At 41.6% G+C, this 71,160-nt stretch overlaps 5 protein-coding genes and 1 pseudogene across 10 annotated transcripts; 3 read left to right on the top strand and 3 right to left on the bottom strand.

The window, feature by feature from the left end:
• Positions 1-9,896: 9,896 nt before the first annotated feature.
• Positions 9,897-13,338, bottom strand: en1b (engrailed homeobox 1b). The gene is made up of 2 exons (XM_086044265.1): positions 12,478-13,338; positions 9,897-11,207 (listed from the first exon to the last, which is right to left on the bottom strand). The coding sequence occupies exons 1-2, from the start codon at positions 13,004-13,006 to the stop codon at positions 10,888-10,890; spliced, it is 849 nt and encodes a 282-aa protein (XP_085900391.1). The 5' UTR covers positions 13,007-13,338; the 3' UTR covers positions 9,897-10,887.
• A 17,255-nt stretch (positions 13,339-30,593) lies between these two features.
• On the bottom strand, positions 30,594-33,015 carry c1ql2 (complement component 1, q subcomponent-like 2). Of its 2 annotated transcripts, XM_086029368.1 has the most exons (3): positions 32,828-33,015; positions 31,733-32,686; positions 30,594-31,325 (listed from the first exon to the last, which is right to left on the bottom strand). In XM_086029368.1, exons 2-3 carry the CDS (start codon positions 32,327-32,329, stop codon positions 31,146-31,148), a joined length of 777 nt encoding a protein of 258 aa, XP_085885494.1. In that variant the 5' UTR covers positions 32,330-32,686; positions 32,828-33,015; the 3' UTR covers positions 30,594-31,145. The 2 variants fall into 2 exon arrangements, with proteins under 2 accessions (XP_085885494.1, XP_085885486.1); XM_086029360.1 differs by having other exon boundaries at positions 31,733-33,015.
• Positions 33,016-40,506: 7,491 nt separating this feature from the next.
• Positions 40,507-45,988, top strand: LOC147153406 (metalloreductase STEAP3-like). 4 transcript variants are annotated; one of them, XM_086029330.1, is made up of 6 exons: positions 40,507-40,615; positions 41,605-41,838; positions 42,313-42,579; positions 42,668-43,195; positions 43,273-43,437; positions 45,341-45,988. In XM_086029330.1, the coding sequence occupies exons 1-6, from the start codon at positions 40,562-40,564 to the stop codon at positions 45,626-45,628; spliced, it is 1,536 nt and encodes a 511-aa protein (XP_085885456.1). In that variant the 5' UTR covers positions 40,507-40,561; the 3' UTR covers positions 45,629-45,988. The 4 variants fall into 4 exon arrangements, with proteins under 4 accessions (XP_085885456.1, XP_085885466.1, XP_085885475.1 ...); XM_086029340.1 differs by lacking the exon at positions 40,507-40,615 and adding an exon at positions 40,616-40,750; XM_086029349.1 differs by lacking the exon at positions 40,507-40,615 and adding an exon at positions 40,930-40,948.
• A 3,512-nt stretch (positions 45,989-49,500) lies between these two features.
• LOC147153405 (acyl-CoA-binding protein-like) lies at positions 49,501-50,583 on the top strand. Its single transcript, XM_086029307.1, has 4 exons — positions 49,501-49,644; positions 49,767-49,884; positions 50,201-50,263; positions 50,344-50,583. The coding sequence occupies exons 1-4, from the start codon at positions 49,639-49,641 to the stop codon at positions 50,415-50,417; spliced, it is 261 nt and encodes an 86-aa protein (XP_085885433.1). The 5' UTR covers positions 49,501-49,638; the 3' UTR covers positions 50,418-50,583.
• A 2,030-nt stretch (positions 50,584-52,613) lies between these two features.
• On the bottom strand, positions 52,614-56,410 carry LOC147153404 (secretin receptor-like; annotated as a pseudogene).
• Positions 56,411-56,923: 513 nt separating this feature from the next.
• On the top strand, positions 56,924-70,856 carry cfap221 (cilia and flagella associated protein 221). Of its 2 annotated transcripts, XM_086044264.1 has the most exons (26): positions 56,924-57,083; positions 57,460-57,573; positions 57,735-57,885; positions 58,034-58,134; positions 58,389-58,475; positions 58,545-58,640; positions 58,729-58,829; positions 58,928-59,031; positions 59,379-59,538; positions 59,910-60,018; positions 60,222-60,351; positions 60,438-60,525; positions 60,899-60,986; positions 61,102-61,191; positions 62,292-62,387; positions 63,463-63,550; positions 63,697-63,788; positions 64,541-64,618; positions 64,736-64,843; positions 64,932-65,051; positions 65,134-65,219; positions 65,320-65,392; positions 65,483-65,580; positions 67,688-67,780; positions 68,098-68,183; positions 69,781-70,856. In XM_086044264.1, exons 3-25 carry the CDS (start codon positions 57,795-57,797, stop codon positions 68,156-68,158), a joined length of 2,238 nt encoding a protein of 745 aa, XP_085900390.1. In that variant the 5' UTR covers positions 56,924-57,083; positions 57,460-57,573; positions 57,735-57,794; the 3' UTR covers positions 68,159-68,183; positions 69,781-70,856. The 2 variants fall into 2 exon arrangements, 1 of the variants encoding a protein (XP_085900390.1); XR_015088541.1 differs by lacking the exons at positions 65,134-65,219; positions 67,688-67,780; positions 68,098-68,183; positions 69,781-70,856.
• Positions 70,857-71,160: the final 304 nt, after the last annotated feature.

Genomic DNA, 71,160 nt, shown 5'->3' with positions numbered 1-71,160 from the left:
CAATGATGTTTGGCGCAAAAGCATAATTTGACCTACACATTCAAAACGTGCGATGCATCTGGAATGAAAAAACATTTCAAGACATCATTTTCTAGATGAATTTAATCAACTCCATTTTTGCTTAATCGAATTGATTAATCGGGGTGAATCAATTTTAAATAGATTTTCGATTAATCGTTACACCCCTAAAAATTACTCTCAAAGCACAAGTTGTTTTTTTAACTGTCTGACTGAGTTGTGACAAGTGTTGTGCCATCAGCACTATGTGCTTTGACAATAATGAGGTAAGTGTATGGAAATGAATAGCCTTCATTTATTTACTTCATCCGTTTATTTTGTATGCCGCTTATCTTGTTCAGTGTCTCTCCTGAGTGGAGCCTATCCCAGCTGACTATGTGCGGGAGGGATAATACACCATGGACAGGGCACACATAGTGAAAGCCATTCTTACTTCCTTGCACTAAAGTCACTGAGTGGGACTCAATCTCATACTGACTGCATGAAAGTTAACCATTTGTCCCACTATCAGTGACTTGAATGGCCTTTATTGTAAAACACTGTGTTAACAGCAATTTACTGTAACTCCAAAGAGGATGTCATCAGGTAAAGGCCTAGATAGACCAATCCGACGTTGGCCAACTGTGACCGACGCTTACCTCCTGTGGCGTCGGGCAGGCTATCGGCACATTAAGATGGAAAAATACACCGCAACGACAGACAGCGACGCTGACCATTAAAGTACCTTCTGTGCATGCATGCGATGTAATACCCTTCCATACCATCGGCGGCGGTACTCACTATTTCTCATTGTTAGAAAAATCCGACCGGAAGGCTATTGGCCAGAGGCGGATTATAAAAATGTAAACAATGCATTCAGCTTTATTTTTCGCTCACGATGAACTCCCATGTGAAGTAAACCCTCACGTTCTTGACACAGTATTGTGAAATACTTACATTGTCAACCCTCGCTCTTGTACTTGTAAGAAGATTAAGGCAGCGAAGGCGTGCTCACTGTTTATCCGCATTTGTCACTTCCCGTTCCATCTCCTTGCGCTGATTTGCTAGCTAACAGCCAATCATAGTGACCAAATGTCACGACTCATGACGTCGATTCAACAGGCTGAAACGCTCACCCGATGCTTACTGATGGGCTCCGACGCTACGACGGTGGTCACTACACCAATCAGACGGCGCAATACGCTGCCTCGACGCTTCCTGACCTCGGGCGTCGGATTGGTGTATCTAGGCCTTTAGACGTCCAACTGGCCCCCATCTTGTCAATTACAATAAGCAGAGCTGGGCATTCCGCCTATATATGACAAACCCGTCCGCCTATCCGTCTATGACGGACGCCCATTTTGTAGGCGATAAACCCTAGACAGGACACTTAAAAAAAGTATTCAGACTAAGCAAGGGTCATTAGAGGGAAAAAAAGACCTTGGAATATTGTAAGTCCTTGTTGGGACGAACGAGTGTCATTTTTATGAGTCCCAAACAGTATGATTCTCGAATGGATAAATGCCAGAATATCTATTTCTGAAACTCACGTTCATTATTTTACCTCTCACCAGTGTGTTCTTATCATGAACATTTTCCAGCATTGTAGCAGGTCATTCACGCAGCAACACAAATGGGCTCCCTAAACAGCTGTTTACACGACCCATCAGATGTCTGCAAACATCTGCAGTTAGTCTCCACGGTTTGACAGGAAGTACAGGACATCAACTCACTCCCGCTCTCTGCTTTGCTCTCTGATGTTTGTGTTTTTGTCTCGCGACCATCTGCTCCCGATGATTTCGGGCTCTACTGCAGAGGCAGGCGGAAGTACTCTAAAGCACACTCAGTTGTTGCTTGCAGTCTGCTTACAGGGAAATTTGTTTTTTAAATCACTGACATTGCGAAGCCGGTGTCTTTTGTGTTTTACAGCTGGCGCTGACCGGCACATCTTTCACATGACATGTTTGAACTTTGAACTCTGGGATTGGTCACGGGCAGCTTGCAGGTGTTTGAGCCCTCACTCCTGTTTGCAAACAGCAAGCACCTGCACCTTATTATCTTCATTCAGTACATCTTTGTCATTATTTCATGAATCATAACATATTAGTTTACACACACAAAAACAGTTGGGTCAAAAATAACCCAAATTGATATTTTATTTTTTAACACAGCTGCTGGGTTCGTACAGCACCGTCCATTCGACACAGCAGAATGTCTTGTCTGATGTTTCCTCAGACGGTGAGGCGGTTGATTTAACCCAGGTGAGTTAAATATCAACCCAAATTCTTTGGTCAAATCAACTACTACAACAGTTCTGTTTTTTTTTCTACTTTCTACTACTCTACTACTACTGTTTTTGTTATTCATATTAATGTGTTCTATGCAGCCCCACTAGTCAAAACTCTGTATTCAGATTAATTTTGCGTTTGTGGAATACGAACTAAGCGGCAAAATCCACCTGTCTTTTTTCTATCTCAGCGGCTATTTTGCAACTTTCTTTCAACTGAAAATGACATCACAGTTTCTCAATGCTCATGGCTCACGTGTTTTCTGAAGCTGAGCCAGGATGGAGTCCGAACAGGACCTGCTGATAGCGAGCCGTGCGCACACTTCCCAATGAACATTTTTTATCATTGGCCTGATAATGCCACATGCTAGAGTTCCCTGTTTTGGCCAGACAGCAAGCACCCCAGGTGGACCGACCGGTGGGATGCAACAGTCACCCGGTCGCCTCAGCCCCCACCACCACCACACTAACCAACCGCCGCGACACGCCATCAAAGGGCCCCCAGCCTCGCGCCGGTGTTCAGGTGGGCGGCTTCTCCGCCCCGCGGGTCATTCTTCAGTGCTGGGGAAACTGCTATCGAGCAGCCAAGGGCATCGCCCGGTTCAACCAAGTCGCCCCACCGCCAAAAAGTCCTCCTCTCACTCTGTTTGAAAATACTTTGATTACTTGGTCCCCTAAAAATGTTTAGACTTTATTATTAAGTTTACTGTAGACGGAACAAATTGAAAACTGTGAGTTAGCTGCTTTTGCCAGATAGCAACCTTGTGGGTGAGGCATGCGACAGGTGTATGACTGGCTGCCCTGTACATTAGTCCGGCCCCAGTGGGGCTTCCATGCCCCGGTGAGTCTTTTGTTTTAAATATCGCTAACCAGGGGGGTGGGGGGGGGTGCAAAAGTTGGTCAAAGTTTGTAGACGGAAACCCAAGCGGAAACCCATTTAAAATGATAGGCCTATAGGCGATTACTATTTGCTCCGGCCGGACAAAAAGGCGGATAAATGGACAACGCAAGGGTACACCAAATTGAAAGACTAACCCTGATGTTGTTGAATAACGACATTTGAATAATATATTATCATGCACAGGGACCCAAACACTAGGCTGGCCCGTCACTTATTCTCTTCCGTCGACAAATATTAGCTTGCTGATGATCTGAGTTCTTCAGCGTGTCAAGAGTCGACTGCCTGTTCTGCCGTCTGCTGCCCTCACAAAGCCTCAAAGCTTATTGAAGATTCTCTGACAGACGGTTCCAAGAGATGAAGTACACGCTATTTGTGTAGAGCCAGCACACAAAGTACTCTATTATAATATTCCGTATTTAGTGAGTCCCATCGATGATGGCCCAGTCTATTTACAGCTGTTGTAATCCTTCACATGTTATTTTAAAACAAGCATTGACACGGAGTAGCATTTATTTACTGGACTTAGAGAATTCAGTAATTAAAATCACTGTTTTAAATATGTTGCTGCTGCACTGTCAGCATCTGAAAAGATGAACATCTACGTTGTTTCTGTATTAAAGTCAAACTTCATACGTTATTAGCAAACCCACAGACAAGTTAGCTGAACATCCAGGTTAGCTAGCGGTACAAACACTGGTTTGAGACCAGTAAAAAAAATATGTGATTGTGAACATTTAAGTACAGCTAAGTAACATAACTAGGGGTGGGATGGTTAGTGAAAACGGAACCATTGGTTTTGAGTGTTGTGTACATTGTTAGGCAATACTCATGCAAAACTCACCCCCACCCTCTTGATGACTATACGGTACATATTTACTCCCACATTTAGCAATATTCCAGTATTTATCACCACAAAAACAGTGTGCCACTCATATAAACGTTAGTATGAAAAAAATAACATGCATTCTTTTAAATAATTTAAGTGTACACATTCATTTTATAAGTTAAGTTGGTTCTCATTTATTTTTAGAGATGTAAATTCTCTTACATATTTTAGAGGTAATGCGCTTCTTGCACCATGATCAGTGATTCTTTTTTTTTTTAATCATCACTTCAACATAAATTTTACTGAACAAAATTACTTGACTTACGACTTGCTTGAACCAAGTAATGACTTGACTTGCTTGAAATTTGGTGCTAACTCCACTTGATTTTTTTCCACAGTGCCTTGGAACTTCCTTGAGACTCGAAAGTTACGACTTGAGCCTTACTTGTGACTTGCACATGTGACTAACTCCCAGTTCTGCTTCAAAGTCACTTACACTTGCCAACAATAACTGTTTTATCACACAGCTGGCATGATGTGTGTGGTCTCTTATAAACCAACCCAAGGATATGGCTGTCTGCATGTATGTGTATATATATATATATATATATATATATATATATATATATATATATATATATATATATATATATATATATATACATATATACGATTATATGTATATATATATATATATATATATATATATATATATATATATAATATATATATATATATATATATATATATATATATATATATATATATATATATTTATATATATATATATATATATATATATATATATATACATACATCCAGACAGCCTTATCCTATGCATATGTGCATGTGTGGATGTTTGTGCACACACATTCGTGGGAGATCAAACTCATGTGTGCAGCCGTTTATTCTTCATTTCAGTTAGCTGTTATTCATTATGTGACTACAGTCACAAAGTCAAGTGTGAGGTTGTGTTTTTATTGGTCGATAACGTTGCCTGCGCTAACGGATGAGTAAAAAAAAAAAAAACCCCGGAATGTTATTGTTGGCTCTTGTTACAGATGCAGAAATATTAGTTTGTAAAATGACCGTAAAGGCATTTCACACCAAGAGTTACTCTGTGAATTCATTCAAATCTCCGAATGTTGACCTTGCGTACAAATGTCACAAGTCATGCATGCACACTTAAAGACTGGAGTGCCACATTCATCATCGCATCACCACAACAGCGATACATCCCCCAACCATCACCCCACTGCATGAGGGGAAGGTTTTCTTCCCATATGGCGGGTGGCCTCAGAGGGCCCCACGCACACATGACATCAGCACTCAGCCTGGAGGAGCCCATGACAGCCGTATGTAAATTGAATATGACTAATCGCTTTCCCGCATCGCCTCCCGCCAACACAGGCCCGCCGTGATGAGAGACGATTCAGAAGGAAGAAGGGAAGGACAAGATTCGTGAGCTCCACAAGTGTGTCTTCTTTTTACGCATGGGAAGAGGGCAAGACCGTGGCCAGTCAGGCCCAGTAAATCTGCCTTTTTGTATGTATTTATAAAAATGCCACCCATGAGCTCCCAAAAGAAACCACACTCACACACACGCACTCGCACTCACACGTAAACAAAAAAGGATAGTCAGTCAACCTGTTCTTCACGCTGAATGACATGATATTAGCGTACTGCTTTTCTCCAAGTTGTTCCTATCATTGTGCATCATCTTCTCACGCCCAGACCTCCACTTGAAGTGGTTCAAGCGCACGCTCACACAAAAGAGGAAAGGGATGATGAAGTGCTTCCACATGTGGAAGGCATGAAGAAGAGGCTGAGGTGCATATGACCACCCATAGAAGAGGGAATCCCAGGTGTCCTTTGCCTTTGTTCTCACTGTGTGTCTCGCTGCCGACGTGGGTGCTAATAAACCTGTCCCAAATTTGCATTTGAGCATTAATCCACGTGAGTTCTCTCTCTGTCCCTGTCCGTCTGTATCTTGCTGTCACTTTGCAGTCAAACTCCTCGCGCTGATTAACGTGCCAATGCAAAGTCTGCGCGTCTGCCAACAAAGCTGCGGCTGGAGATGCACTCTCATTTCCTGGCACTTCCTTTTTAATCAGACCAGAATAACTCGCCTTAAGTGCACCGCCTCCTCTGTGACACGCTATGCTTTATGTTGGAGGAAATCTGTAGCTTCGAACCAAAACAAGAGTTTGGTGCACAGGAACAAAGAGCTGCATTTGATTTATGTCAATCCAATCCATCACAGTCTTATTTAAAAAAGAAACATCACCAGCCTTCACTTTGATGTAGTTTCTTAGAAAAGGACTTGAAAAAGCACCCTCACACTTAAAGGTAAACGGGTTTGTTCTTTGCTCAGAAACCAATGTTAGAATTTCAAACACAAGTGACGACCCCCCCCCCCCCCTGCCTTCATCCCAATCACCCCTGAAGGGCAAAGTAAACAAGTGGCGCTGCCTGAATCCTCCATGTAATCTGGATTTAGCTCGCTAAAATGATGGCTGCCACCCAGCTGCATTGTGGGAGGTTCCCCCTCCATGCCACCCTTTGTCTGTGTGTGTGCATGAGTGTGTACGCGCGGGCGTGCGTGTGTGTCTGATATGATGACAGGCCGCCCAGAGCAAAGTTGACCATGGTGAGAACTGATTGTGGAAAAGGTGTTGAAGAAAAGGCACCCCCAGACTCACACTCGCACACACTGTTAGTTTTCACTAAAACGTTAAGGGGATAATAATACAAATAAACAAACATCTAATGGAACATCTATCTGAAATCGAATGAACAGGTGACGACAAGTGTATATAAATGCAGATTAAAATAAAACAGAATATCTTTTAAAAATGCATTGGGTAAGAGAATTGGTGACAGCTGGTAATTTGTTATTCAAAATGGCCAACTCCTTAAAAAAATACATTTTGCACCTTATTTTTGAATTGTTGTTTTATTGAAACCAAAATATTTTGTGTTGATGTTTTGTTTTATCCACCCCGTCCCCCCCAAAACCCAAAACCAACCCCCCATCCCCCCGCCCTTTCTGCATTACACGGCTGTGCACAGTATGTAATTGTTTTTATTATTTGGGAAACATTTGGAAAACGTTTTAAAAACACACTTCTATCCTGACAAAGAGCCTACGTAGCTGTAATAAAAACCAATGAAATATATAGTTATATTTTATATTTGTTACATGTGCATTCTCTGGATGTTAATGCAAGAGAAGAAAAGATCAAATTAACTCAGTGTGCGGTGCAACCTTAAAAGAAAAGAAACCCTTCGGATGTTACCCCCCATATGAGCAGCTCGCATGTTGTAACGTGTCATGATAGAGCCAATGTGAGTCACCTCTCATAGTGTCTGTGAAAGTGAATGCGATTAGTTCATAAATGTGTGCAGGTAGTCACACTGCAGGATTGCGGTGTAATAATATGGAAATACTGATTTAGGCATAGAAGTGGATGGAAAATGTGCTGTGGCAACATTAAGACTTCAGATGTGTGTGTGCGAGTACATTTTGCGTGTCTGCTTCCCGAGTACGAGCACGCATGTTCAGACTCATAAGTGTAATTTTTCCCAACAAGCGGTTGGGATAATGGATGGATGGCTAGTTTTCTGCATGACGTCATAATGAGAAATTCTGCTTTTGAGATGCACCTCTGCAATCTTCTGTGCTCTTTAAGCACGTTATATAACATCAGCATTAACCTCATTGGCTTAGCTCACTCGTGTCATTGATGCTACCTGCTCTGAATCCAAACTCTTTTCCCCTTTAAACGTGAGATTTCCAGTGTGTATTCTCCTTTTTATTGCTTTCATTTGCATATAAATTAAATCCATATTGTGCCTGCGAGGCAGACTATGCTAACTATGCAAACGATCCCTGGCTTTTCTTTGTTTTACAGATAAACCCTTGGCTTCCCTAAATGACAAGGTGGGAGAGAGGGGGTCCTGTCGCTGTTTCATAATTGTATGAATTTTAAATACACTGTCATAAGATCCTCTTCCGCATTCACAGCAGGGAATTTCGCTATCATTATAGTGTTCGAGCTGTGGGCTTGGCTGACCGTGAAGAGCCTTTTCACCTCCGTTCACACATGCAGGCCAGATGGCCAAACTGAATTTAGAGGCACATTAAGGCCTGCGTGCGCGCGCGTGCGTTTGTTCGCGTACGTGTGTGTAAAATGTGTGCGTGTTTGCGTGAGCGTGGGTGTTGTGTCTGTGCGAACGCACGTGTCTTTTCCAATCAGAAACCTCCGAATTCACTCCTAATAATTGACATGAACACTCGACGACAGCTCCAATGCAATACACACACAGACATTTGTGAGGGATTGTACTGAATCGGCTGCAAAAGAAAGAAAGAAAGAAAGAAAGAAAGAAAGAAAGAAAGAAAGAAAGAAAGAAAGAAAGAAAGAAAGAAAGAAAGAAAGAAAGGAAAAAAGAAAGAAAGAACGAGATAAAGAAAGAAAGAAAGAAAGAAAGAAAGAAAGAAAGAAAGAAAGAAAAACCCATGAATATTAATTATACATTTTAGTGAATTGACATTAAAATATTCACTTATGCACCCCGAATGGCTTTCGGTGAGCCACAAAAAAATGACTTTAATTTTACCGTCACCCTACCCCCGCCCCAACCCACACCCGTACACACACGCACACACACGCACGCGTGCACACCCACTCTCGCGCGCACGCACACACACGCACGCGGTAAGAGATACACTGCACTGACATTATCTGCAAAATAACGAGGTCTGATACAACCCCTATATTTTGAGTGACCCACTAAAAAATGTATTAAGCCAACAATATGTTTAGTCTTGGGCTTGAACTGCGCAGATGTATTTTTAATATGTTAGTTAAACCATGAATTGGTCAGTACGATCTAAATTTACAGCCTCATAATAAACATACCTTCTCTTAAATTCTCTGACAGTCGTTCAAAATGAGTCATTATTTTTGTAACTGTATATTTGTTAAAACTGCTTTTGTATTGGACCGTGTGCAGGTGTAGTAAATGTTAAGTGCAGTGGGGGTATTCTTTTCTATTTAGGGGGGAGAAAAAAGATTCACTTTTGTTTCCTATATAATAGCCCTACTGATTTACAGGCGCAAAGCCCACTGGAGCAAATAAGCGACTGAAACACTGAGAAGTCTGAGATGAAATATCAATTATATTTCAAAAGCAGTGGAGTAACCCGCATAGAAACTATCATGCAGCAGGTCCCTGTTTGTCATTACTGAAATCAATTAGAAACACGGAGCGGGCTTATTAAATTGCTGCTTATAGGCAGAGCCCAACACGAGCTGCTTGAAATAATTAAAGGCGCCGAAAAAGCGGAGGGCCGTGAAGTGTATGGCGCTCCTCTGCCGCAGACTTCTGCAGGCTTGTTAGATCTTAATTACATCATTTCATATCCACAATCATTTGTGTACGGACCACATTCCAATAGCGAGGATAATACAAATAATTCAGATCACAGTCAATGAACTGAAGCCTGCAGGCACATATTTCTATTCTTCTCAATAACAGTAATAATAATAATAATAATAATAATAATAATAATAATGATAACTCATTTAGTACCAGAAGTTTGTACCTATTGTGAAATGACGTAAATATGTCATTGGGATAGAATGAGTTAATGATAATAATAATAATAATAATAATAATAATAATAATAATAATAATAATAATAATAATAATAATAATAATAATAATAATTTCTCCTAAGAATTACGTTTTGCTTAGTGAGTTTGTGTGTGTGTGTGTATATATATATATATATATATATATATATATATATATATATATATATATATATATATATATATATACGCCGCACACACAAGTCATTGCATCTCTCCATATATTTTGCACTTTAACAACAATGCTGATGTAATGTGATTGCTTATATTAAATTATATTAAATAGATATGAATTATTAACGGTGGACGAAAAGGATATTTTAAAAACATTTTATGTTTTGGCAATTAACGTCTAACTCTATCAAACTTGAACCTGAGATCTCATGATACAATTTAAAATTTCTTTCACACACATACTTTAGCGTTTATTTCACCAACAAGGAAGGATAGCGTGTTTACGTACATCCGTTATTAAAATTATATACTGCATTTCTTGTATATACCGCGTGTGATCTATTTGGAGGAATCAAATGAAAAGCGACGTCAAGATATCTTGTAAACTGTAATAATTTATAAATCCAATCTAGATCCTAAGACATTCTTAAGACATTCACGGATTTATAAGACGAGTGTGTGTGCGTCTGTGCGTCCGTGTGCGTGCGTGTGGGAGTGTGCGTGTGTGTGCGCGTGTGTGTTTTGCGTATACTTAAATGGGCTCCATCTTGACGAGGATGCTGGCAACCTCGCGCTTCCTCTAATTGGTTCCGTCACATTGCTCTCCCTTGTAATTTTGCAGCGCTATTGAAAATGAGTGCGGCGTGCACAATGAAAAACAATCTTCAGCATTATTTTGCAAATATGGAGCCACACCACATCGACGCCCTTAGCCGCGTGAACGAAAAAGAAATCAGGAAAGAAGTCCAGCGAGTTCGCGTCTCTCACACACTCTCTCTCTCTTTTCTTTTTAATTTTACATTTTGAATCCATACATGAGAACATATGAAAATCTTTGGCTTTTCTGAGTCTGCGATGTGTGAAGGAAACATGAAGTGGAACGTGATGCATCTTCAAAACAACCACGGGATGAGCGATGGGAGACCGCGGGGGTCGTGGGGGGGTTAATTAAATATACTGTACTCGTATACCACATGATAACTGCAGCGGCTATATAAACTTTTAATAGCAACGATGTCCATATAGTAATGCGCGAGCGCGTCTACTCGCTGTCCTCCTTCTCGTCCTGCACGGTGGTGGTCGAGTGGTTGTACAGTCCTTGGGCCATGAGCTGCAGTGCCAGGCCGTTCTTGTAGCCCGTTGCTTTTTTTATCTTGGCCCGTTTGTTCTGGAACCAGATTTTGATCTGGGACTCGTTCAGGTTGAGTTCCTGGGCCAGCGACTGTCTTCGCTGCTCCGTGATGTAGCGGTTGGCCTGGAATTCGGCTTTCAGTCTCTGCAGCTGCTCGGCCGTGAACGCCGTCCTGGGCCGCTTGTCCTCCTTGCTGCTCTTCTTCTTCTTCAGTTTGCGTGTCCTCGGCCCTGGTGTGGAAACAACAATGGCACGCACACGTAAATATCCACGTGTCATCCGAGAGAGTGTGTGAGCGACTGCTGCCAAAGCAGACGAGGAGCTGATGGAGCGGGCGCGAGCATCCCCGAAATACCCTCGCGAGCCACGTAACTCCTCTTCACGTCCGCTCAGAAAGGCACCTCAACTGGCGTGAAAACGCTCCCGTGGTTGCTCTTCAAGTCGAGTGCAAAAACAAAAGCACCGATTGGAAGCCTCCTATGACAGCTGAAAAACGGAGTGTGAAGGAGCTTTAGGCGCTTCCACGCTGCAATTGAGAATCCGACTGTACTTAATTACCTGCTCTGATGACAGTCACATTTCAGCTTTGTTTTGAAATACATTTGAACTAATTGGAGCCTCGAGAAAAAAAAAAATTCTAATCATCCACAAACATGACCTGTCATAGATTCATATCACATCACAAATGGGCAAAAGGGAGAAAGCCACATCGCGAAAATGAAAAGTGCGTTTTAACACAACACGTGTATTGCTTTCGAAATGAATGTAAACACTGTGTCCGAAATGGAAATTACAGTAAAAGATATTCACGGTATACGGTCTATACTTTTTTTGTCATTAGGAAAACACTGCAGACGTCTTTAAATGCATGCTGTTTTGTTGTTTTCTTTGGTAATTTTCGTTAAATAATAGTCAGTACGGCTTCAATAAAACTAAATAAATCGCTTCAAATCATCTTTTTAAAAATGTGGATTTTTACATTTATTTTGCAGCACTCAGTGTGCTGCTTGAATACAATAACAATTGTCTTTAGAATGGATTTTATATTCTTTTGAAAAGATTTTAAAAGTATAATTATTTTACTAAATGAGTGCTCAATTGTGCACACTAGTTAATTATACAAAAGAGACTCTACACTGCATACAAGTTCCAATTGTTTAACTTTCGAGCGAATCAAAAGAAAATGTCATGAAAACGTGTTTTCGCGCTAGTTGCACTGCATTGCCTTGCTGACAAAATACTAATATTATTTAAAGAAAATAATCAACATTGTGCGTGTACAATTCCTATAAAATCAAATTTCTACTCTCATAAAACAGACTTGTTGTGTTATTGTCACAGATTAGCAGCAAGTTTGGGTCAATAATATAAAATTGCGGGCACGGCATATGTTTTGGTGTGGTGTCAGTATAGAGCTGTGCGGTCTAATAAGTCTGGTGATGAACAATAAGTGTATGAATAAAGTAAAGTGTTGCCGCTGGGGGGCTTTCAGCGCCTTACCAGATGAGGGCCGGTCCGAGTAGCGCGTACAGTACACCCAGGCTGGCCACAGCATGGGCTGCTGGTCCTTGGCCGCCGGCAGAGACGCTCCATTGCCGCCGTTCATAACCACGATGGCCGAGGGGCTGTCAGCGAGTCTGCCGCTGCCGTTGCTCGCAGCTTCGACCTGCTTTGCCGAGCTCTGCTTGGAGGAAGGCGACGACGACGACGACGAAGAGGACGGCGACGACGAGGCGCTGTCGCTACTGCAGTTCGAGTCCAAGCAGAGGCTGCCGGCGTGCGGCCTCGCCGCCAGCGGGTTGATGTTTTCTCTGCCCGCGGTCTGGTTCCGCTCGCGGTAGCCCGGATCCTTTTTGCAACCGAAGTCTGGCCGCAGGATGTTGTCGATAAAAAAGTTGGTGGTTCTGTGAGCCTGCTGGGCGGCCTGGTGCGGGAGGATAATGGGAGGAGATGGCAGGTTCGGGGACAGCGACACGCTCTCGTCCTCGGTCGAGTCCCGGCCGCTGGTGGGCTCCTTTTGCTCTTCCATGGCTAGTGACGGGGACAAATGTCGGCCTCTGCGCGACACACACTCCACTTGTTGCTCTCCCGCCCCTTTGTTATCCAATTTAGTCGCGCCGCATGTACAAAATAAACCTTAGGGGCCCGAGTGAAGCCAATCGAATAAGTTCAAAGCATGAGCCGCAACGACAACATGCCTTCACTTAATAATTTTCCAAGAGATGGCATAGCGAGCGACTAGCTCAGCGTTGCAAACACTGGCCGCTTCGGCCCACTGCTGGCTAATATGTGTGGACGCTCCCCAAAGCGCCGTCGTCCTTCTCCGGTTCCGGTCTGCCTCTTACAAGCCAGCCGCAGCGCAAGGGCAAGTACGCGCTTGAGGCCCACCAATCCCGTCACGAGACCGTCCCTGTCACAACGCGCCTCGTCCAATCGGAGCGCAGCATTCAAGCGAGCGCGGACACGCGGCCGCGAGCCTCGCGCGCACAACGACCAGCTCAAGGAGCACTTGCAGCACATATGCAGCAAAAACCAAAACAAAGTAACTCTACTTAACACCTGGACTGCATGCCACCTGACAACATGTCCATTCCATTGCACTCACGTAGGCCAATTATTGCATAAATCGTTCACTTTTGACAACTTCCCCCCCCCCCCCCCCCTTCAGGCGAATAGGGCATATAACAAGGGAAAAGCGGGAAAAAAAGAAGCAACATTTTAAATGACAAAAACTAAAATGCAGAAAATAATATATAGGCCTACATAAATATACAAAGTGACATTAGAATATCTTATGATAAAATGTGGATCAAATATTACACATTTCATCATATATGGAGCACAATTGTTCCACATCGGGGTTCATAACATGTATTTCATGTATAAAGCTAAAGCTCAGTTTGACTATTTCATCACAGCAGGTGTATTTAAAAATAACAGTGATAAATTTGACCTTATTAAGCAACTTCTATCATCCTATGAAAATTACACCTGGAAGGAGTTCAACGTAATGTTTACAGACAGTGAAGCCCTAAAACAGCAATCTTATAGTTTCCTTAATGGTTTTAACATGTCCGAGAAAAAGTTGCTTTCACGCACTAATTGGCGATTTGGAATAATAACATTATTAATAATCATAATAGCATGAAAGCGCGGACGTGTTGATGTTTAACGCAATGAAATCTTTATCCCACATGCAGGCCGGAGTCGGAAGCCGTGGCTACTTAATTAAATTCCAATTAGGACAGTATCAGTATGCTGTTTAGCCGCAGCACCTTTTGTGCGCAAATGAGCACTCAGTCTGCTCTTATCTTGTGCTGCAAAGAGGGTCTGCTTGAGAGGGCCTGCAAAAGATAATTTATTGCTTTTAATTAGTCTTCATTCCGCCCGATCGGGCCGGTGTTCATCACCGGCAAAGGGCTGAATAAAAGCCCAGTGAAGAGCGCTGTCACCGCTCCCTGGCAGGGCCCTTAATCAAAGTGAAGCAGGGGCCCGCGTTACAAGCCGCGTCATTTCCAAGGTGCTGATAAAGCTGGTTGAATAATAGCCGGGCCCCTCAGAGACACCATTTACAGAAATGACTTTATTGACGGCTTCACGTTGGTAATTCATTTTAGCTCTCATGTATTGGGAGTCAGATTTGTCGCCGTAATAGGATGATAAATGCACGGACGGACTTCAGCCTCGCTTTTATTGAGTAGCCTATATACTACACACACACACACACACACACACGCACACACCCACACACCCCCACACACACCCACACCCACACACACACACACACACACACACACGGGGAGGGGGAAGAAACGTAATGGTCTTTGTGAAATGGCGGTGTCTCAAATTAACAATTTTGCTGTGCTTTTACTTATGACGCCTACATCCAGCACAACAAGTTGTCAACCACATAACCATATAATTTTAATATTCAACATTATGCTAATTGCTATGGTAGCATAACGTCACTGACATCGCTTAAAAAATAATAAGAATAAAAAAAAAACGATTTTGCTTTGTGTCCCACATTTCAAACAGACATAAATTGACTTGTGTAAAAATAATCAATCTTTCAGTGTCAGTGCAGTAGCTTACAAGATCTGGTTGGCGGGAAATCAAATCAGATATATTTAGTCTTCGATTAAAATCAGAATAACAATTGTCCACATTGTAATTGATACATGCTGAAAGAATACATAATCGAAACAGACTTTCAAAATATGCGTTATAGACCTGATAAACTTGAGATGCCGTCGTCCATATGCAACTGCAACTTTTACAGTCTCAAAACCTCCTTTTCGTTTCACTTCCACTTGGAAATTTCTTGTGTATATATATCACAGTTAATCTCGCCTGTCTGTGAAAATAAGTACATGAAAACCACATCACCAGATGCACTTAATGTCTCAAGCCCTCAGACGACCAAATAACGGAGACGATCGCAATAGGGTGGATGGTCTCTCTGAGGGCTTGTGCTGACACCGAGTGGCGGAAAGGGGAAGTCCTGGGAAGCATTTTGACGTTAGCCTCTTCTTTAATTTAGTTTTAATATTTAAGGTCGAAAGTGGAAGGAAATGTGCTCACATGGTAAAGATAGATAGATAGATAGATAGATAGATAGATAGATAGATAGATAGATAGATAGATAGATAGATAGATAGATAGATAGATAGATAGATAGATAGATAGATAGATAGATAGATGGATGGACGGATTCATGGATAGATGGTTAGTAAATTTGTAAATACGTTTACGGTGGAATATGGTGGGGAATCTTAATGACAGGTTTCTGCATGGAAATACTGCAGGGAAAGAACGTTTGTAAGCCCTCTTCTGACATCTAGTGTCAGACGTGTAGAATGCATTTTGATTTTTATCTAGCGGTGCTTGTATTCTCACAGGCAGACTTGTAAACTTGGTTTATGCTTGACACAACATAACGTCATTTCAGCAACCGCGCCCCTCCACACACGAAGAAGCTTTCCACTTGCGGAGGCAGTACTAAGTAAGGAACAGTGCCTCTTGAAAGTTAAACATCACTGTGCACGTTTTGACTTAATCAACTCTTTACGTGCTTGGCTGCGTGGTGACGGCCGCGTGAGCGAGCGGCTGCCGACCCAGCTAGTGGCTTAGTTTGTCTGAAAGCGCAGCTCACAACATGCAGTTACTCAAATGGTGGCAATGGTGAGTAACATTTTGAATCATTTGTTTTAATTTGACATATGTAAGTGAAATCTATAAAAGTGCCGTACCAGAGTGAACGGCAGGAATTAGGCAACGCTTAAACAACAGCCGGCTCACTCGCTTCTCAATATATATGAAATAGCTCCAAATATGTATTCAGTCATGAGCATGGTCAACTGAAGCGCTGACGGAAGCGCTTTTAAAATGATAGACGGACCAACCGATAGGCAATTACTATAGGTCCGGCTGGACAAAATGACGGATAAACAGACGGCGGAAGGGGATCCCTGCTATAGGCGGAAGGCGATAAACAGATGCAAATTTTTAGTAAAATGCCCAGCTCTGGAAATACAGAATGCAAATACACATGCCCCTTGAAAATAGACCATTAGATGAGCTGCGCACATCACTGGGACAATCAGTATATCAATGCTGTCCTTTGAAAAAACACTTATGTACAATTTTTTTTCAATGTTCTTATTTTTACGTGAATGGTGTTTCCGCGTTACAGATATCGCATTAACGTGAAAATATTTTTTTCCCCCCAAATTTGACATAAGTGTTTTTCACAGGATAGCGACGATATATAACTTTTGGATGCATAGGCAAGTCAATTTCACAAGTGTGAAATTTTTCCAAATAGATCGCTCTGGAATTCACATCTCAGGAAAACGCCACAATCCGGGACTTGCAGGCATCCTCAGAATTCAATGGTTCACACCTCTTCGGTGGCTGCGCGAGTTTTCACTGGTTACACGTGTGTGCGTCAGAAGCCTAGAGTGGAGAATCATTGCACTTTGAAAGTGCATTAGAAAGTAACGTAAAGAATTGACTTGAACATGAACGGGACAATATGACCCTGTTCCAGTACTTGAACCCACACTGCTGTGAGAGCATCTAGCCAGAAATTTTACAGTGCGGTGGCCAGGCTCAGTTTTGCTGAGCTTAATTTATTAGAGTCTTTTGAAGTTTGCGTTCAAATTAATTGCACATTTTTCTTTCTTTAAATATGCAGTTACTGTAAATAAGCTGTGGTAAAGTATCAAGGGGTTTAAGATTACCGCATCCACCTGACAATGGCAGAAAAGGTTACTGGTGTCAAAATCTCCCCTTCATATGATGTGGCTGAAGAGTGACAAGGGGTGGCCACGGCCATCAAGGCCACCACGTAGCTCAGCCCCTGTGTGACAGCGGTCAAAAACGGGTTTCTCTTCTGGTAGGAACACTCCCGAGGCAAAAGAAGTTCCTCCTTAAATTTAATTGACGTAAATATCATTACAACTTGCACACATATTCTGCTCCTACACTATATATGATTCCGTGAATCTAATTGTTCATTTATATAAGTTGATTTCTTAGTCCCGTATATATGAAATATGTAATTCCGATTTTTAAATTTGTATTTATATGGGCAATACATTTAAATACCATGAACATTCAGCATACATTTAACTTGCGTAATTATTATCTATATATATTTTGTGTGTGTGTGTGTGTGTGTGATTATTATTTTGAGGTATATGTCAAATCGGTACAGCAATGATGTTGCTACTGCAACTGAATGCGGAGTGAGGGGGGTGATAGGGGCATGGGGAGGAGGCAATCCTTTCTCATACAATACTGCATTTGTCCAGCAGATGTCAGCGTCGAGTTGCTGCAATAAGACTACAGTATTTGATCAAGATTGTTCAACTTTATATGCTGCCGTTTTTGAACGATAAACCAAACCACCATGACCAATGATGTCATATTTTTAAGTGACATTTAATATTTATTATACATTCAGACCTGGGGTTAAATTACTTAGTGGCAGATAGTGAACAAAGCGATTATTTGTATTGTTTCATCATTTGGAACCACATTTGTTAGTTGAGGCTCACTTGAAATAAGACATGCTGGAGGAAATGTATAAACAAAATTCTTTCTGCTCCCTTGAACATTAAAATGCCATTAATGTACAGAGGACAAGTCCATCCATCTTGTTTCCCGATTATCCTCACTGGGGTCGTTGGAGTAAGTGTTGGGGCCTATCCCAGCTGACTTTGGATGAGAGGCTGGTTACACCCTGAACTGGTCACCAGCTAATTGCACATATATTCATACAACCATGCACTCACATTCACATATTAGTCTTAATATGCAGTACATGTTTTTGGAATATGGGAGGAAACCGGGGTACCCAGAGAAAATCCCCACACACGGGAAGAACATGCAAACTCCTCACAGGCGGATGTGCTAACCACTCATATACTGTGTCGCCTTAGAGCAGAACTTTGCATACTAAATGTTAATTCATATTCACAGAGTTTCCAGTCTTTCTCTGTCTGCCAGGCCTTCTTCAAGGTCCAGGTTCTCTCCAGTAATAATACATGAAGGGCTCCTCATGCTCATCCATTAATCAGGAGGGAAGCTAAGGGCTGATCTTTGGCCTTCATACGCGCACACACACCTTAACCTACATCATCAATAATTAAACTGATATAAATGCAGATAAATAATTAAGATTTGGGCGAACCTTTTTAGAGTCCTAATGAGACATAGGTGACAGATTACCTGACTCGTCTTATTGCATCTTGCTGAGAAGTTTGTCGACGCTTAAGCAGAAGATAAACGGTCCCATCTAATAACTGGCAAATTCAATCAATGCAGAAACTTTGCTGGGCTTTAACTGAAAAAAGTACGGACATGTCATTGTGGTTTCAATCCAGACACCAAGATGAGTTAGTACGAAAGTGACTGACCAAGGATGTTTGCTGGACTATTTGAAATTTAAAGTTTTTCTTGAAGGGGGAACATGCAGGAAAACACGACAGACCCGAAAAGTATATTCTTTTGAGACATTTTGAGAAGAGCTGCTGGAGGACATGCATGTAATCAAACTGGATGATGCCTTCTGCAGATGTCACTACAGTATTTTAGGTCTGTCCCTTTTTCTGGCATTTCTGTCCAACAAACAGTATAATGGACTGACTGGCGACAAGCTCAGGCCAATTACAACATTGGTCATCTTTTTTAACAGATTGAATCTTCATGAATGCATTAATACTGGCATGATCACTTTCATTTTCTTCGCATACAAGGACAAGGACAATATTTGAGTATAGTGCCTTTTTTTTTTTATTTACCCATTAACATCAGTTTGAAAAAGTTAACTTTTTCACATCACAATGAATACAAAGGCAATAATATGATTTTTCAGTTCTAAATGTTGTTCTGTACTAATGTGAATAAAATGTTACTTTCATATGTGCATTTTAATGTTAAGCTTGCTCACTTGCTTGTTAAGTTGCCTGACAAAGTTGGCACCAGTTTGTAATGAATAAAATTAAGTGCTGTCATGTTTGTGCAGTATAAAAAAATCAAAACAAGCCTACTTAGTAAAAGCATTTCCTTTTTTAAATAAAATAAATACAACATTAACCCTATGCCATATGCCGTAGCCCATGGATGGGCAACTTAGACAAAAAAGACACATTCTTCAACATTAAAGGGTTTGAAGCAAATAAAAAATAAAGACATGGTGTGATATTTTCCCCCCTACTGTGCAAAGGGCTCTCGCATGAAAAAGGTTGGCACAAAACAGCTGAACAGCAAACCAACAATAAGTGCAATAACTCATTTTGTGCACCTTTTCACAAAAAAACTACTCACAAAATGTTTACTATTATATTACCGTCAGGGGTGTAACGGTACACGTGGGCGTATTAATACGTTTCGGTATGGCATTTTCGGTTCGGTCCACTTGCGTTCGGTTCGGCAAACTTACGCATGGACGTTGACTGTTGCTCGTGGGAGAGGAGGGTGGCGGCACAAAAGAAAGAGCCAGAAAAGAGCCAGAGCTCAAAAGGTCCCCGCATTCATCCATCCATCCATCCATTATCGATACCGCTTATCCTCACAAGGGTCGCGGGGCGTGCTGGAGCCTATCTCAGTTGTCCTCGGGCAGTAGGCGGGGGACACCCTGAATTGGTTGCCAGCCAATCGCAGGGCACACAGAGACAAACATCCGCACGTGTTTAAAGATTTCAGTGTCTTAATAATTTACAAAATTAACTATTTATTGTTAGCGTATTTTTTATTCTGGTGTAATTTCTTAGAATATCACCCGAATGGTTCGCTTTTATTTTTTCTAAAAAAAAAAAGACCATTTACTTGCCATCTTTTCAAAATAAACATATTAAAAAATATATATATATATATATATATATATATATATATATATATATATATATATATATATATATATGTTTTTTTGTACCGAAAATATACCGAACCGAAGTTTAAAAAAAACCGAACCAAACCGAAATGTGATTTAGCGTACCGTTACACTCCTAATTACCGTATACAGTTCTCCTTTTTAAAGGACCCTGTGTAGAGTGAAATATTTAACAAGCATCCCAGGTCAGACTTGCTTTTTATTTGGAAAATATATTTTTTGACAGGCATTTGCAGAACATTGAGATAAAACGGTACATGTATTTGTATTCGGTGTTTAGATCCACACAGAACAGCGTAAATGCTTCTTCTTCGCATTGTAGTCACACAGCTTCTCCAAAAATAAAAAGAGTGCAATTTAGCCTCTGGCTGTGGGTGTCCTGGTGAACAATGAACTTTTGGCACTATGTCAAACTCATTTAAATATCATTGCAGTTGGAAAGAAAACTAGTGTGAAACTTCCAGAAAAAAATTAAAAGAAAAAGGGAATTTGAAAAAGGTCTCTCACATAAATCCCATAAGTATTTATGTAGCCTAATAATTCTAAGAAGATTAAGAAGTCACAACAGTGGTTGTTAGAATTTGCAAAACTACAAGGATTCATAGTGAACAGATGTTTTAAACCAGTCAGATTTGGAAACGTCACATCTGCCAAAGTGTATGGTTTTGCAGACATGAGTGAGAAAGGATACGGTGTGGTTACATACCTCCATGTCACAAATGAAAGAGGTGAAGCCCATTGCTCATTTGTAATAGGCAAGCCACGAGGATTGCCTTTGAAACAAACTCCAATTGAGCTTACGGCGGCAGCTGTAGCTGTGAAAATGGGCAAAATGTTGAGAAACGGGTTAAAAATGCCATTGAAGGAATCCATATTGTGGTCAGATAGTACCACAGTGTTGAGACACCTTGCAGTGCCAGATTCAAGACTTTTGTGGCAAATAGGTTATCACCCATCATAGGTCACTCCATGGTCAGTCTGTGGAGGCATGTAAGCTCAGGGTTGAACTGACTGTGACTGTGCTGACTGTGCATCTTGGAATGAAACCAAGCGAGTTCTTTTCAAACAAATACTGGATTCAAGGATCGGACGTTCGAAAAAATGACGCTAAATGTTGGGCACTGTCAACAACAATATCAATGGACATTCAAAATAACGCAGAAGTCAAGGCCATGACTGTGAATGTTGATAACCGTGCAAGATGATCCAATCAGTCAACTAATTTGTTACTACTGAGATTGGTAAAGATTGAAAAAGGCTATTGCCTGGGTGTTGGGATTCAAACAGCTACTCTAAAAATGTCAATGAGCTCAAACATTTGTCAGACAGTGACAGTCAAAAGAAAAAGGGAAATAAAGTGCAAAGGTCAAACAGAGATGAAGTTTACTTAACAGTCGCAGAAGTGGAAAATGCAGAGATGGAAATTGTAAAATGCTGTCAAATCAAAGTTACAAAGATGAGATCTTAACTCTACAGATGGATCAAAACGTCATATTGTGAAACTAGATCCTGTGTTGGATGGTGGATGGAAGGTTGGATACATCGGCTTTACCATCCAATATGAAACATCCTGTCATACTCCATCATGGCTATGTGTCATCTTTGATTCTTAGACATATTCACAAGTAAACAGGTCATAGCGGTAGGAACGTAATGTTATCCAACGTGAGAGAAAAATATTGAATTCAAAAGCTGATGCCGCTCTAAGGATAATCTTGTCAAAATGTGTCACATGTAAAAGGTTGTCAGTCAAGCCTGGTGAACAGAAAATAGCAAACATGCCGCAAGAAGAAACTAACGAATAGCCTCGACAATCGTCTTAAAAATATTTGAAGCGCACCCTCCTGACCACACGGCACAACTATAGATGGGAAATTTGACAGTTCGCTTTCACTGTTCACTGATTTTGATTGCAGCAAACATATTTTCTGTCAGACAATATGCATGAAGCAGATGACAATAACACTTCAAACATGTGTCATTGATATGATGACTGTTGGATTATTTGATGGATTGTGGTCCTGGCAGAAGCAGCACGGTGGTCAACCGGTTAGCACAGTTCAGAGGTCATGGGTTCGATCCCAGCTCCGGCCTCCCTGTGTGGAGTTTGCATGTTCTCCCCGTGCCTGCGTGGGTTTTCTCCGGGTACTCCGGTTTCCCCCCACATTCCAAAAACATGCATGGTAGGTTGATTGGACTCTCTGAATTGCCCCTAGGTGTGATTGGGAGTGCGGATATTGGTTTGTCTCTGTGTGTCCTGAGATTGGCTGGCAACCAATTTGGGGTGTCCCCCACCCACTGCCAGTAGACAGCTGGCATAGGCTCCAGCACTCCCCTTGTGACGATAAGAGGTGTAGATAATGGATGGATGGATGGATGGATGGTCCTGGCAGCTAACAAGCTAAGTTAACTTTACAGCTGCTCATTACCAAACTTACAGGTCATGTAAACATAGCCAATAAATATTAAAATATATCCAGTGTCATAGCCATATATACACACACAGTGTTGGGGTAACACATAAAGTGGAACAGTAATATGTTACATTTAGGCAGTAACAAATTAATATCACCAGTTATTCTCATTTTTTGGGTAATATTATTACAATTACTGAGATTGGTAATACAATGTTACAAATTTCTGGACCACGACACAAGCCAATTCACATAACCTAACCAATAGAAGAGTTTAGTACCTCACTTAGGTAATCTGCTTGTTTAAATAACAAGTTACAACCATTACATTCTGAGTCTCTCCCCTCTGTGAACGTCACGCAGCAACGTTGAACAGAATTGCTATTTAACTACGCTTTCTGGTATTGTCTTTTTCTTCACACCATTTATTACAATTTTAATGGCTGAGAAGTTATTGTCCGTGACACTAATCACTGTCATGGTTTCATAAAATAAAATCATTTTTTGGTACATTTGTACATTTTTAATCATGAAAAGTAAGGTACAGCAATACAAGACCGTGTTCAGGGGGATCTGACTGTGTGTGCGTGTGTGTGCGCGCATGTGCGTGCCTGTCCTCATCAGCGTTCCTGCCCAGGGCGACCCTAACCTTTCAGTCAACTCTCTTAGGACCGTGACTCTCTCATCAGGCATCCCTGGCCTGTCAGCAGCTGCCAGCCAGAGGAGATATTAAAGACATAGTTCTTATTGGCTTTGTTACAATAAAACGTTCCCTGCTGCTGTGAAGACTTATATCTGTAACCTTTTCTTCAGGAGTGACAGACTGCATGTCATCAGATGACAAAAAAAAAAGTCATTGGAAATGGGGACATAAATTGAATATTTCTTGGACAAAGGATCCATTTGTGGAAGTATAAATGCAGATAGCTCTCATGTAATGTAATATGAATATTTTAGACTTACATTTTATCAAGATGTTTGAAATTTTAGTCCAAGGAAGCTTCAAGATAATGCTATTAGTTGAAGCTTCTTCAGCTTTCTAAAATGATACATGCAACAAAGACAGGAGTTAGGAAGAAAGTGTGCGTGCGAGTATGTGAGAGAGATTTACCTGAGAGTAGCACGCTTTTACCTCCACAATTTCCCATAGCATGACAGATGTTTTTTTGAGAGCTGTACCATTCTCATGTCAACCTTCAAATCATCTACATGTGTGCGGTCAAGATCGCTCCGAAAAGAAATATAACGGCCTTGGGAAAATTTATGTTGAATATGCAAAGGCCCGGGTTTCTGTTTTATTTCATTTTAAAGTCAGGATTATGTAAAGAGGAAACTGACATTAAGCTGCTTTGGAGATGCAGGGGATCACAGATATCTTTATGCTGATGAGGCTAATGGCTTAGGCTAGAGCTACCCTTTGATACAACTCCATCGAAGGTGGGAACAAAAGTAGAACATACAGATCAATTATTTGCTACCTAAAATTCTGTACTACCAAATTGAACTGTGCTTGGTGGAAACATCAAACGAAACCAACTGCTTGCTGATTAAAAGGATAGCAAAATACTTTTCAACATTAAAAAGATTAAATGACCTATATATCGGATTAGTAAAACTGGGATGGTCACTGCCTAGACAGAAGCTAAACTAAAGGACAGTGGAGTGTATTTTATTTGACGAGCCCACGGTCCAATGCAATTTGTCCCTTTGTTGCATGTCAATCCTCCTTGTTTGGCCGATTAAGCTCAGACTGATATGAGATTTCTTAAGTACAGACTGACAGACTGAGTGAGTCACTATTTGGCTGAATCACAATCCATCCTAAAAAAGAAAAATGAGCATGAATCTGAGAGGCTAAATCATTTGCACTGTATGTTCTTTATGCAATTCTTCATCCGTGCCAGTTCGCATGTATCCATTTATTTCTGATACCAGTTTTTCTGTTCAGGGTGACAGGGGAGCGGGAGCCTATCCCTACTGACTGTTAGTGAGTGAGCGCTACACTCTGGACTCATCACCTGTCGATAAAAAGGCTTTGCTGAGTATGTGAACCAGCACACAACTAATGACCGCTACTTGTGCACATAAGACAACGTTTGGCACTGAAAAGTGTTTAATGCTGTCCTCTGAAACCTTTTGTCATGATTGGCCTAGGCCGATGAATGGACCACAACGCAGATAGAAAAAGGCCTGAACAGAAACAAAAACAATGACCAAGGAGAACTGCAAGCAAAGAGCAAAAAACCAAAAGGTGGACAGAGCCTCTGTGGAAGGAAGGTATGTAAACAAGCGAAACAGAGTCCATCCACACAAGATAGAAAGGGTAAACTAAAAATCACAAAAGTACTTAGACCAGGGGTCCCCAAACTTTTTTCTGTGAGTGCCACATAACCTTTCCCTTCCCTGGTGGGGGGCTGGGGTCAGTTTGTAACAGAAAAAGTGTGATGATCACAGGGGTGCCTAAATGTAAATATTTATTCTTTTCCAGAAAGCAACACATAACCAAACATGTCTGGGTTCGTGCACTATTTGTGAAATAAACGATAACCAAATAACCTTCTCTGGGTTATTCATTCATTCATTCATTCATTATCCATACCGCTTCTCCTCACAAGGGTCGCGGGGCGTGCTGGAGCCTATCCCAGCTGTCTTTGGGCAGTAGGCGGGGGACACCCTGAATTGGTTGCCAGCCAATCGCAGGGCACACAGAGACAAACATCCGCACTCACAATCACACCTAGGGGCAATTTATACAGTCCAATCAACTTACCATGCATGTTTTTGGAATGTGGGAGGAAACCGGAGTACCCGGAGGAAACCCACGCAGGCACGGGGAGAACATGCAAACTCCACACAGAGTGGCCGGAGCCGGGATCGAACCCACGACCTCTGAACTGTGAGGCGGACGTGCTAACCAGCCGACCACCGTGCCGCCTCTGGGTTATTCACAGAAACTAATTAAGTTATGAAATACATAATATCACTATTAAATAAATAATTACTAGGTTTGGACATCGTTTGGATTTCGAAGATTCTGGTTCCTAATGATTCTCGATTCCTCACAAAAAGTTATTTTTGGACAAATCGTATGAACTTCTCTGTTCTTTAATTTAATGAACTTTACTGTCAGTTACTCAAAGGACTATTTTTAGCAAATGTATTTATTTGTATATTTTTACATTATTTTTTTCACAAATTGTTTTTGAGAACCTCAAGAAAAGACAATGCAGCAGTTACTTATAGCATGCTAGTGTACACATATTGATGGGCTCACCTAATGTTTTTCTTTATGATGGGCTCACCTAATGTTTTATTTTTGAGAAAGAAAAAAATATGACAGAAACAACACTGCATTTTAAGACCAAATGAGGAAAATGTATCTAATCTTCTTAGATCTTCTTAGATTAGATACATTTTCCTTATTTGCCCTTAAAATGTCTACATAAAACATATGTTGTATGTGTACATGTACGTATTGATGTATATGCTGCAGCTGTGTATATGCTATTAACTAAATATTAGCTGGATATGTCCATTTGTCTGTTGACTCACTGTTTTAGTTCCACTTGAACTTGTTGGCTCATTGTTGGAATTAGCCGTACTTAGCCGATTCTGATTATGGGTCCTGAGCCACACCAGTCCTAAGGGTAAGACTGAGGCAGACCGCCGGGTCGGGCCGGGCCGGGCAGGATCGCTGACCCCACGAAGGCCGACCGCTGCCACCGCAGCTGGGCAGAGCATAAAAGGTCTCGCGAACAGAGTTGTGGCCGCGGCTCACGCCTGCCGGCACGGAGTGAGCGGACGGGCTGACCGAGAGGAGCAGCCAGTGAGTGGTGAGCTGCCATGCAACCGCGCCACAGCTTCGGCAGCAGGAGGGACTGCGGGCGATGCGCACACATATTCTATCGGTCCTGCTTCCTTCGTGCGTCTTGTGCGCGCTAACAAGGAATCGAAATTTAGCACCGACATTCTAAGATCTGAACGAGAGGGTGGAATAGAATGTCACATTCTATGCGTGTATTATCCCCATCACATGGCCATATTGAAAAAAAAAAAACAAAAAAAAAAACATAATGCATCTCTGGTCTTGTTCAGAGAGCCATAGTTTGGGGACCTCAGACTTAGGCAAACTTAAGTACTTCTGGAACGCCTAGCCTTAAATAAACTGAAACGCAAAAATCACAGGGGTCCTTGAAGTGGAAGTCAACGCGAAGATTTTTCTCAAGAATATGTTCTATGCAAGCCCACTAGTTGAAACAGGGTATTCTGATAAATATTGCGTTTGTGGAGCAAGTCTTAATCCACTCGATTTTAGCCATCTCAGGGGGCGGCCATTTTGTCTTCTGTCGACTGAAAATGACATCACAACTGCTCACAACGACCAATCACGGCTCATATTCAGAAAACAGGTCAGCCGTTATTGGTTGTTGTGAGCAGTTGTGATGTCATTTTCAGTCGACAGAAGACAAATTGGCTGCCCCCAGAGATGGCTAAAAATGAGTGCATTCTGCCGCTTAATTTATATTCTACAAATGTAAAATTAATCAGAATGCCGTGTTTTAACCAGTGGGCCTGCTGAGAACATATTCTTGAAAAAAATATGATTGGGCTGACTTCCGCTTTAATAGAAAATAAACCTTGCGTACTCTCGAAGTTAGGTGGATTGACAAAAACCAAATCAGCAAGCACAAACAATACTCGGGCACCTTCCTTCCACTTGAGCCACACCTAAATACCAGCCAAGGCTGATCACCATCAGGTGCAGCTAGTTGATTGCAGGCAGGTGCAGCTGTAGGGAAATCAACCCACCAATAAACCAAGGCAAACTATGGGCAGAGAAAAAAATTTACCAGCAAGCCAAAACGTGACACTTTTCCTATGTGTTGCTGATGTACTGTATTTCTGTCTGGCTCTTGAGAGCATTCGTCTGGCAGCTGGCGACATACGCTGCTGGTGACGCCTCCATCAGCGTCAGACACTCCGCTTTTCATCCTGAATGAGCAGTTCCTCCAAGAATCTGTGAGGACTTATATTAAAACAGTTCAAAAGGTTACTACTCAACATCACTCAAGTGTTCAGTGAGGTGATGTGGACTTCTCAAAGATCAAATGACACAATATAAACGAAATGCTAAATAGTAATTTGGAATGACTGAGTCAATCGAACATAATTAAAATATCCCATGAAAAATCAGCCTTTACCCTGCCTTGTCGGAATTCAAATAGACACTTGATACACTCTACACTTGACTAAATAAATGTCCCTGACCAGAATTTGAGAGGGTGAAAAGAGTTGGTTGAAGGATTAACACATAAGCACATCAGTCTAACATTTACAACAGCATTGAGCCAGTTGCCATTACACTTACAGGAAGTCAAAAATATAGAAAACAGTCCCCACTTTATAGCAAACTAACAACGCATTCATGAAATAGTTGACACTTGCTTTTGATTGGACAGTAGTACTGATTATTCTTGACAACCGATTTTCACATCCACCTTAGATGGATTTTCATGTGGGTGAGTGCGGCGATGTTGGCCGAAGTCTTAATTGACATTCATAAAAGCCGACATGCTAATATTTGTTTTCCATGATTTCCATTTATATTGACGACAAGTGTGGTGTGTAAACAGGTGTTTGGTGTGTGTTCCCAAGGGGATAGTTTGAAGAAGAAGATGAAGACAAAAAAAAAGATCAAATACACAAAACAGCCATCATCTTAATGAGCCTCGTGCCGTGCTTGTGGTTTCAATACAAGCAAATAAAAGGTGAAGCAGTGGAGGTGGCAGCCGCCAGCTTCCAACCAGTGTGATACCTGAGAATAAATGGTTCCTTGTGCAGTCGCAATGAGCATCTTTTTTTTGTGTTTGATTGTCATTCAGGGAGCTTGCATTCCCCATCCCACAATGCAGTAGGCTACTCCAGGCTCCCTTCGGTAGCCACTCGTGCAGAAAAAATAAAAGGCACAAACTAATGATTTAATCATCATAATACTTTCGAATTATCCGATGTGCATGAAAGTAGGCTTGACTATTACATATCAGTATGGTACTTAATTACCTTGTATTTGGGTGCTTATATCTTTCCGCTGCAAAATTTCTCTTTCGTCCTCAGTATAACCTTTAAAAACAAATGGAGGCTTGCTGACTCAAAACACCCGCCAGCTATTGTGGCGCAAAGGACAGTCAGGGAATTTGGAACATGTGAGCAGCGGTGCAGGACACGCTTTGCATTATCTTACTAAAGTCTCGGGGCTACGCTGCAATGCAACGCACAAACAAAGCAGCTCGGAAAAATACGCAACTCTGATGTGGGATGAAAACACATGCAGACGGTATTACCTGTAGACCTTAATGAGCATGAGTAGAATGTAATTCTCTGTTTAGGTCAAACAACCCTAATTTAGATTGGCGCCAAATTGAACACCATCAATGTATACATATGATCTGTGGTCATTTTTTTTTTCTGGACACCTACTGGTTCACGGAAGTTAATGCAATTTAGAGAGTCCAATCAACTTACCATGCATGTTTTTGGAATGTAGCAGGAAACCGGAGTACCCGGAGAAAACCCACGGGGAGAACATGCAAACTCCACACAGGGAGGCCGGAGCCGGGATCGTACGCACGGCCTCTGAACTGTGAGGCGGACGTGCTAACCAGTCGTCCACCGTGCCGCCCTTGATGAGACCGTACAGTTTTTAATTATAGAGCAGGAGGAATGGTTTCATTGTGAGGGTAATGGTAAAATTATACAATATGTTCCTCAAAAATATTATTGAATAAAATATAAAGCACTTTATTAGTATTTTCTACAGCAAGGTTAATTGAGAATAATGTAAGATGAGACGACCATTTGCCATTCAAGTGGGGAGAATTTCCATGAATACACAGAGAAAAGTGAAAATAAATTACACACCTTTTTCCTGATCCTCACCAAAATTGAAATGACATTGCATGCATGTCTGCACAAAATTTAATGGACAGTGATTGGTAGGTTTTGTGTACATGAATGGTGATCCATCAGGTTATATGCAACCAGTTTCCGCATTTGGCAGAACAGGACAAAGCACTTTGTTCCAGTTCAGCTCGCTGGCTGAGCACTTAATGGCAGGAAACTAGTACAAAGCACCTGTAGAAATATTAGCCGTCTATATGTTTTTGTTGTACATAAAATGTCTTCAAGTGTTAGTAAAGATGTCCATATCTGATTTTTAATCTTTGTTCTTGTTTACATACTGTATAAATAAATGATATACGTAATTTATTTAAATTTTGTCCAAAGATGCTAGCGATCAAGAAAACAACATTCCAGCAAGTTTGGGTTCAAAGTTCAAACCATCATTTCATCAGCCCGAAGTTATCACTGAACTCGCAGGAAGTCCGCCAACATGTTCTCCGGTTTAGTCCTGTGACATTTCACATAAGGCCCATAAAATAACTCAGATTTGTACTTGGTGGAAGGGAACGCCTTAAAACCAGGGACACTTTTTGTTGAACAATATTTATTGACATATGACAGGAATTCCAATAATAGCAAATAAACAAAAACTCCCCGAAACAAAAACATGTTTTCTTTTTTTTTTTTTTAGCCTCTGGATTGTAAAGTCTGGCAGTTTCTGTTACTCCACTCCTGTCCTCTGCTGACAGTGTTGTGTATGATCAGATGGGTCCAGCTCCCCTTTGGCAATTTGGATGATAGGACAAGAATGGACATGTGTGTGTCTGCCTTAGGTAAGTGTTAGTTCCAATTTGGATATTGATGCCGTGCTTGCATTTGGAAGAAAAAAAACACACACACAATTAACCCCACCATGGATATTTTCATTCCACAAGTTTAGCTTTACATGTACAGTGATGGCTTGGCCATAGCAGAAGCTGACACGAGCCTCATGGTTGTAAGTTGCAACCGTATAAAAACAATTACCGGTATGTATGATTTTGTGCAACTGTTTATGTAGTCATGTGTGTCATGTTTCTGGAGTTTATCTGATTGCACTTGAAAAATGACCTGGTCCATTTGCAAAGAGTTTCTTCAGTTGGTGCTAAAAATAAACAGATGCACTAGATGGCTTGTTTCATGCCATTGTGTCAGATCAATATTTGAAATGTTGCTACATATGACCAGGTTTTAATATGAAGATTTCACAAGCTTATCCGACTGATGTTTGACTTCCGAGGAATATCACGCACTGTTAATCCACCAGAGCCTTTAAGTAGAATATTGTATTCACCTCTGCATTGAGGAAGCTGTCCATCAATTGACATGAACATAAGCAGCTTGTGTATTGAAGGACACAAAAACACGTTATAACCACATCCTTCCGTAAAAATAACTTCTGCCGACAATTTGACCTAGTCTGGGTATAAGATGAAGCCAGAGAAGGTGCTGTACTTGTTATTATTGCCACCGTGAGCTTTGCCACCGTCCAGCTTCACGTACACTTCGTCACCCGAATCCAAGTGCAGCACGGCACTGTTGCTGGCGTAGTCATAGTTTTGGTCCGCATCCTGAGCTATGGCACTGGCTCGGACCTGGGAAATCAAATAGGCAACGGTATTACAGAACATCTTTTAGAATGTTGTTGTGCTGATAATAATGAAAAGAAAAGTTTAAAGAACATTTGGTGAGTAACCAAAATGCTTGTCAGTCCCTCCACTTAGCAACATGACTCAGTTACGCAACACTTGATGATCATTAAGAGTCAGTGAAACAAGGACGTGTACACAGGCTACCCGTGCTCAAAACCAACTTCCATTCGAGTAACAAGGTTTTACAAAATTTAAATCTCATGTTGACGCCTCGTGGTGCTGGGCTCTTAGTGCGTAAAAGTGCGCGTTTTGGTTGAGTGGAGTGGTATTGTCATTGCACAACACGCAATAATAAAATCGTTTATTTTGGTTGCGAGGTACTTATAACCAACTTCAAACTTGTAATTTACCTGTCCATTTTTACACAGGTCGGCCCACATGCTGGTTCCGTCTCCTCCTCGCATCAGCACATGATAAGTGAAGTAGTAGATCCCGGACACATGGCAGGTGAACTTCCCGGTGCTAGGATCGTAGAGGTTCCCCAAGTTCGTAATCACGTCGTCAAATTTAAGCACCTCGTATCCCTCGTGGGGGTTCTTCAGACCGACATAAAAAGCGAACCGGTTCCCATTGTGTGTCGAGTTGGCACCTTCTGTTTCGCCGTGCTCTCCCGCTGCTGCGGTTAAAGGAGGGAAGGCGAGTTTGTTGCCGCCGCGCTCCCCCGGTGGACCCCTGGGGCCCGGGGGTCCTGGTTCTCCCGGTGGTCCCCTGAGTCCAGGTTTTCCCGGTCGCCCCGGTTCCCCGCGGCTACCTTGCGCCATCGGTGGTAGTGGTGCGATGCCGTTGACGGTCTGGGTCTCCTCTGCAGCGGCGCCTCCCCCGGGTTTGGCGCTGTAAGGGTCGCACACCATCCGACATGTGCCCATCATCTCGTAGTAATGAGCAGAGGTCTCCGAGGGACGCAGGAGGAGAAGCGGCATCGCAATGGCCAGAGCCAGTAAAACCATCACGACAGCGGTGACCACAGCCAATAATGACCACTTCCTCCGCGCGGTTCGGAGACCGAGGGACGACAGAAGATCCGCAGAGCCTCGGTGGGGGGTAATGATGAAAGAGGATTAAATACTTTTAGAAAGAAAAAAAGAGAGAGATCAAGTTAGTCGCGCACGTATTAGCTACTTGGTCCAACGCCTTTCAATGGGCAGTGGCGGAGAGAGCGCCTTTGGACCAGTCTTGATAGAGGGCTGCGCGCTGACAGATGCGCCCAGCCCAGCGGCGTCCAACTGTCAGAGGTGCCGAAGACGAGAGCGGAAGAAGATACGAGTCCTTCAAATTAAAACAGCAGCCCGGCCATTGAGCACCAGCTGCATGCAAACGAACAAGAAGGACAAATCCACTAAAACGATAGTCAACAATGAAACAAATCCAAATGTAAGGATATTGATCTTCTGTAGGTTGAAAAGGAGAAATGTGAAGATGGTACAAACTTGCTATACTGTACTTACAACTTAATATTTGGCTGACTTGACTGTTATAGGGCTGTTAGTTTAGGCCTCTTTATAATTAGAATCTATAGGTGACTTAAACTATGCTGTTGTCTCATTGTGACCTTTCATCCTGCCTCGCATCTTCTTCAGATCCTTGGCACACATACTAGCAGATTTCAGCTAAGGCCATGGAGCAACACATATAGCCACATGGGCAAGGCAGAGTCGCCCTTCCTTGTGGGTGGGCAGCCAAGAGTATAAGAGTAGGAATCCTGGGGAAGGGGGTTAGACCTTATTCCTGGGGTTAGGGAGTTTACTGTCGCTGAGCCATTGAAAGATGTAATGCCAGTGCAAACCACAGGATGGCAGACATCACTCAGTAGTATCTCCAACCCCAAGGCTGTAACAAGCAGCAGAGAAGAAGAGTGTGTCATGGCCACCACAACACAATCTTAAAAGTACACAATAAAAGCATTTCTTTTACAGTCTTGACAGTTCATTTGAAGTGCATGAGGACAGGGGCGGAGCTACATGGCCCAAGGGGTGGCCATGAAGCCGTGGTGGCCAGAGAGTGACACAATCACACCTAGGGGCAATTTAGAGTGTCCAATCAACTTACCATGCATGTTTTTTGAATGTGGGAGGAAACCGGAGTACCCGGAGAAAACCCACGCAGGCACGGGGAGAACATGCAAAGTCCACACCAGGAGGCCGGAGCCGGGATCGAACCCATGACCTCTGCACTGTGAGGCGGACTTGCTATCCAGTCGCCCACCGTGCCGCCCGTATTGTTATTCCTCCCAAGAATATTAAATTATTTAATAGATATTATAAGATAATAGATAATTAGATATTACTTAAGTAATATTAACTGTAACCGTAACCTCAATAACATAGTCCGATCCACTTTTGCATAGAATGCATGATGTTACAGTCAGGCTATTAGATTTTTTTTTAATTTTGATCCGTGAATAGAAAGTGTTTGTGTTTCTGATGTTCTGTAAAATCCAGTTGGGTTTTGAAAATACATTAAAATGTGTGTTGGAACTGCATTACATTCAGCAGTAGAGTATGCTCAGTGTTACATCAAATGGGCAAGGGCAGACTGATGATGGTGACATGAAGTGACCAACTTTGGTCACCCATGCACTCAACCTGTCTCACCCATTTATAGACCCTGGAGTGGGCTGATAATGAATGCAAAGAACGGTAGAGACCTGTGACTCCAAGCTCCCGCAGACTGCGGAAATATACTGGACATCTTTTTCCATGAGGTCGGGCTAGCGGGCCCTGATTCTACATTTTCGGTCGTGGGGGGGATTAAGATTCTGTATCTTTGTGCAGAACCTCATTAGCGCTTGCAAATTTACAGAGTTTAATACCCATTTTGGTAAAATACGGATTCTTCTGCCATTGAGGCACCTGCGCACACACGATGCACATCAATTGTATTCATGCATGTGCTTTATAGTGCAGATTTTTCATGTTCATTAAAGGCTCTGATTATCCATTAAAGTACTAATTGGCTTTGTTCACATTTTATATGATGGAGCAAAACACATGCTGGAAACTAGACCTGAGATTGGAGCATAGTCCTCACATCGACCATAAGACTTTACAGCTCAAGGTGATGAAATCTGCTGAGGATGAACAGAAAGCTTTACTGAAGCCTAGTGGTCATATCAGCAGAGCCCTACACCTCTCACAAGCAATTTCAGATTGTGTTCAGCTCAGCTTTTACTCCTGAAAACATGATTGGCACTGAGAAATGGCATGAACGCTATTAGAAGTCAGAGGGCTAAAGCAAAATTGAGATACATTCTGAGTAAAGTCCTGGCAAAGCCGGGAATTACATATACAGCACCATTATCATGCATTGTTTTGCTCACTCACTGACAGTGATTTTTTTCTTGCATACAAAACAAAACCTAGAAACATTAAGATTTAGGCGAACCGTCCTTTTTTTTGTTACCGACTATGTTAAAAGTCAGCACAAATGACCTTTATTCAGGATTAGTACAGTGAATTGTATCGTCTGGCTATGATGAGCCATGCACGACACACTGTATTATGCACTGCTGCTGCCCCGTGGCACTGCTGTGCTTTTTTGTCACATTGCATGTGAGTGCATGGCGGAGTAATGCAAACAAACGATGCAGTGAGACAATAGCGTCACTCTGTGATTATGCTCCTACTTGCATTAATGGTTTCCCAGATTAGCATAAAGACAGGAAACACAATGTTAGTTAACTGCCTGCCATTGGAAATAAACCTCAACATTTACTATACTGACTCTCAGGAATATTATGCAAGATGAGAAAATGATGTTGTAAGTAATGTGAAGTGTCACAGAGTATGTGTGAAACTCCTGCTGAGCCACAACAAAACAACTATGAGAATTTGCAGCATCAGCTCCTGTCTCAACATGTGACCCTAATCCCAGATGAAGACGCTGAGGAATCTTTTGCCCTGGAAAGCACATAAACAAATGTCTTTCTTCATGACACCTTGTGACACTGACGCGCTATCCCATGTCAACAAAACATTAATGTTTTATGACCACAATGCTTTCACCTTTGTGCACCGTTAGTGGTTATTCAATAACCACGCTTCTATCATCCAACATCTGGCTGAAACTATCTTGTCACACTTGCCAGGGCTCACCATCAAAGTTTGTTCATTAGCACTCCAATCAGAATCTTCATGCTTTTGTGGAGAACATTTAACAGAGGTTGCTTCTTGATTGATTTGACCTGTTTTACTAACCAACAGGAATACAACAAACCACTGCATTTTACGAAACATTAAAGTAATAAAGAGAAACGATATATATCTTCATCCGTGAAGCATTAACATTTAAGACCTGTCGTCTGGGGGGGGTGACGTCACATATGTGCCAAGTCACATTATCATGTTGATGTCTCACATGTACATACGAGGGAAGTAGAGATTTTCCAGTTTTCAAGTTGGAAATATAGAGCCTGTGTGTTTGTGACCGCTAAAGATGAAAATATTAAGGTTGGTTTTACACTCCGTATTTGTAGACAGTGTTAATAGTCTAAAAACAACAACAACATTTTAACGTATTTGAAGAAATATTTGGAGGCGCAGCATGGTACATTCAAGCTTTCCCTTACCACTGGTGTCCACCAGCGGGTTTGGGAATTGCTGCCAAGACAAGCACCGACCATCTTATGGCCACAACTCCCGTCGCCTACCTCAACAATGGAGGTGCGAAACATGGTCCGCTCGAACTTACCGTCCCTTATCTCCCCCGGGACGTGGGAGATGTTCTGCCAGTTTCTAGAAGTTTCTGCCAGATATTCCCAGCAAACCCTCACAATACATTTGAGCCTGCCAGGTCGGCCACCATCAGAGCCAACGCACTACCAGGTGGTGATCAGTTGACAGCTCTGCACCTCTCTTCACTCAAGGTCCAAAACATGTGGCCACAAATCTGGTGACAAGACCACAAAGTCGATCATCGAACTGCGGCATAGGGTGTCCTGGTGCCAAATGCACATATGGACCCCCTTTATGTTTGAATGTGGTGTTCTTTATAGACAATCCATGACGAGCACAGAAGTTCAGTAACAGAACACCACTCCAATGACGGGCTTCCAGGTCACACTGTCATTGCCCACGTGAGCATTAAAGTCCCCCAGAAGAACGAGGGAGTCCCCCGGGGGTGTGCTCATAGGCCTCCAAAAAGAGTGGGTACTTTAAGCTGCTGTTTGATGGATGGGCATAAACAAAAGTCAGGACCCGTCGCCCCACCCGAAGGCAGAAGCAGGCTACCCTCTCATCCACCGAGGTGAACCTTATTGTAGGCTTGGCAACAAGCCAGGGGGCACTAAGTATGCCCACACCTGTCTCTCGCCACGGGTAATTCCAGAGTGGAAGAGCATCTCACCCCTCTCGAGAGGACTGTTACCAGAGACCAAGCCGTGTGAGGAGGTGAGTCTGACTATGTCGAGTAGGAACTTCTCTGCACAACAGCTTGGGCTACTTTTCTTCCAGAGAGGTGATGTTCCATGTCCCTTGAGCTAGGTTGTGTAGCTGGGGATCAGACCGCCTATGGCACCGCCCAGCTCATTATCCGACCCCTATGCCACCTCCTACAGATGGTGAACCCATGGGAAGGGGGACCCAAGTTGCCTTGCCACACATATTAGGGGTCATATGAACCATGCTTTGTCTGGCCCCTCATCTCGTACCTGTTTGCCATGGGTGGCCTTCCCAGGGACATAAAGCCCCAGATAACTCAGCTCTTAGGATCATTGGAACACACAAACCCCTCCGCATCCACCAAAGTAAGGTTACGGCTCACGGAGCGTGTCATTGATAGGTCGCACAAATTATGACATTACAGTCAATCAACGTTTTAGCATGAAATGCAAAATATCAATCGATTTCAATCCACTCAATTAGATCGGTTAATCTAGTATTAACAGTTAAATATGTCAAGTGTATGTCATCTCAAGGTTTACCCAAAGTCAGCTTGGCTAGGCGTTAGCTCATCTGCAACCCAAGTGAGGATAGGTGGTACAGAAAATGAATAGCTAGAGTTTATTCATTAACATGTGGTTTCTTCAAAGAGAGACAGTAGCGACTTGTGCCTCAGGAAATTGCAAATGTATTTCAAAGAACTCTAGCTTGTGAGACAAACAAGTGGCCATGCCAGAACGGGAGTGACAAGAGGGCAGCGCAGCAGGCATGCACAGTTTGTGTGTGCATCTGTGTATGTGTTTGTGTGCGTTCATGTGTGTGTGCGTGTCTGTGTGGGGCACATGGTGGGGTGCGTGACAGTAATGTACTGCTGTGAGCCAGAGGGATTCAACCTTTTGCAAGTGGCAAAGGCAGACATGATGAAGTCATGTTGACAGTCTGAAACCTTCGGTCAGACATCCTTTTACACAATTTTGCTTTTGCTTATGATTCTTATCCCAGGGCCAGTTTATCAAATGGCCAAAACCAAATTAAAATTAAGAAAATGCATGAGTCCAATACAGTTAAGTAAAATAATGAAATAAAATAAGATGTTTTTCTTCATCATGAAGCCCAGGGCAAGTTGCGTGGCTCCAGTGGCTTCTTGAAGGAAACTAAGCCCTCAGCCCACCATGTGCAAGCAGAGAGCCCTGGGTGCTAAGTATGTAATAAGTGTGTTGTACACCCCTCAGACCTTTTAAATTCACATTGTGGTGACAATCTCAGCATGATGATAAGAAAGAGCCCACAACAAAAATGTTGCTTCTTGAAATGTTTTGCCTTTCCTCATACAGACATATTCTCCTTTGCAGAAATGCAGAATTGACAGAAAATATTGTAGTACAAGCTACCGGACTGAGTGAAATTTTGAGAGCCTAACCAGCATTCAGTTTAAAAACATTTTTTGTGACCAGACCCCTGCCCTAAACACAAGCGCATGCACACACGCACACAGCCACTCACGAGAACTACAATTGTCACCACGTGTATTTTTGCAGTTTTGTGATTGGACAAATTTTATTTCCTCCTCTCATACCAGCCACTCAGCGTGACTGACCCACCCCGAGCTATTCTATTGACAAAATCTGGGGTCTGTGGGAATTTTGGACAGCTGTTTTTTTTCCACTTCCTTGATGGGCCCCTAACGTGTCTGGGCCCCGGTACAATGCACCGGTTGCACCTTCGATATTTACGTCACTGCCATACCCCACCGGACCTCAGTTCAGTGCATCAAAAAGATGAAGTATGTACAGCCTATGTGTTTTGCTTTTTCTTAAACCTTTCTTTTTGTAGCACTTCCATTCCATTCAACATTGGAAAGGGTGCACATAAGCGGTGCGCATGACCACTGCTAATTGAATAATGAGCTCCAGTTCAGGTCTGTCACCGCGCTTCTGCGTTAGAATTAGTGTTGGGTCGTTCGCGAACGATTCGTTCGAAAAGAACGAATCTTTTCAGTGAACGTAAGTGAATGGATCACTTTCTGAAGTGATTTGTTTTTTTCTCAGTTCATTTGAGCTCAGCCACGCGCATGTTGTTAATCTTCGCGAACGACCAATCAGCAGCCAACGTCAGATGTAAGCGGGATTTACTGATCATACTGCCATGCTATTGGCTCCCTGTGTGGAGTTTGCATGTTCTCCCCGTGTCTGCGTGGGTTTTCTCCGGGTACTCTGGTTTCCTCCCACATTCCAAAAACATGCACGGTAAGTTGATTGGACTCTCTAAATTGCCCCTAGGTGTGATTGTGAGTGCGGATGTTTGTCTCTGTGTGCCCTGCGATTGGCTGGCAACCAATTCAGGGTGTCCCCTGCCTACTGCCCGAAGACAGCTGGGATAGGCTCCAGCACGCCCCGCGACCCTTGTGAGGATAAGCGGTATCGATAATAGATGGATGAATTTCCCGTTCACCAACGATTCAGTGAGTGAACGTGTCGCTGGTCACACATCTGACACTGCAGTCAGTCGTGGCCAATTAATTTTTCAAATGGGCCATGCACCTCAATTGTGTTAAATATGAATGTAATGTATTTTTAGAAAACAGTCAAGTTTGTTTTAACAAGCTGCCGTTTTGCAGATCTGGTATGTTGTTATGATTAGGAAATAAAAAAGTGAAAAACTGCAAAAAACAGAAAAAAAGTGTATTAATTAATATTAAAATTAAATATCTACATGTAGCACGTCCGCCTCACAGTTCAGAGGTCGTGGGTTCGATCCCGGCTCCGGCCTCCCTGTGTGGAGTTTGCATGTTCTCCCCGTGCCTGCGTGGGTTTTCTCCGGGCACTCCGGTTTCCTCCCACATTCCAAAAACATGCATGGTAAGTTGATTGGACTCTCTAAATTGCCCCTAGGTGTGATTGTGAGTGCGGATGTTTGTCTCTGTGTGCCCTGCGATTGGCTGGCTACCAGTTCAGGGTGTCCCCCGCCTACTGCCCAAAGACAGCTGGGATAGGCTCCAGCACGCCCCGCGACCCTTGTGAGGAGAAGCGGTACAGATAATGGATGGATGGATATCTACATGTATTAATGATAAACCTTGAGCAAATGCGTTGCAAGTTTTCCATGACAACAACCTCTGGTGCTCATTTGAGGACCATGCACGCCAACATTTTTGTGTGCAGCCCTGAACATTGGGGTATACATAACGGAAGACTGCAAACAGATCAAACAGGCCATTATAAATAGCTAACACTATCTTTATAAATTTTATACATTTTCAAATGATATGTATCATTCTTTGAAAAGTAACAATGTCCCATCACTGGTAATATAGCTCTGCAGGCTACTCATGTGGTCCATAGAGGCTATCTAGTGCTGAGACCACGTTGGTGACTCCTGCTTTTTAGAATACAGGTGGTACATAGGCTATGTATTCAGATGTGTTTATAAAAATACAGACTAACTTTCCGACAACCTTAGACAGTGTGTATAAAAAAGGATTTTGACAAGGACCCCTGGACACTACTGGGGCGCACAACGGACCTGCTGAGAGGACCTTAAACCGCCACTGCTTCTTAGACTCGTGTTATTTTTATGCTGCTCATTGCTGAGTCAGTTTCTTTGCCGCAAACAAAGCTCATCAAATTGTTCGAAACCTGTAAGTTGTTTTATTACTCTACAGAGACGTGTGTTTTCTGTGTCTTCGCTGACTACGAATATCATATCAAGTCAACCAAGCGATGAAATGGTGACAAATAAATACCCCTCAGGCAGGTCACACGCCTGATCGAATTTTATCTTCCTCAAACATAAGGGGGCGCGGCCATGGCGTGGCTTCGGTTCTGTCGTCATATTACCAGGAAGAGAAACAACATCACTGTGAGTGCTCCCCAAAAGCTTACTATTTTTACTACTACCACTATTCACTATTATATTATTTTTGTTATATCTTATTTATACGTTGTACGAAACCTCTTCTGTGATCGATTCAACGATTTCATATGTCGCACAAAGGTACTTTGTTGAAGTTAACTTTGCTCTTGTTCGACCAAGGACATATGGCAAGGCGCCATGACGTTTAGTTTTAAACCAAATTGTACTGTTGCAGTTAACCGCGGATTGAACTGCAACGCTCGTGAATAACCTGGCTCTTAGAGCGGCAACTAAAATAACGTTGTGCCTTGGTCTTCATATTGTCACGTAGCTTCCGCAGTGAGTGAACGTATATTAATATTTGCCGTACTGAGATATGTCGCAGGAAATTCCTTCAAAATAATTTCTGCAATTGGCCCGAGTAGATTGATGACATTTATGTTTAAATAACGCAGAATGTAGGTGCGGCTCATCTAATTATCAAAAGAGATATCCCAAACAAATATTGTGCTAATTATACTTGGCTTTATTTGTATATTAGATGTGATAAATTTCCATGTACCTGAATATTTGCTGAGCTCTCATGCTGCTATTATTTGTCTTTTCTGCAACCCATACCACGTCACAGTGCACACAAGCTGATGCAGGACATGTTTAAGAATCGTGCAACAGTTTAAAGCAGGGGTGTCAAACTCCAGTCCTCGGGACCGCCCTCCTGCATGTCTTAGAGGTTTCCTCGTCCAACACACCTGATTCAAACGAGCAGGATCAAGATCAGGCTCCTGCAGAACTTGTTGATGAGCTGGTCATTTGAAACAGGTGTGTTGCAGCAGGAAGAAATGGAAAACAGGCAGGTCAGCGGCCCTCGAGCACCGTAGTTCGACACCCCTGGTTTAAAGGGTGTAACCCCAATTCAATGCGGAGATTAATTTGTTACTCCATAAATTAATTTGTGTTAAAAGAGATAAAGATGCCTCTCCACTCTTATTTGTCAGCCCATCATGCCTGACGAGATGCAAAGAGCTTTAATCCAGAGGGGAAGCGATAGGGGCAGCTGCAGGTCTCTTGAGGCTTGTGCGTCTGATCTCGACACTCAAATTGTCGGCATCCTGGGCACCGGTGACTTCTCCCGCTCGCTTGCCAGAAGACTGGTGGCCTCTGGCTACCAGGTGGTGATCGGGAGTCGAGCCCCCAAACGCTCTGTTGCGCTCTTCCCTGAAGATGTAGAGGTGAGACCCAATTGGTTTATTGCAATTTGTTGATTCTAAATCCATATCATTACTGTTACTTACATACTGTATTAGAGCCGTGATTGGTCGTTGTGAGCAGTTGTGATGTCATTTTCAGTCGACAGAAGACAAAATGGCCGCCCCCAGAGATGGCTAAAAACGAGTGCATTTTGCTGCTTAACTTATATTCCACAAACTCAAAATTAATCAGAATGCCGTGTTTCAACTAGTGGGCCTGCTGGGAACATATTCTTGAAAAAAAAAAATGTTTGTGTTGACTTCCGCTTCAAGTGCATGGACTTGTTTACAGCTGATGAACCAAGATAGCAATAGTTTTAGCAAAAGCCCCAGCCACCATAATGACCAGTGATGTACATTTGCTTTTCATTAATGTCAGAGAAGGAGATGTCATTTGCCCTTGTTCTGCACTCAACAGGGTAACGGACTCTAATCATTTCTTTTCCCGTCACCCAGGTGACCTCCCAGCTTGCGGCGGCCAGCCAGGCAGATGTGGTCTTTGTCGCCATTTTCCCTGAGCACCACTCCACCCTGTTGGAGCTCAAACCGGCGCTGACTGGAAAGATACTAGTGGATGTTAGCAACGGCTTGCAGATCAAGCGAGGTGGGCCATCCCATGCCGAACGACTGGCCGACATGTTTCCTGAGAGCTTTATAGTCAAAGGTTTTAACACAATATCAGCATGGGTGCTTCAGACTGGACCTCGAGATGGAAACAGGCAGGTAGGACTACTGGAGGTCTTGCGGTACCTATGATGTCTGAGTCTTAAGGAATCCAGCGTGACATCTTCCTGTCATCTTTTTTGTGTAGGTTTTCCTGTGCAGTGACAGCAGTAAGGCCAAGAGCTCAGTGCTGGCAATATGTCGCAGGATGGGCTTCTGTCCTGTGGATATGGGTCTGCTTTCCTCTTCTGTGGAGATTGAAAACCTCCCCTTTTATCTGTTTCCTTCCTGGGGCACGCCCATCCTCATCACAGCGATACTCTTCATCTTCTTCTACCTCTACAACTTTGTCCGTGATGTCTTGCATCCCTTCGTCACAGCAGGGAAGAGTGTCTTCTACAAAATGCCCATTGAAACCGTCAACGTCACTTTACCCTCCGTCGCCTTGGTGATGCTTGCACTGGTCTACATGCCGGGCTTGCTTGCCGCATTGCTCCAGCTAAGGCGTGGCACCAAATACGATCGCTTTCCCGACCGGCTTGACAAGTGGCTCACCAAGAGGAAGCAGTTTGGATTGTGCAGCTTCCTGTGTGCGGCCATGCACGCCATCTACAGTCTGTGTCTGCCCATGAGGCAGTCAGCTCGCTTCAAGTTGCTCAATGCTGCTTTCAAACAGGTGAATGGGAAGCCAATGATCACACCTGCTGCTTTGGGGTGTTTTATCAATCACGTGTGGAACCGTGTGGCGTGCAGGTGAAAGAGGGCGTGGAGATCACGTGGAGTGACGAGGGGGTGTGGAGAATGGAGCTGTATGTCTCAGCGGGCATCATAGCGCTCGGGCTGCTCTCCCTGCTGGCCATCACCTCACTGCCCTCCGTGGCTGACAACATCAACTGGCGAGAGTTCAGCTTTGTACAGGTAAGCCACAGGAGGTTACGGTCAGTTTTTGACAACCCGTGTTGAACGATGAATTGGTATCAGGCTTCAACAATCAAATGTGTGGGCAGAATGTGATACTTTGTGGTGTCAGTCATAAAAAAAAACTGTTGAGAGATTTTGATTTGTCACTCAAAACTATGCGAAAAAAACTTGTGACCTCCATCATTTACAGTATCAGGACAAAGTGACGGTACATACAAACAAAAGAGGAAATGGTAAAGGTAGCTGTTTAAAATTCTAATTGTGAATTGAGTTAAATTACGTACCAGGTGTCAATAACATTGGCGTATTTATGCAATCATCTAAGCTACAGTAAAGAACAGTTGAGACACAAATGACTGAATCGTCATTTGATTGTAATTTTTAAAGTGGTGAATTTTGTGTTGACATTTTCATTGTCACATACAAATGAATGACGATTATCTGCAAATGCAGTGTGTCTAGCTCCACCCTACCACTACCATACCACAAGGTACCACAACAGGGATGTCAAAATTAGCATAAGGATGAATTATTTTAATATCCATTACAGATTTAGACAATGGTAATGAAAACAAATGCTCTTGAGAGGGTTCGTGTAAAGATAAATCACACATCCAAACAATTGGTGTGTTTGCACCTTTGCAGCTAACTCAGTTTGGATGCTAACACTCAAAGCCGCCGTCATTGATGGGGCTCACACATTCCTCTCTCCTCCTCCACCTCGTCCCGTGGCCCCCTTTTCATCTCACCACTAAACTAATCCTCTGGCCGTCAGATTAGTCATGTCCCAACTGCCGGCCAGCCATGAATTATTGCCGTCCTTTCAGCACTAGCCACCGATAAATGTTCCTGTGCAGCGCAGTGCTTCAGGACAGACACTTGATCTTGAGTGCGTTGAGTCAACTCCTCACTCAAACATGAAACTCTGAAAAGTTTTAAGAGAAATGAATCACCAAACTATTTAAGATCATTGATGCAAATATCAATGATTTCAAAGCAGGGGTCACCAACTTGGTGCCTGTGGGCACCAGGTACCCTGCAGGAACCACATGAGTAGCCCCCGCGCCATGCCTAAGAACAGCTCACCAGTGAAATGCTTCAACTTTTTTTGTGTTGATAGTCTTATTTAAATCACACTTGCGTTGATGTAAATGTGGAAGTGACAAAATAAAAAATAGAGGGGAAAAAGTTCAAAGTTCAGTGTGTTGCATATGACCAGATATGGAGACAAGATGGCGGGCGCCAAAATGATGAGAGGGTTTACCACCAAATTAAAGCTGTGTCCTTTCAGAAGTGTGTATGTAACTGGTAGCCCTTCGCTTTTGTCAATAGCAAAGAAGTAGCTCTCATTTTGCTTGACTCCTGTTTTAAAGAGTTCTGATTCGGTGACTCTTAACAGTTTTTTTAACCTAAATTAGCTTTGGCAGTTGACACATTTGCTAGAGGTTAATTGAAGATGATTTTCTAGCCTTGCCAGATCTGCCATTGACCAAACAAAAACCTTGTAGCGTAGTTATTGTATTTTCAGTGCGCAATAGGGACACGCGGTTTGAATTGAGGCTTTGTTAAGCAGAAGTAAGTTAATGTACAGCAGGAAGAAACACTCATCTCTGGCATGTGTGAGAATAGGGAAGAGCTAGAATATTTTGGACCCCTGACCACTACCTGAGTCACCCTTGGGAAGTTTTTGTAATTGCACCCTCTGGTAATCTGGATCGCACTGGTGGCATTTGCTCGGGTCATGAATCAAAGATCCATGTGTTTACTTGTGGCTGTTTGGTGGCCTATGAGCAGACGCTCTAAATTGGCACAGGTACAAAACTCTTCAAGTTGTAAATAAAATGTTTAGGTTGGAAATATATGAAACATGAATCAACTAAATCTCTTTGACACTCTACAGTCCACTTTAGGCTACTGCGCCCTGACCATGGCCACTGTCCATACACTCCTCTACGGCTGGGACCGCGCCTTTGACCCAAGCCAGTACCGCTTCATCTTGCCACCCACTTTTATAGTGGTTCTCATCCTCCCTGTCACAGTTCTGTTGGTCCGCCTCATTCTCCTGCTGCCCTGTATTGCGCACCAGCTCCGACAGATACGCCGCGGATGGGAGAGGAGGCGGCACATCCGATTCATTCTGCCCAACGAAGACTTTTGCAATGGATTAGATAATCTCAGCCATGTTTGAAAAATAGTAAAACACTTTGGTTTTGTTAACCTTAAAAGTAATGTGTTTTACACACCTGGCATGTTGTAGAAATGTTTGTTATTTGAACAACTGGAAAAACAGAAATCATTTAATAATCATCTTGAGACGTATGACTGTAGTGTGTGGACCTTCAACCTTAATGCACTATGCATTTGTATGAGTAGCTAGTTTGTCTGCAGGATGTTGACTTCTAATTTATTTCTTCCTATTGTTTTACTGACTGGATGCTCGCTTCAAATTAATCCGTGCCAAAACCAGTTTGCAGTTTTGTTCAAACACCGCTTGTATTTTCTTTTTGTGTGATTTTTGTCAAATATATTTGTTATCATTGTGTCTGAAGTCCGTTTTGTTTGTAACATAATTTTGATGAAAGCCACTTTATATTCAAAATAATTTGAGAGATATTTGCTGCTGGTGGCTAGTGATTTTATTGGGGTTATGGAAAAAGCAAGATTGGGCTGGTTTAGTCCATTTGTGCGATGCTGTCATCTAGTGGCACAACAAGATCGTGTTGCTCTGTTTGGAATTTTCAATTTGCGAGTTATGACTTGCCCCTGGACTCGGTTCTACACAATGTGTGTAGAGGCGAGATTCAATCGCTAAAAATCGTCGATGAACACACATTTACCAAAGAAATAGCGTTACGACTGTTGTTTTTAACTTTGACAATTTGAAGCGTAACACAAGGAACACCTGGGGTTAACGTTGTTTAAGTAAAAACGGGAAATCCATTTAAATTGAATATTAATAGTAAGGAAAAGCATTAGCTTGCCATATTGTAGATGTAACAACAACAAAATAAAAGCATCATTAGCACTACGTTATTTGTATTTGGCAATGATTTGCATTTGAATGTGTGTAGGCTGTTACTGCATACTGAAGGGGAATATTTTCTTGAGTTTGTGGCGGCCCCTGGAGGCCAAAGCGTCTTTAGTATCTTGGTATTTGAGTATGCGCGGCCTGTGCCTCGACACTAACGGGGACCTCGACGAGCGGAAGCTCGATGAGCGGAAGTATCTCTCGGCAGTTTTTTGTTTTCAAAATAAAGGTTAACGTCAAAAGTTCGCGTTTGGTCCACCCTTGATATCAAAATACTGTTAAATATAAGTTTAATTTAAAGGTACGTATGATTTTGAGTTACAGCAATTAATAAGTTGAAGGAAGGGATAAATCAGCTTGTGTTAACCTTTTCATGTAGGCCAAAGGGAGGTTGTCAAAATAACATTGGCCTTTTAATTGTTTCTTTTTATTGTAGGCTGTAATGGTAGATTGTTAGAGTTTATATATTTTTATTATGCTCAGCAGAATTCAACTGGTCTGGCAAAGCTAACTGAACATTATAGACAATATGAACCACATACATACTGATGCCTGTACATCAGTGTTTTTTCTCTCCATGTGTTTTGAGACCATTTGGACTGCCCCTAAATGGTGGCATTTTCCCCTTAAAATTTTTGATAGTGCAAGTAAAAATTTCCTCTACTCATGCAGTGTGCGCCCCTAAATTTTCTACTACTGTACTTTGCAATTTCTTGACCAACATTGATGCATATAAGTGCAGTATATTAACTCTTGCCTAAAACAGGGACTGTGCACAACATCAGTGGCCTTTGTAATCTGAGTGGTGGACAACAATGCATAAAGTCAGACAAAACACTTTATTAAACCAAAAACACACATCGACAGCTTGAGAAGCCACACTAATATTTTTTCCCAAAAAACTCAGATGTAGTGCTGAGTTTCTCTCCAGGTTCCCTTTGTATTTCCATGCTCTCCTCACTCGTACCCCTTTCAAGTTGTTGCCCTAACAGTTCCTGTTCACTGCCAAAGACATACATGTGAGACATGGGGTCCATTTCACAAAGCAGGTTAATCAAACTCTGAGTCTAATCCTGAAGTCTGAGTTGTTTCCGGTTCTAGAAGAGCTGATTTGAATCAGTTCACTCAACTCAGAGTACCTTGCCCTGGAGTTAAGCATGTGAACCACAACTATGAAAAGACAGCACGAATGGAGGCCAGATTCACAGTCACCATCGCAACGAGGGATGGGCGTGGGAGAAAATTGCTGCTCGGGGCAATGTGTGGAAGTTTCAAGTCCTTTGCAATCAATAATATAACAGAAGAAAACTGCTTGCTTCCGCCTATGATTTTTTTTTATTTGGGTGCAATCTTGCGGGGGAGAAGTGCACTTAACTGATGAAATATAAAAACATTGTTCAATCAGTTAAGACCTATATGCTGAAAAAATATGATGGTTGAATTTACTCAATTATGTCAAGTGGTTGCACAAAATGAAATAATCTGGACCCAGATCATTTTTTTAAGTCAATGTATTGTCTATTTAAAATGTATCTGGAAGCAGATGACTATATTTTGTGCAATCACGAAGAAATAAAATTGAGTAAATTCAACTGAATTTTTTTCAGTGTATGTAGATGATGGACTCTCACGTGAAACGTACCGCCCTAAAAGATTATTATCTGGAAATGCTAAAACATCACTGCATCTGTTTCAAAAGAAACTTTTTTCAGTGATACTGTGCCTAATGGACTTCTCATAAACTGACTCCGATTTTTTTTGACAGTCGGCAGAACTACGCTACGACAAAACTCACCTGCGCGAACTGAAGGAATGAGGAAATGTAAAGCAGTGTGTGGCTCTCAAAGAGGGCGGAGACCGTGAGATACACGAGGTTCATTGAGATAAACCTGGTCCAGACAAGGTTAGGTGCAGAGAGTCTGTTACTGCGGTAACTGCCAAGACCTTAAGTTACCTCTCTCTCTGAAACCGGTTGGAGTTACCCTTCTTTCTCTGGTTTGAGTTACCTCTCTTCTTGAAACGGAAAAGTCAGAGTTTCCCTCATTTCTGGGTTAGCAGACTCTGAGTTTTCACTAAACCTGCTTTGGAAATGGACCCATGATCGATAAATCATACATGCAGAGTTTAAACATTACCTAAGAAAAAATATCATTTAGTATTGTTCACCCTCCTATCTGTAGTCATATTGCGGTCCTTGCATGCACAATTGATTAACGCTCACATATGTTCGGGCTCAAATTTGACCAGTTTTTAAATTTGACAGAAATAAAAATGCACAAACCGATATTCTATAACTTTTCCTAAAGGTTCCCAAAATAGAAAGAAAATATTTTTAAAATTCAATTTTTTTGTACAGATGCTATAAAATGTGTGTACACTGAGGCTGTCACTTGTCAAATTTGACCCGTGTCTACTAAAATCGAGAGATTCACCAATCTTGTATACATGCCATAAATGTATGCATTGCTTGTTTTATGGGTCAGTAGTAAGTGATCAAATGGGAGCTTGAAACAGTCCTAAGAACTGCCTGTATTGTATATCCACGCTATTTGCACACTGTTGGTCTTTCAAATGAAAGTATGAAAAAGCATAAGTACTAAACAAGGAACAGTTTGTAGCAGTCCGAGGGGGTCTTGACGCAGGCGTACTGCACCTGCAAAAATGGAGCACCTGCAATTGTAGCAAAAAAAAGAATAAATAAAACAGTAATGTATCAAATTAGCCGATGAAGAGTTATAGGAAAAAACGGTTTGGTGGGCATATGCTCATAAAGCTATACCTGCGCTTCAATGACTGAGAGTATTATGGCGGACATAAACTGTGAAGTATAAAATCTCCAGATGATTTTTTAAATCTGAAAATGAGTTATGTTAAACAAAACATACATTTTCTCTGAAACAATGACTTAGAATTAAACATCCCTTCATTAATGTGAGACTTAATACATTTGGAAAATATCTGTAGTGCATAATTATTATTAGGATATGTTTCACCTGTGTCGAAAACATAGTGAACATGGAAAATGAAGAGTATATGTAAGGGTTAAATTTAGCAAGAGTTGATAGGGGAACTGCGCCTCCCACTTTTACTCTCCAGCAGGAACCGATGACAAGGCTACAACCTGGATTGCTAGTTCAACACTTTTAAGGTGTCTCCTTCTGACTGTGGTCATGACTGTAAGTATTAGCTAACAGACTTTAAAGGTGCTTCTGTCAGTTACAACATTGTGCAAGTTTGTGCTCGTCTGCTTCAGCCCGTTTGTCCAGTGCCACATACCTCCTCTTTCTTTACACTGCAGGAAAGCTTTAAGAAAGCAGCCGACGAGGTGAAGGTGCTGAAAACACGGCCTAACTATGAAGAGGTGAATGCGCTCTATGGTTTATACAAGCAGGCCACAATCGGGGACCTTGAGTCTGGTGAGTAAATGTGAGTTCAAAAAATAAATATAAAACAGTGTCTCGGGATATCGATGCATTTCTGCATATAAACTCCTAAAAGGGTGTGCTCTCGGGACAGAATGAAGCCAGACAGGTTGGGTGTCATTGTGAAAATGATGAAAAGACTGATACGTTTGTATAAAGGTGGTATATTTTGTTCTATCGGACATTCTTCAAATATGTGAAAATCATCCATTCAGATCTTAATCAAGGATTCCGTGTGACTGTGAGCTTGAACTGGTGTTTACTGCATTTGTCAGCTACAGAAAATCACCCACGTTGTTTGCGTCCACAGATCGTCCAGGGATATTAGACTTCATGGGAAGACGAAAATGGGATTCGTGGAAGGAAAAGAAAGGTACATCTTATACACTTGAATGAGATGTGTATGACTGATAAGCAGATTGCAGAGAGTGACTGGTGGTTCTGACTCCGCAGGTCTGTCCAAAGAAGAGGCAATGGCTGCCTATGTTGATTTGGTGGAGAGGCTGAAAACAAAATATGGAAGCTAAAATCTATTCCTCACAAATAACTATTGTTTTCTTTGTAATGTGATGGTCCATTTGAAAAATTATGTAATGCCAAATCTTTCATTTGTATTCTGAAGTTGAATCTTGAGTCAATTATATGGTATCCCTCAAATTTCAACCCCTTAATATTAAAGAGATTACTATTCCACATTTGTCACATCCAATTTTAATCAAAAGACCTTATTTTTAGCCCTCTTTAACTTCCACATGTACACTCAGAGCAGTTTGTTTCAGCGTCTACCTGCAACATATGGCAAAACACTGTTCCCAGGCCACATTCTCGTTATGTTTGCCGTTAGGGGCCCGGTTAATCAGTGCATGGGATAAGAAGTGTAAGTGACACGGAAAGTGATGAAGAAAACTAGGAAGAAGGCTCTAGGTAAGCAAGTTCTGCTCATTTTGTACTATATTTATGTCTCATTTCACGCATATTGACGACATGCATAACGACATAACGTGAATAGCAATTCATCAGCATGATTTAGGAGGCCACCACTGTACATTACAGAGAACATGACAGAGTGACGAAAGCAAAACTGACATGAGATCGACAATATGGATAGACCAATTATTGTCCAGAAATGTTATCGGCGCCTATATTCGGCATTTTAAGATTTTTTTTATATGATGGACAATAATAAATGTTAAAATGTGTTGACTTTCAATTAACTTTGTAAGAGATGCTGCTAGGAATTCAGTGCACCTTTTGTATTTGTTTGAAATTAAAACAGAGATAAGCGAAATTTTAACATTTGTTATTTTGAAATTTGGGAGAACTTTATTTACTGTAGAAAAACTATAGGGAGCTATTTTGTATGTATATATATATATATATATATATATATATATATATATATATAACCTTCAGTCTTTTATCATTACCATAGCAACGCGCTTAACTACAAAAATGCAAATGTGCTGAAATCTCCGGTAATCTTCGAGGAGTGACGTCACTAGAAGAGATCGAGTCGCCAGTCACCCATTGTTTATTGTCACGTTTGCTGCTCTTCGCCATTCTTATCGCATTTTTCAGTGAAATGCCTCGACGCTGTGTGGCGATTAGTGATGCGCATAACAGTTCTTTTAAGTGAACTGAATCATTAGAATGAGTTCATCAAAAAGAATCGTTCAAAAGAATCGTTCAAAAGAATTGTCACCAAATTATTCAGCCCCGCATCCCCACGCGCACGTACACGCACACACACACACACACACACACACTCACACAACCACGCGCACAGCATGAATAATAACGAAGAAATATATACATATATATATATATATATATATATATATATATATATATATATATATATATATATATATATATATATATATATGTACACATACATATATGGATGCGGGGCTGAATGATTCGGTGACGATTCTTTTGAACGATTCTTCATTTGGCATTTTCTTAAGTTACTTCACGTTTGGTCTTTAAAACAAGAGATATACTGTAGTTAATAACCCTTCACCACCAAACCTCTACACGACATGATCATTTGGAGCAGTTCACAATCCATATTCATCTAATAACACAACAAAAACATAAATAACTTTAAATAACTTAAATAGAATACATCCAACTCAGCAGAGATGGTGATTATTTATAGGCCATAAAATCTATCCTGCTTTCTTTGCTTTTCAGAGCTAGCTAACTGTGTAGTCAAAGAGCTGCCCCGCTCATAGATGTTACTTGAACAGACACTGGTAGTTAGGCGGCAAAAAGAATGGCTATGAAATGAGGGTAATAGACGGTATAGATAAATAAATACAATTTAATTTATGTTGTAAATGTAAGTCAGTGCTTCCGTTAGTATTTGGGCCAGCAGAGAAGGCCTTGCAGGCCCTGACTGCACACTACTGCCAATGCACAAACTGTAAAATTATGTCTGTAAAACGTTAACGATAATAATGGTTAGAAATAGAGAGGTATTGATTATTTCTCTGCTATGCATCGTAATAAAAATAAACATTCAGAAACATATTTTACGATGTACTTCAGAAAATCTCTCTGAGAGTGTCAGTCAAAATTGAGCATTATTGTCCTTGTCAAAGCACATTTATTGATGTAGCTCTTATATTGGACCCCATTAAATTGTGCAGATGCAAGCCATCTTAATTGTAGCTGGTTTGTGCATGGGGCATGTAAACAGTAAGGAATGGTGAAAACACCTACTTGTAGCGACTGAATTAATTCCTCTGTGAATCTGGCATTCAGTTTGCTCACCAGGATCCTCAAAATGCCCAAGAAGAAGAGGAGATTCATCTGAAGTGAAAAAAGACCTTCCTCACCGTTGTTTAGTCAATGTCTAACATGCTGATGTCGCAAAAAGAAGGAAATTGCTTACAAAAATGGTCAGCAAAACTGGCACTTGAAGTACCAAATCCACTCATGTCTCCTGGTTTCCCAACAGCTTTGCAAAAACAAAAAATAAACACAAGCTCAACCTCTCAGGATCATAGTGAGATTAATTTAACATTGAATGAAATATAATTTCACCCCTCATCCTCATAAAAATACTTGGGACACCCCCAGGCGAAAATAACAATCACTGGCTAGCCTGTAAGACACACGCGCACGCGCACACACACCCACGCGCACGCACACACACACACTCACGCACACACACGCATGCCCCCCCCCCTCCACACACACACGCACAGCATGAATAATAACGTAGAAAATAGTTAAACCCTTTAATTTTCCTATGCAGAGTCTCCCTACCCCAAGATGTACCGACTGACGCGCTTCTTCGGGGAGAAGTGGAAGCAGCTCACCAACGTGAAAAGGAAGTGATCAGCAACCAGTTATAGTTGGCCAGGATGGAGTAGTTGGACAACATCAGAGCAACTTTACACGCCACCTGACAGGCCTGGGGGAGAAGGGGTGTTTTGTTTATTTTACATGCTGAATAGCGTCGGCCTCTTTCCATTTTAATACACACCAGTCTCTTTTGTCTCCTTTATCACGTGTACAATGCAACTATTGTACTGACATCTAGTGGCTACATAAAATAACGCATCCGTCAGCAATGCCTCCAACTTTCAGTTGATCACTGACGTAACGTTTTGCTTTTGTGTGTTTGCGCGCACAACCTTAACTTTGTGGAGGGGTTGGTGCTTGTCAAAAGAATATCCCAACTTTCCTTTTGAATTCATTTGAGTGCCCATAGAGGTCTAAATAAAATATGTTTATTTGAATGTCCAAATAAATAATAATCGAGCTACAAAGGTGTACAATTTAGTGATGATCCGAATGAGGATTGTCTTTGCAAGGCAGTTTACCGGTACTACTGTTATAACACACCACAGTGATTCTGGGTTAAAATCTGGGCTCCGGCCTTCCTGTGTAGAGTTTGCATGTTCTCCTTGTGCTTGCATGTGTTTCCTCTAGGTGTTGCGGATTTCTCCCACATTCCAAAAACATGCATGTTAGGTTAACTTATTGTAAGAGCAAATCTTCCAACAAGATTCTATTGAAACCTGCATAATTTTGGATCCAAACAAGTAACATATGCCTCAGCTCATCGGCCACTAGATATTTTCTTCACACCTTCATACATATGTTTCATCATGAGCTCTATATGTTCTCCACTGTTATCTCTAAATTTGCAGGGATATTTCAATACTGATATCGGCTAATCGTCACAATGGTGCAGCTCTTGATTTATAAATAGCAGTGAGTCCCGAAGGAAAATAAAGACTGTTTTCAGAATGAAGGAGGTGAATGAACAGCTGGATGTGAATGTGGTTCCTGGTTCAGTGCAACTTCCTGAGCAAAGACACACACAGTTAATGTGTTATTTACAATATTCTAAGAGGCGGGCTCATGGTTCTCACCAAAAGCATCAGAAAATAGGGATTGCAAGAATTAGAGATACGAGCGAGAGCGCATATCCGGTCGTATACATCATCTTCACATAGGAGAAATACAAATGGGACTCGGGTGACTGGTGACGGAAAAGAGAATGTCATTGTACAAAATTCAATAACTGGGATGAATGACACATAATGGGTGTGTATGAGACGATGCAAAGAAAGAAAGAAAGAAAGAGAAGTGTCACATTGAAAGTATAACCACATGCATCTTCATGTGGAATGAGCAGGTCCATCCAACCACTGGAAGTGCAGTTGCGATACACTTTACCTTCAAAATAACAAGGACAGTATTTGAATTAATTTAAAGGGACACTTGGGTGAGCTTAACATTTCATCTGAAAGCTGTTGACCTATTTTTTTGCAATATTCAGTGTCCTGAAATATTTGTACAGTAGATGATTTTAACAGAAGTCTATTCTTAACATTGCAAATGTGAAGCACTTAATATGAAGTTGGCTTACTTTGCTCGCGAAACTTGACCTCTTTTAGCGCTCACATCTAAGTACAAGTACATCAATATCAGGTGTTAAGTACATCAATATCAGCCAATTTTACAATGTCATTTAAAGGGGAAATCAACCCGAGCATATTTTTTTCAAGAATATGTTCCCAGCAGACGTCCGCCTCACAGTTCAGAGGTTGTGGGTTCGATCCCGGCCCCGGCCTCCCTGTGTGGGGTTTGCATGTTCTACCCGTGCCTGCGTGGGTTTTCTCCGGGTACTCCGGTTTCCTCCCACATTCCAAAAACATGCATGGTAAGTTGATTGGACTCTCTAAATTGCCCCTAGGTGTGATTGGGAGTGCGGATGTTTGTCTTTGTGTGCTCTGCGATTGGCTGGCACCCAATTCAGGGTGTCCCCCGCCTACTGCCCGAAGACAGCTGGGATAGGCTCCAGCACGCCCCGCGACCCTTGTGAGGATAAGCGGTATCGATAATGGATGGATGGGTGTTCCCAGCAGTCCCACTAGTTGAAACACGGCATTCTGATTAAAGAGACACTTGGGTGAGCTTAACATTGACACTTATATAATAGTTTTGCATGTAAAAATAACATCAGTACTAAAGTGTCCCCCCCCCCCCAAAAAAAAAGACGCTCGTGTTTTAAGGTCTTTTTTGTGTGATTAGATTTAGATTTATTCATGTTACATTAGAGCTGTGCAATTAATCAAAATTAAATTACAATTTCACTCCACGATTACAAAATTGTCATAATTAGTATTATGCATTTCTAACCAACGCACTCGCGCTTTGTATACACAAGGAAATCATACTTGAATTTATACATTTGCACCTTTTCTTATTTTATAATCATATACATTTTGTTTGGTCCCAAAGGAACTTACTTACATTTATTAGTGTTGATATTTTTTAAGTTTAGACATTTTCTTGTTTTGTACCAAAAAATAAATGATTGCTTGAATAATCGTGATTTCAATTATTACTAAAATAATTGTGATTAATATTTTTTTCATAATCGAGCTTCCCTATGATACATACTGTCCAGCACAGGAGTGCCCAAGTCCCATCTTCAAGAGCCCCTATTTAGCCTATGTCCCTCTTCCAACACACCTGATTCAAATGTTCAGTTTATCAGCAAGGTTTGCAAAAACCTGATAACGATCCTGATGATTTTGAATGTGTTGCTGAAGGGGTACATCTAAAACAGGCTGGGTAGGGGGATCTCGAGGACCGGACGTGGGCACGCCTATACAAAATTATATCAAGTGATGACCACTAGACGTCATTAAAACACTGCATCAAATTCCATTAGGTTTCCTTCGTGCACATCTTTTTACGGTAGCGTGAGTGTTTCATTCTTTTTTTTTTTTTTTTTTTTTTTTACATTAAAGTTGCATCTTAAAAGATATGACTCGTACAGATCTTTAATGCACTTTTCTTCTTCTTTCATTAAGTGAACGTGCGGATGACAACCTAATGACCATTTTGCCTGTAAAATGAAAAACACATTTAAAAGAAAAATTTAAAGGAACCATGCTTTCTTTTCTTTCTTCTTTTTTTTAATTCCGGCATGCAACGTTTTGGTCACCTGTCGCATGAGTAGCACGCCAACAAGTCCACCTTTATTCATTGTGCCAGACAGGTACATATTACTAATTTAAAAACTATATAATGAAAATAGTGTACCAAAATGACACTCACTCAATCGTGGATTTTGTTAAACGACTCGCTTGGAATTGCGTGTAGCCGCGTACCGCCAACATCATATTCAATACTGTATACTAAAGTGCAAAATAAAAAACATCAACTTCTTGTCTGAACTTTCAGAGTAATACCGCTTATCCACAAACGCATCAATGCCCTGACGTAATTTAAGAATAATTTACTGAATTTGTTATGTATATGTTTCTTTAATCATAAACAATCCCATGGTGTAGTGTATATTTCAAGCATCATTACAAACGTTGTAACGAAAAGTCAAACACTTTAATTTGAAATTGAAATTCAAGTTCCCTCGGTTTTATTTTGAACGTCATTGCGTCGTTACAGTCATCAGTGACCCCGAGAACATACCAGAGTGCCATTGGTCCACATGGCTTTTAAACCCACCCCTCGAGCTAGACTGTCACCGTGGTAACGGCAGTGTTTGTCGGGTGCCGTGTGCAAAAAAGGTGCCAAATTAAAAACCTTTCATTTGAAAAGGCTGGGATTATTAATTGGCGTTGAAGTCAACAAATGGTCGAGTCAAGATGGCACCGTCGTAGGTGGTCGCAGCATTTACCAAACAACGTGAGCGAAGCATGGTAAACATATTGTGTTACTACTATGTTATGCGTCATGAAGACGCAACGTGGGGCTTTACGTAAACAGATAATGAAGACGACGAACAAGTTGAATATAAATATGTCGTTGTTTTTATTTTTATCAATAAAGTTAGCTAAGTTGCGTATGTCCTTAGGAGCTACACGTTGTTTTGTTTTGTTTTCACATGAGAAGATGGTAAACCTGTGCTAAAAATGGCGCCAGTCAAATCGACTCGAAGGTATAACGAAATTACTTTTGTTAGCCTTTCTTGCTAATGCCGCCAGTCTTACATACTTATGTGACAATAGAATTATTACTCCTCCTTCTTCTTTTGTTTTTACATTCATCTCTCCCATTTTCCTTTCCACTACTCAGGTTCACGGGAACTTGGAGTCTATCCCATGCAGACGACACTCTGGACTTGTCGCCAGTCAGTCATTGGGCATATATAATACAGTCACTGTGTGGGAACTGAGCCCAGGACTCTAGGCAAGTGAACCACTACACTATCAGTGACCACATGTTCTCCTAAATTCTAGCATTTGTCAATTACAATAACCACTGCACGGATGTGACTGCCTAATCAGTACATTTGAATGACCTGTTTCATTCATCTTATAAAAGAAGTGCCCTGCTTGTCTTATTTATAGTTCTCCAGCTGCCTGTCGTTGGTTTTGCACAGCTGTGACTGACCTGTGACTCCCTGGAGAATGGCTGTCTCTGCTCCTCTGACACCGCTTCCTTTGACCCAGTTGGTGGAGGACGGAAGGAGCAGCGTGCCAAACCATCTACTGGAGTCCAGTACATATTGAGCGACATGATGGCCGCATTTATTAATTCACTACTTCTTAATTATGTTTCTTCCACCGTGCATACATGTTTTGTTGTCTTAAATAAAGGCAATCCATTTGGTTAGTCATTCAAAATCATATCTTTTTTTACCATACAGAAATCTATGTCAAAGAGAAGAGCAATGGTCTGATTCAAGTGGATCCCTCAGAACTTCATTTCAGTGGCTTCAAGCTAGAGAAGGACTATGTGAAGAGCGTGGTGAGAAAAACATCCCCCTAGTGTGAATGTACTTATCGTTACACTGTAATTTATTACAATTTCTTAATCACAAGTAAACATTAAAAATGAGCTCACATTATAAAATCCTCTCATTTGGGTTGATGAATGAATGAAGACGTGATTTTCCATCATATATGCTTGATGAATTTGGATGTAAGCATCGAGAGTGTCTAAATGATTCTCTCAAGTGCACATGATGAATTTGAAATGAAACCCGTTTCCCGTCTCCTCAGAAACTAATCAACATCTCATCTCGAGTGCTAAATATTCACATCATCCCCACCCAAACCAAGCATTTCCGAACAAACTATGCCAAAAAGGTATGTTTGACTTCTTTAAGGTCTTAACCTTCAACTCTGTCCATTTTGACTGATCTGACTTCCCTCAAGTGTCGTCTCATTCCTGGCCTCGCCTACACAGTGAAGGTCAAATTCTGTCCCCACGAGTGGACGCGTGTCTCTGACTGTATTCGGGTTCACTGTGAGGTAAGCATGCAACCAACCTTCTCGTGATCTTGTCTGCGTGTTTTCTCGGTCTGTGCCATGTCTGTTCTTACCCTGCACCCATTTTAAGGACGACGAGAACCTTTTAATTCCAGTTCACGCTTACCCCGCTACCGCTCATGTGCATATCCCGACGCGCGTTGACTTACCAGCAGCACCACTGGGACAGAGGTGTGTGTTTGTGTGTGTGAGTATTCATCTTTGTAAAGGCATTTCTTCCATATCAGCAAGAACAATCTAATGTTTGAATGTGTGACCTTGTCCTATAGTGTTAGCCACATCATTCCATTGAGCTGCAGATCTCCTGCTGATTTGGAGTTTGAAGTGCACCTCATTGAGCCACATGAGGCCTTTTCCATCCACCCACTCACAGGTAGGAATAACTCGAGAGCATTTGTGTAACCTGTCTGCCTGGTTTCCTCAGCGCAGCACAGTTAACACAACCTTTCTGGAGTGCAGCTGTGCTGTGTTTTCTCCAAAATACTTGGTTGTCTGTTGTGTATTTAATAAATCATGGCTGAGGAAGCAGCACTTTCCACATGTTAATCTTGTCCATGGTCTGGGAAGCATCAGCACTTGTGTGTATGTGTTATAACGTGAAGTTATTTCTGTTGCTTTTAAAACTCATTGGTTGCTAGTTGCTCCTTGCAAATAGGTGAATAATTGTATTTTCTGGGTATCGTAATCATCATCAGTTTTGACTATGATTATATTTTTCAGGTGTGATCCCAGCCAATGGTCAATCAAAAATCACCATTACCTTCAGACCCTGCCGCTATGAGACTTGTCAGGTTACCGTTCGGCTGCTTGTCTCACAATTCAACACCAAATCCTACCTATGTACTGTTATTGGAAGCTCCGCCCCTCTTCTTGCTGTCAGGTATTAGCCTAATAAGTTACAGCAATTCACTCAGGGTCAGAAACAAAATTGCTTCGTGTGGCTTCAGCTATTCTCATCCTTCGCTTTATTGTGTTCCCATGAGACAAGAGGATGCTATCAATCATAAGCAATCGCTTCATCCACGACACTACCCTTGATGTTATATCAGCCTTAAAAGTTAATAATTCATTAAAATTATCGATGCAATTACTACAAGATGTTCAGCACTTGAACCAAACAGTACAAATGCTATAGTAAAAACACATTTTTAGAGCTTCATAAAAAAAAAAAATAAATAAATAAAAAAAAAGCTTTTGCCTGACAGCATTGATTCTGTATATTTGAAATGTTTATTTCACCTGCTTGGATAGGGGACTTGATCTTCAAAGCACACCTGCCAAAAGTAAAGGATCTTTACCAGCCATCCAAGTCCAAAGTCCAGTCAAACAAAAGTTTGCCAAGGATGTCGTAAAACCCAAGGTAATACGTGAGAAGTCTCTCAATTTCATCCAGTGGGGGATTTTCAATGTATTTTCTAGTGAATCAAGGACATTAGAGCTGAGCTGCCGATTTCTGCATTTTAAGATAGACTATTATGTCTAAGGAGCAATATAATTTTTCCTCTGCTTCACCACTCACATTCCTCTTCACTTCATGCTGCTGTTGCTTCACATATCCTGCAGGGTGCCTTAGGAGGTCCAACTGGGAGCAAGCCAGGACCAAAGCCACTTGTGGATGCCTCCACCCATGCAGGGGTGGCAAAGATGTTGCAAAAGGACAGCAGCAAACTTGGCGCTGAACACCCGAGTGAGGGTATGTGCGTGTCACCCCTGCTTCTGTGTGGACGGATGTTGGATTCATTGTAAGTCTGAGGCTCCTTTTTTTTTTATCCCTGTCAGGTCTGCAGAACAGGCAGAAGAAGGAGGCTCTTTTCCTAAAAAGGGTTCAACAAAATGTTAAAGAAGAGCAAATCAACCGCCTGAAATTGTAGGTTCAATCATTGTCCTCTTCTGATCTTATCTGTTTGATCTTTGCAGTAATTTTTGTTTTCTTTCAAATTATATCTGCCTTAACCACTTCACTTAATACACTCAAGTTTTGAGACACACTTATCGACTAATTCCTTAGTTAGGCCATGCCATCCAACATCATTGATGTCTGCTTTGACATTCTTATCTTGATGAACGGACAAAAATCGCCACATAATTCCAACTCTTGTAGAAAGTCTATTCAACTGAGTGAAATTTTTATGACGGGAAGGTTTGATTTCCACATTTTGTTCCATTTCCACGGTCTGTTAAGGTAATAGCCTACTGTCCCTATACTTTTGATCATGTCATCAATGTAATATCACCACTAGACAAGTCCATCTGGGTAGAGATCCAGTGTCACAGTCGACCCGAAGCCAGGTACTGGAGGACAGACTGGTTGCATTACAACAGTACAAGGTAACATGAATGTACTTCAGCCACATACATTGGCAACATTCCTGAACAGTTTAGAGCAATGTTTCGTCTGACTTGCTTGTGTTGGACTAAATATTCATGTCATAACTGTTTGTAGGTCAGGGAGGGAGATGTAAAGCAAGAGGAAGACTTTACCAGTGGACCACCAAAGCTCTACTCAATACGACTAATTTGTGACGCAGGGCAGGTAAGCGCGGCCTCTTACACTGAGGGTGGCTTTGTATGTGCTTTACTAACAGGCCCCCCTCACATGTCAACACAATTGCTGGTCGGGGTATCTACTCTCGCATTTATTTCTGTTTGTTGAGATTTGAGGAAATACTTTCACATGCAATCATTGGGCTCCATTCATTAATCGTGCGTACATACATATAATGACAGATGAGTGCAAACAAAACTCACACAACTTGAACACGAGATGCAGTATTTAAAATCAAAAATAATATTTTTAACAATAATAACAAATTGGCCATTTGCTAATGAGTTGACTAATGTCCTAAATCATTGTGAAGGACACTTATCATCACTTTCACGCTCGTGCTGTTCAAGTGCATCTATGTACTGTATTAATGAATCCACTGATGTCTGTGTGTCTGCACTTGTCACTCAATGAGCAGATAGCACGGGTTCGCTTTGATTGCGCACCCAGAAAAGTCATTGAACTGCTGGCACTGGCATTTCAAGGCTTCCAAATTTTCATATTGATCAAGTACACACGCTTATTACAAAACAACATTCCCGACATTTTACAGTGACAAACTAATTCTGTTGACTACAAATGTCTTTTTTCTCTGTTATATTTATTCATTACTATCTAGTTTAACAGTTTATGCAGTGTTTGTTCATCCGCGGTTCTTTTTGCTGTTTAGTGTGCTGAATTCTGTAATTTAACTGGAATTAATTAAAAATGATTGACGTCATCACTGTCAGTTTCTCTGCTTAGCAAGCTTTCCGCTGAAACGAACATTTTGAAAATAGGAAAAAGATTAACTAAGTTACGTTTTGGGGCCATTTATTACGGCTGCAGATAATATAAAGAAAACGGGGTGTGAATTTCCCGATAATTCCAGCTGTCGTTTAGAATGAATTCTGATTCATCAACATGCACCGTGGTGCAAAGAAAATGGGTGGTACATATGCATAATAAATCAGATGGCGATTTTGTATATAAGATTAAATTAAACTAAGTAAGAACACTTCTCTATGCGTTTATTCGTGAATGAGGACCATTGTCCTGACACCATGCAAGCATGTGACAGTAACATGCATTTTTGGATCCTCCTCTAGGTCCCCAAGGGATCCCCGTCTTTTCAGTTTCACCCCAGCTTTCAGTGGGCGCTTAAACAGAGGGCCCTAAAACTCTTCCAGCAGGCAGCACGCAGGGTACACGCACACACACAGGCATGCACACAGGCATGCACACACATTCTCCAAGGCTGCACATACTCAAACACAAACGCACACACAATTCACAATTCTGAGGTAGTGCATACTCAAACACGCACGCCAACACACACACACACACACACACTCACACACACCCACACCCCCACCCCCACACACGCACACCCACACACACACACACACACACAATCCAAGTCTCTGAGGTTGTGCATACACAAACACACACTCGAGCACAGATCTAGCCTCGTCCCAAACAATTGTCATACCTACCTTCTGAGATGGCTACCCCCTCATATAATGTAATCATTAACACACATTATTCATTGAGAAATGAATAAAAATGTTCAAAATGTTCTTAAAGTGGTAGTCAACCCCCAAATTTCCTTTACAAGAATATGTTCTATGCAGCCCCACTAGTCGCAACACGGCATTACGATTAATACTGCGTTTGTGGAATATGAGCTAATCAGTAAAATACACCCGTTTTTTATCCATCTCAGGGGGCGGCCATTTTACCACTTGCTGTTGGCTGAAAATGACATCACAGTTGCGCAGGGCTCTGCTAACGACCAATCATGACTCAACTTCAGAAAACAGGTAAGCCGTGATTGGTCATTACCTGCGACCCGAGAGTGTGTGATGTCATTTTCAGTCGACAAACTAACAAAATGATTGCCCTGAGATGGCTAAAAACGGTTGGATTTTGCTGCTTAATGCATATTCCAAAAACACAATATTAATCAGAATGCCATGTTTAGACTAGTGAAGGCATATATAACATGCAAAGAATTTTGGGGTGCTGTCCTCTTTGTTCCTTTGCACCAAAATGTATATGGGTTCTTCCTTGCCCCTAGCCCCACCTTTCAATTAGTTTAATAAAAAATTCTACTTTTTGCACAGTCCTTCATACTTGCAAATGACCCTGAAGAGAGAGATAGTCCCATAAGGACATATTTTTTTAACAATGGAAGAAAAGAGATTTTAAACACTAGTCGTGTGTTGAAGGACGCATCAACCCGTGCCTGATGAAACCTGCACTGTGCTCGCCTCACAGGTCGTGATGCAGTGTCGCATGAAGCGGATCTTGGCCTTGTGGAGGAATCTACCAGACGCTGCGGCAGGCTTGCTCTCGGCCAATAAAGGTCTTTATCACCCTTGAGTGCTCTCTTGAAGCGAATGTCCAAGCCCCAAAAACAGCTATTTGAGGCACTGTGTGCATTGGTTCATGACGCAAAGTTGACCCCTGTCTTGGTAGAAGTTAACTTCTGTCGTTTTATGTTTGTCTCAGTCGAAAAGGAGGAGGCATGTGTCCTGAAGATCTCTCCTGAAAGAATCTTTCCATCTTCCTTCCCACTTTTCTCAGATGAAGCTGATCCTCTGGTTAGTATTTTCTGGTACCGAAAGCGCAATTAACAAACACTCAGTGGCTACATCATTAGCTTTATAGTACTTGAATAATCAATGTTTTTTCAAAGCAGGAAGTGGTATTACATAAAATGTGCTTTTACATAAAATCATATAAGAGAGGTATTTTACATGACGTCTATCTGTATTGATTACTCAAAGAATTTCCACAAAATGTTATGAAGGGCTAGTGCATGGACCAAAACAATATTGGTGCATCCCCACAACACAGCAAAATACAACATTTTAAGCATAAACATTTTAATCTACATCAATCGTCAGTAAAGGTGTGAAATGTGGTGCTGGTCCAAATTCGGATTGTTCAACATTTGCAAAAGTCTTTGTGCGCTCCTTTGTTTGATTCTAGTTTAGTGTGCAAAGACAGATATTTTTGACGGACAGACATTTTTTTATTTTAGAGTTTTATATACATTTTAAATATGTTTTATATGTTTAACGTGAGGAAAATGGTCAGAAATGTGCAAATTAGTCTTAAAAAAAACGATGTAAAAAAAGAATCATAGGGTAATAATAATAAACCGGGTAGGGCTGTCCCTATCGGATATATTTAGAATTGATTATTGTATCGATTAGTTGGATAAGTGTTTTATTATCATTAACCATTTTTTCCTGATTACATTTTACTAATCAATTAGTACAAAACATTGGTCACAGAACAGCTTAATTTGCTTGAATTTGTGCAAAAGGTGTCTGCTTTTTATTTGCAGGCTCTTGACTTTTCAGCTTTGCCTGTGGATGCCGTTAATGTGAGGGTGACAACACATGTTCCTACCTTCAAGCTCCAAGTAGGTGCAGTTACTGCTCATCTAAGCATCACTCAAAACTCCATGGCAACACATTGTGTGTTCTCACTGAACTCTTGAAATATGTATTTGTTACTCTATGTATTTATTACTGTTTAGGTTCCTCAGTACTACAAGCTGATGGGCTACCAGCCTGTGTCAGCCTGGGAAGCATTTAACGCCTTCATTCCCACTACTTTAGCCCGACCACTTCGCACTGGAGATCCAGTAAGGATACAACACATAATGATCAGCCAGTGTCGTCCCTGATTATTGTATTTACTATGCATTGTTTCTTCATATTTCCCCTCCCCAGGAGGCCGGTTCCCAGTCACCTACACCAGGGCATGAGGACGAGCAAGATGCCAGTGATCTGAACTTCACGTTCCCAAGCGCTCTCCTTCGACCCATTCACGCACACCCACTCAGAATCTTTGTAAGAGTCCTCTTTTTGTTTATTGATGAACTATAGGTACTGGTATACCTTCCCATACCTCCTCATTTGCTGTGTGCTGTAGAATCCAGCTCCTGGCCTGCAGGCTTACAAGCCAACCCCTAAATACCTCGAAAGTGACGTGGATTTTCACCTCTGCCCATTGCCTCGGTAAATGTTTCCTCCTCAGTGCCATTGCAGCATTAATCTTCCATGGACCTTCTTATTGATTATGTTACCATGCAGTATAATCTTTGCACTCTATGTGTAGTTATTCATCCCCTGAGGGCCACACGAGTGGGATGGAGTCACAAACCTTACAAATGCAGACTCTGGACCCAAAGGTAAGTAAATTGCGACGATGTTTTTTTTTTTTTGTCTTAAGTGAAACCACCTCGTATACATCACTGCTAAGCGTCCTTTCTTTGTAATAGGGAGCGATCACAGGATTGAAGACATGGGACAATTTTGATTTGGTAATTGCAACATGTGTGTCCAGACAGGCTGCTCTAACCAGCAACATCCTGCATGGGTAGGTAACCGAGCCTCCATCAGCACTGGATAATAGCAGTGGCTGCATCAGTCAAATCATTAACAAGTACCAACATCATTCTAGTACCACAATATATCTAAAAATTACGGTATTGAATTTATATGTAATGTCACGAGAATAGCCCAGCTCACATTCGGCATGACTGCAGTATATCTCGTATCCATCCATCCATCCATTATCGATACCGCTTATCCTCACATGGGTCGCGCGGCGTGCTGGAGCCTATCCCAGCTGTCTTCGGGCAGTAGGCGGGGGACACCCTGAATTGGTTGCCAGCCAATCGCAGGGCACACAGAGACAAACATCCGCACTCACAATCACACCTATTTATTTCATTCAACCACTTGACAAAACAAAATTGAGTCAATTCAGCACACCATATTTTCAGTGTAGAAACAAACATGTCTTACCAGATGTTGTGTTTTGTATAAAAGTCGGTTCCCCAGATGACTAAAAGTACGGGTATTTAACGCCGCAGTTTAGCTAGCAACACAATTTAGTCTTGGACCATTAAAATATATGTGATTGTGAACATTTAAGTACAGCTAACTAACGTAATTAAGGGTGGGATGGTTTGTGACGGTCTGAAAATGTCTGAAATCCGAGATCAAAATAAGATACACGTATGTGTTACAAACAAATTCAAACTACCTATATATCAAAATAGAGGATGTCATTGAATAGAAATTTGTGACATGGATAAAACCCGCCCGAGTTTGTAAGAATCAGTTAACGATTAAGGATTTATGGCACTTTATATGTCGTGAACCAGTACAAATTTATTTGAATTGTCCAGAAATCATTGTAAGTAAAAGATAATTTTGTAATCATTTTTAATATATTTTACTTCAATAATTTTTTTTTTAGTACAAAATATATGAATTGAGGAGAGACATGAGTGACACTTTTCATCAACTAGTATAAGTATGAAAATGGTTGAAAAGGTCAACTTTAATATCACTGTAAAGAAGCCGCGTATTGGGCCCGAGACTAGGTCAAATTAACTAAGTGGCCGTCTTCAGGCATGGTCCGTGTGACAGTGACACGACACTGCGCATTCCATTCTGAAAGGCTCCCACAGGTCCGTTCAATTGAGGTTAGAACCTCAATCTCTCGAATATGATTGAGTAAGCTCGACAACACCAAGTCAGCATGAGCAAGAGTAAGCTAGAAGTGGACTCTGATGAGCTTGACTCGATCGGACGTTGACGTGTAACGGATGCCAGCTTGCACCTCGTGAATGTATGTTAGTAAAACCTTACTCCTCTGAGCCTTCAAATGGCCCAGGCTTTTAGCTCAACACACTTTACTTCCAAGATGGTGTTGCGGTGACGGTGCGAATTTGAAGCCCGTGTAGGTGTGGCTTTAACAGCTCAAGATCGCCATCATCACAGTGGTACAACACTAAATTCTGAAAGACCGAGCAAGGATGTGACATAGGTCACCTACTGCACATGTACTGCACATGTCCATCTTTTAACGAGAGTCAATGGGTGAAAGATATGTACACCCAAGACCGGAAGTGTGTTATGATTTCATACAACAGAGCTAAATAACTTCACTCATCATTTACTTTGCACTAAATAGTTTTTATCCTGCATATCTTAAATGAGATCCATCCAGCCATTATCTACAACGTTTATCCTCATTAGAGTTGTGGGTGCGCGTATATCTGGAAATATTTTCATTTTAGTCAGAGTGTTTTTATTACATTTTCTGTCTTCACTAGAATTTGTGGTGCCCTCTATTGACCCAAGCATGTTATAGTATACTGATTAGTTATTTTTTTGTACCCTTCACAGTTTTTACACAAAAGAAATGCAAAAAATACCTAACTGAACTGAAATGAACTCTACTGCTTAGAGGAAGTGCCTGTGAACATGCAGAAAGTAAAATGCTTTCATTCAGTTTAGCCATCCCTCAAAGTGCTTTCAAGCGATTGTAGTTTTATCTTTGCCTTTTCAAACGCAGCTGTTGGAAGTCCTTTCATCTAAGGGAGGCCGAGTGGATATCTGTCCTCTGTTCTGTCACGTATGGTCCAGCTCTGCTGCATCAATCAGCGTGTATTTTTGTGTATGTCCTCCAGTTCTGCTGACTATAATAAAGACATCCTTCCTGTCACATCACCTGCTGCTTTCACCCAGCCTCCTGCGTATCTCTCTGCATGCACAGACAAAAGGTAAACACACAAGTGATTGATCCTCTAGATCAGGGGTGGGCAATTCCGACCCTCGAGGCCGGGTTTCCTGCATCTTTTATATGTCACCCTGGTGCAACCCACCTGATTCAAATAATCAGCATTGTTATCCAGCCTCTGCAGACCTTGCTGATTATATGATCATTTCAATCAGGTGTGTTGCAGCAGGCTCACCTCCGCTCTAGATTGACACCTGATTTGACCTCAAACCTTATTTTGTTAAACTTATCTCAGCCTTTTTATCTGCTGCTCGCCATAGCCTAAATACTGACACTAACTATATATTTGTCTACATGTAGGTGCGAAGTGTCGCTAACCCCAGAGATGATTAAGAGAGATTTCCTTTCTGGGTTACAATGACAACCTTCCTCAGGTGGAGCAGCTGGTGAGTCTGTTAACATGATTTATTGTATGTCCAAGCCACCAAGAGACAGAGGGTCGGATTCACTAAAGGATTGCGTTGCTTTTGCATGGCGCTAACCATTCAAAATGGAGCAAACAGATAGTACCTAGTTCGCAAATAACGCACAGATGGTGAAATGCATAACTGACTGAGATGCAAAATGTGTCTCAGTGCGCCTGTGGTATTTGTGCGTGTTCAAATGAGGTAATTGCCCACCTCTATTCAAATGAGCCTCATTGATAAACAACATCTAATTCAATAACACCAGCGCTAGTCGTCGCACGCAATTTGAGTGAAACAAATAACATCGACAGAAAGCTGGTGTAAACTTAGCGCTGCTCTGTAGAAGCCTTTTTTTTATTATTTTTATTTTTATTTTTTATGAGGGGTTGCATTATGATCTGCAACGTCTGAGCAATGTGAGAGAATGCTCTGATGTACAAGACAATGTCGTCCTGAATTACGTACACATACAATGTGTCTTCCTCTCCGTAGATGCTCACTGTCGCTTATTGAGGAAAACGCTTTTGACCATAAACTCCAAAATATTGAGGCAATCGTTCTTATATTTTCAGAGATCTGTGTGGACATTAGTAGGGATGTGAATGTGAATTTTGGTGACGATTGGTAACAGTTTTCTGACAGTCCCGTTTGCAGTTGCTCAGTCAGGATCCCAAGTTTGCATTCTGATCATTTCATCTTTCTATGATAATAATAATAATAATAATAATAATAATAATAATGCATTTTATTTAAAGGCGCCCTTTTGGCACTCAAGGACACCGTACACTCGTACAGTATGTTACATAAAGTTAAATAAAACAACAATAAAAAGTGGAATGAAAGAAAGAAATTAAAATGTAAAAAACCCAGAAAGAGGCAGAGTAAAATTACATTAGAATGAGTAGTCTGTTTAAAACAGGTGTGTTTTGAGTTGTGATTTATGAAAGAGTCTCTTGATAACGGCCATTGTTCTGCCACGGTGTTCTTGGCGCAAAACCAGCATTTATACTTGGCCGTGTGTGCCATTGGGGGGGCGGGGAACAGATGCAAGCTGCCCACAGCTGTCAATCTTTGTGAGCGTGTTTGTGCTGGTATGTCATTAGTGCAATATCCTTTGTGTATAGGACTATCAGTGGCAGCAGTTTATTCTTTGTGGATTCGGCCCAGAGTTTTTAAACCCTTGAATGCTTATTTACACAATGGGAGTACTTCCAGCACTATTAATAGGACTTTCAAGTGCAATCATTCATTTTAGGGATAATTCCAGGAATGGCCAATAGGCACATTGTGTCTCCTTTGGATAAACCAAACATTGATAACGCAAATGAAGTTAATGACTTTTAAATCCTCCTAATTCTTCTGGAGAGCTGAAACAGGCTACGTAATTCTGCTTTTATTCATGTGGTATTGTTGTTGCAGAGAACCATGTTATTGTAAAAAATGTGGCAACCAAAAGTACGATGACCGTTAAATATTTAATTGATAGTACGACACTTACAACCATTGTAGTTGTCATTTATAGCTCATAGATAGATTGCTAAAGATTGATTACTAAAGCTGGGTTACTCTGTGGCAGGCACCAGAGACGGCACCTAGTCTGGGTTCAAACAGATGAGGGAAAAGTGGGATGAGCAAACTGATGTTGCTTGAAGACCCAATGATCATCACAAGACAGTGACTACCCCCGGCCCACCCCAACACACACACACACACACATGCACACCCACCCCCACACGCACACACACACACACCCACACACACCACACACACACACACACACACACACACACACACTTTTTGCGCACTTTTACAGCAATAAAAAATCATTTTGTCTAAGGTTTAATGTTTAAATAATATCCTTTTTCATTTAAAAGCTCACAGGTTGGGCTTTATTTCTGCATGAAAGGGCTTGGTGGTTCATCTAGTACCTGTTCTCACCGCTAGAGGGAACTCCAACTCAGTTAGAGACCCCAAAGAGCAGCAAGCATTGCCATGAATTGCTTTGGCATTTGCTTCAATCCACATACTAAACCCTTTGGCAAAGATTCACTTGACTCAGATCACAGTGGCAGATATACAATAAAACTCCGTTGAGAAACCTATTATATTATTAACAATCATGCAGTTATATCTTTACATGTCTGCACCTGATACAGTATGTTTTCCAAGGCGAGCGAGAGTAGCTGCATATTTCATGTAAACCACAGCAATGACATTTACTCCAGTCAGGCAATTGTGCCATAAACGATTTAAGCAAAAAAAAGAGAGACAATAATAGTCACTCGGTATAATTAATTCACACAGCTGCAAGCATCAAGTAAAAGTCAATATTTTATGACTGTGTTTGCTGTCACCCTTAACAGTGGAATGTGCATTTTATCCAGTAAGTCAGCAAAGACCACAGCATGTTTTGCACCTGTCACCATCATGATTGAAAACACAGGTACATCAATCAAATAATACTGTCATCTTTCCAAGCTCTTGAATACAGAATGCATCCTATTTCTATGCCACTTATTCTGTTCAGTGCCGCAGGGAAGCTGCAGTCTATCCAAGTTGGGACATGGGCTTAACCCTGGACTCATCACCTGTCAATCACAGAACTGACACTTAGCGACAGGCAACCATTCATACTTTTATACAATTGAGAATCCTCAATGGACTTAACACATACATTGTTGGACTCGCTGAGGATGCTGTTGTATCCCACACAACCCACACAAGCACGGGGAAAACAAGCACGTCCTCATAGAAATAAAAAAAAAAAAAGGTTTGCCCATCGTTTCTGGGTTCTGTTTTGTGTCATGTCAAAACCTGGACCCCATATCGTCCTTGACTGCAAGGCAAAAGATTGGTTGAAACTGTGCCACTTTTAAAACCTACATTCCTTCAGTGAATTGAGTTCAAGTGTCAGCATTACTCGTATGGTGTTGTTCATGTTGCTTCTCCGTGTAGC

This window comes from Filicampus tigris, chromosome 1 (genome assembly GCF_054856515.1).
Source record: "Filicampus tigris isolate MCC_2025a chromosome 1, RoL_Ftig_1.0, whole genome shotgun sequence".
Classification (NCBI taxonomy): domain Eukaryota; kingdom Metazoa; phylum Chordata; class Actinopteri; order Syngnathiformes; family Syngnathidae; genus Filicampus; species Filicampus tigris.
The sequence above is the reverse complement of the archived record's forward strand: the minus strand, read 5'-3'. Positions and strand labels throughout refer to the sequence as shown.

Excerpts from the sequence above, each read along its gene's own strand:
- en1b (XM_086044265.1), bottom strand. The coding sequence starts at position 13,006 with ATGGAAGAGCAAAAGGAGCCCACCAGCGGCCGGGACTCGACCGAGGAC. Across the intron at positions 11,208-12,477 it reads CTCGGACCGGCCCTCATCTG|GGCCGAGGACACGCAAACTG; the intron begins GTAAGGCGCTGA and ends TTTCCACACCAG.
- LOC147153406 (XM_086029320.1), top strand. The coding sequence starts at position 41,407 with ATGAGCTGGTCATTTGAAACAGGTGTGTTGCAGCAGGAAGAAATGGAA. Across the intron at positions 41,464-41,604 it reads AAGAAATGGAAAACAGGCAG|CCCATCATGCCTGACGAGAT; the intron begins GTCAGCGGCCCT and ends CTTATTTGTCAG. Across the intron at positions 41,839-42,312 it reads TCTTCCCTGAAGATGTAGAG|GTGACCTCCCAGCTTGCGGC; the intron begins GTGAGACCCAAT and ends CCCGTCACCCAG.
- cfap221 (XM_086044264.1), top strand. The coding sequence starts at position 57,795 with ATGGCTGTCTCTGCTCCTCTGACACCGCTTCCTTTGACCCAGTTGGTG. Across the intron at positions 61,192-62,291 it reads TAATTTGTGACGCAGGGCAG|GTCCCCAAGGGATCCCCGTC; the intron begins GTAAGCGCGGCC and ends ATCCTCCTCTAG. Across the intron at positions 63,789-64,540 it reads CAGATGAAGCTGATCCTCTG|GCTCTTGACTTTTCAGCTTT; the intron begins GTTAGTATTTTC and ends TTTTATTTGCAG.
- c1ql2 (XM_086029360.1), bottom strand. The coding sequence starts at position 32,329 with ATGGTTTTACTGGCTCTGGCCATTGCGATGCCGCTTCTCCTCCTGCGT. Across the intron at positions 31,326-31,732 it reads ACCTGTGTAAAAATGGACAG|GTCCGAGCCAGTGCCATAGC; the intron begins GTAAATTACAAG and ends TTGATTTCCCAG.
- LOC147153405 (XM_086029307.1), top strand. Across the intron at positions 49,885-50,200 it reads AATCGGGGACCTTGAGTCTG|ATCGTCCAGGGATATTAGAC; the intron begins GTGAGTAAATGT and ends TTGCGTCCACAG. Across the intron at positions 50,264-50,343 it reads TTCGTGGAAGGAAAAGAAAG|GTCTGTCCAAAGAAGAGGCA; the intron begins GTACATCTTATA and ends CTGACTCCGCAG.